Raw genomic sequence first — 71,655 nt, 5'->3', positions numbered from 1 at the left:
CTGCTTGTAGTTTTCTTTTACAATGTTTCTCTGTGATGGGTATTCCATATTCTATAAAAACTGATAATGGGCCAGCCTATGTTAGCAAAACTTTTGAATTTTTTTGTAAGGAATGGCAGATAAGACATCTCAGAGGAATTCCTTACAATTGTAGGGGACAGGCCATTGTAGAAAGGACTCACAGAACCTTAAAAACTCAATTGCAAAAAAATAGAAAAAGAGGTTTACCACCAACGGATTTGCTGTCTTTGACTCTTATCACACTAAATTACTTTAACTTACCCCAAGGGGAAAGCTACACTGCAGCGGAAAGACATTTTAAAGAAGATATTCAGAGACAAGAAACAACCCATAAACCTATTTGGATCAAGGAGGATGAAAAATGGATAGCTGGCTATCTTCTCCTAAGAGGAAGGGGTTATGCCTATGTTTCTATAAATGATGACCCTCCCAAAAAATTTTGGGTTCCATTACGTCTTGTTAGAAATCGGGCTAGCACAAATGATCAGGTTCAGACTACAAACTCCCCTTCAGAGAAAAAACAGAATACTTCAGACACTAACAGCAGTAATATTACTAAGGTCTCTGGGGCAGGGAACGATTTAGCTGTCACACACCATACAATGAGTGAGACTGATGGTAGTGATAAACCCTTACACTCCGAGATGCAAAAGGAAAGACAGGAACCTGTCTTAACTGGGCTCCAAAATATAGGAAACTCTTGCTACATGAACTCAATATTGCAATGCTTGTATAGATATTTCAGACTATTAACTCAGTATTTTTATAAAGTCATTATAAAAAGGATATTAACAAGAAATATACTCCGATGGGGCCATGAAGGTAAATTAGCCGAAGAATTTGGTCGGCTCATCAAAACCATGGGAAAATGATTTCATAGATATATTAACACCTGAAAGCTTCAAAGTAACAAACTTGGGTTTTACTTAATGACATGATTTGCTGGACTACAATCAGCAGGGATCCTCACAGAACTATCTGATGGTCCTATAGAGGGATTACATCAGGACTTGCTTACTGTAAATCTAATGACAGACAAAACTACACATCTATGGAAATGAAAATTATGAACACTTTAGTCCAGAACACCAAAGGCTCATAAATCTATTATTTATGATCTCTTTCAAGGACAATTCAAATCTATACATCCAGGTCTCACTTTGCCACCAAAAGTCCTGAGGTTTATGAGACATTTGTTCATTTTCTTATGCTGTTACATCTACAGATAAATGTACATTACAGGAATGCCTCTCTGAATTTTTTAAAGAAGAAGAATTAAGAAATGACAACAAAGTTCTGTGCAACAGGCTCAAAAATAGAAGGGATTTTTCAAAGAAAACGTACTTATGGAAACTGCCACCAGTACTTATAATACACTTGAAACGTTTTGCTTTTGATGGCAAACAAAATAATAAAAATTGCATACTTATGTAGATTTTCCTTTAGAAGACCTCAATTTAGAGGAATTCACTACAGAGAATAAAAGAAAGATTAAGAAATACAACTTATCATCGTGTCAAACCATTATGGTAAAGTTCACTATGGACACTGTACTTCATACTGTAAAATTGCTGCAAAACAACACTGGATCAATTTTGATGACAAGAAGATCAAAAAAAGTCCCTAATACATTGGTGAAATCCACAGCAGCATACATCCTGTTTTATACTTCTTAGGAGATCTACAATGAACACCAGATAATCATTTTACTTCCTTATCAGTTGCTATTAATGCTCTAGGATTCTTTCCACAGGCATGATCAATGAATATAGATTGAAAATCATGAATCCCCAATGTGTTTCCTTGTAGGATGGATTTATGTCTTAATTTCATTATTGCTCTAGGTCTCAGTTAATCATGAAATTTTACAAATTAATTTAGTCAAGGTTCACCTGAAAGAGAAATTTCTCATCATATTAATGTTGTTTTTCTTTCTAGGTATACTCATTTAACGACTTTCACTCTTTTTATTTTAACATCATTGCTTTATTTCCCTCAATTTAGGTTTTAAGACGCTTACATAATGATAATTTTAGGTGGACTTTCTTCACAGTGCTTCTTGCCTATGATTGATTATCATAAAGTTACTGTTATACAATAACTTTGTATATATACTGATATACACGTATAGTAGAGTTGTCCATGTTTGTATTATGCATGAAATTCTCTTTCAGATCTGCTAGGCAAAACCATAAAAAAAAAAAATTTTTTTTTTGTGAATTTGAAATGATTTATCTAAACAATTGCCGGCTATTACATTTTAAGGAGCTTTTAATTGATTCAGCTGAATTCTCTTTTGCTCTATTTTGGATCCTTTCCAACAAATATTTTTTAGTATAGTGAGTGTTATGGCCATATTTTTTTGTGAAGTCTGTGTATGTATGTCTTGTTTAGTGTCTGTCTGTTCTGCATATTTTGTATATAGTTTCCTTTTTCCTAACTTTATCTTCCCCAAATTAGTCTTCCTTATCCTTCCTTCTCTCTTCCTAGTCCTTAACATTTTAATTTTCAGGATTTCACATGTGCAACCCATCTCCTTCACCCACAACTACAAGCTTCCTGATCTCGGCGGGAAGAAGAAATCCATGACTGTTGGAGTTTTACACCATATATGCTGCAAACTTGTTGGAAATGAAGCCACCTGGGATTTGTGTCACAATGTAACACCAGAGAAAAAGATCCATGGACAAGACCCACAGTCTCTGGATCCCAGTTAAACTGTGCTATCTGAATTTCTGGTTTTCCATCCACATACAAAATGCTATTGTTGACCGTTTCTACAATGGCTACCCCAAGATTGCACCGATCCCAAAGGAAATACAGAAGCCCAACCAACTTATGATGTAATGATGTAACGCTTGGGGATGCCCCAACACATGGATGACTGTACTGGCCTTCCTTCTTCATTCAGCTTGATGTTATCTCCTGTACAAGGCTTCAACCGGCTTTTCCAGACCCATCAAGTGTCTTCTGCCGGTCTTTTTGGAGTTCCAGACCCCTCATATTTACAGATTGGTATTGAACTCTGTAGAAATTACATCTGTTGTTTTTCCTATAACTGTAATCCTTTGAAGTTATGTTTGGTACTACGCTTCTTTTGACTATCGTAATTAATGTTTTTCTATTTTAGTTTTTTAATATTAGGAATCGATGTTGTATTACATTAAGGTTTTGCTTTCTTGACTTTAGGTTTGTGAGTTATATATTATTGTCTATAATTTCCCAAATGATATTTTTGTCTGTTCTCAGGGTTTTTTGCGTGGGCGCATCATAGGCAAAATACTAGGTTTATAGAAGGTTCCATCCATTTTGGATGGGCCCTCAAGTTGTTTATTTACACAGGGAGGGTCTCTGCCTTAAACATTTTGTTTTGGTTTGTGACTTAAGCTCCCATCTATAAATAGTCGACATCAATTTCAGACATCTTATGGACTTCAGACCGGATTAAGAACTTGGACTAAGTTCAGATACCTATTGATCATCATTGCAGTGGCTCCCCACTGTGCAGAGGGTGTATGTGCCACTTCTTCCGAAATAAAGGCCTAGTTCAATGCCCTCAAAGATGGGCTTTCTGGTCTACCTGAACTTGAATGAAAATGGAGCTGGAGAGATAGCATGGAGGCGAGGCGTTGGCCTTTCATGCAGAAGGTCATTGGTTCAAATGCCGGTATCTGCCAGGAGCGATTTCTGAACGTGGAGTCAGGAGTAACTCCTGAGCACTGCCAGGTATGACCCAAAAACGACCACCACCACCACCTACAACAACAACAAATAAAGAAAAGGTGCTTCTTCTTGCCTGCTACACAACCTTTCTGGTGTCTCTTCGAAAGATCTATGTACGTCTTAGATTTATCTTCTCAGGAGCTTGTAGTTGATTCCTTGATACATGTTTCTGGTTTTAGACACCCTGTGCTTAGGTTAGAAGTTTTTCTTTACATTTTCCTGTGATGCGCTTATGCAAACAGCCGCTCTTTTATTATTGACTAATTTTTCTTTTAATAATTGTAGACAATATTGTTTGTTTACTAAAAACAAAAGGGGGAATTGTTGTGTATGTAAATATTTGGGGGATTACTATGTTGCTCACCCTAATCTGATTAGGTGATTGTGCCCTACCCTAGGGTGTGACCTGGCATTCTGCCCCCACCCTAGGGTAGGACCTGATTCTGCTTCCACCATTGGTTGGTATCTGATCCCACCATTGGGTGGGACCCGACTCTGGACTATAAGAGCAAGGGTCTGTGGAAGGCGAGAGGCTTTTTCTGGCTGGAACTGAATCGGAGTCTTTGGACTTCAGTTTTGTCCATCCGAATAAAGCAAATATTTCCACGAGCCTGATTGTCTGCGAGCTGTTTACCCGCCGTTTCACCTCAGAACCGTGGGCTAGACAGGGTGGCAGACACGTGCTCCGAGCTGGAAGAAAAGGGCCTCATTCTCCATCCCTCCATCAGTCAACCTCTTCAGGGGCTGTCCTGCTACACTGCCCAACTTCTCATTTATATGCATGGGACAAATGAGTATTTTGAAGTCACAGAAGAGCTTGCTGCACTGCAAAGTACCATAGGTACAACCACAGGAGTGGATATATTTGAAAAGGTTTGCCAAACTGTGAATGGTTTGGAGCTGGACTGGGTTAAACTAGTCAGTGTAACAACTGATGGTGCTCCTAGCATGGTGGGGTCTAAGAGAGGAGTAATTTCTCACATTACACAAGAGATGGACAAACATAACCATCCTCATCCAATTGCCATACACTGCCTCATCCACCAACAAGCGCTGTGTTGTAAATCACTGAAGTGGGGCTCTGTTATGAAAATTGTGGTATCTTGTGTTAATTACATTAGAACTCATGCACTAAACCACAGACAATTTCAGGAATTTCTATCTGAGGTAAATGTTGCCCATGAAGATGTTCTGTACCACACAGAAGTCCGTTGGCTGAGTAGAGGGAGAGTTTTGAAACGTTTCTATGACTTACTTCCCCAGATTACAGCTTTTCTACTTTCAAAAAACCAAGAAGTACCAGAGCTCAGTGATGCAGAATGGAAATGGCACTTTGCCTTTCTGACAGATATAACAGAGCTACTCAACAGTTTCAATCTGCAACTTCAAGGCAAGGGGAAGCTCATCTGTGATATGGCATCACATGTGAAAGCATTTGAAGTAAAATTAGGCCTTCTCATCAAACAAGTACAAGCGGAAAACTTCAGTCATCTCCCAACAACTCAAAACCTGTCAGCAGAAAAATCGTTGGTTGCATTCCCAAAGGAAACATGTCTGGCTTCACTAGAATTGTTGCAAAAGGAGTTTCAATTTAGATTGAAAGAGCTTCATCTCCATGAACAAGACATACAGCTTTTTTGTAACCCATTTCTGTTGAGATTGAAAATGTCCTTACAATTTACCAAATGGAACTGGCTGAACTGCAGAATTGTGACTCTCTGAAAGACGCATATAAGTCAAGTAACCTTTTGAATTTCTATGCATCTCTCCCCTCTGAGACATATCCAAATATCAGGTACTATGCACTCAAAATGGTAACCATCTTTGGTAGCACTTATGCCTGTGAACAGACTTTTTCAAGAATGAAACATCTGAAATCTCCAACCAGATCAAGATTAACTGATGCCCACTTGCATCACTTGTTATGGCTGGCAGTGACAAATATGGAACCAGACATTGACCATCTCATTAGCCAAAAGCAGGCCCACAGTTCCCATTGAAATACTGGTGCATGATCTGTTTATTTATAAATGGTTTTCATTTTATTTATATAAGATATGTGCAGTGTGAGTAGGAATTAGTAGCTCATATAGTCTGGACCTCCAGCTCTCTAAGGGACCATAATCCGGCCCCCATTTTAAAAAGTTTGAAGACCCCTGGTCTGGACAATTGGTTTTAGGTAATGGGATAAAATGGGAAGCCCACAAACTTTTCACATCTGGACAATTTGGTGATGGGTTAAATGTCCACAGACTATTCACGTTTGGACAATTTGGTGGTGGTATAAAAATTAAAAAAAAAGGGGGGGGGATAACAGTGAAGCCCAACTAAAAAATTTGATTTAGAACCACCTGCATCTAACTTTGATCTAAGTCATTTTCTTGCTGATTTAAAGGTGCTTTATAGTTTTCCAAACTTAATGTTTCCAATTGCATAATGTTTTACGGTGTATTTTGATGTAGTAGCCTGTTTTCAAAATGTATGTTCAGGGGTCTCAAACTCAATTTAACTGTGGGCCGCAGGAGGCAAAGTCGGGGTGATCCTTGAGTGCAAAGTCAATAGTAAGCCTTGAACATTGGGAGGTGTGACCCAAACAACTAAAACAAAACAAAACAAAAAAAGATTCCTCTAAGGGAGGGCCACAAAATGCTGTATGGAGGGCCGCAAACGGCCCCGTGGGTTTGAGACTCCTGGAAATGCTCTTGTACTTGTGTTTAGGGAAAGGTTAAATAGGAACACAAAAGTTCCAGGAAAAAATGCTTGTTAAATAGCTTTAAGAAGAATAGGAACAAGGAAGTTCCAGGATAGTGCTTTTTAAATAGCATTAAGAAAATGTTAAGTTACAGGTGTATTTTGCAGAAAAGTTATGTTTATGGAAAAGGTTGATCTGTTAATTTACCCTTTAAACTTTGTTGCTATGGGAATATTACCCACCTTTGGCTATAGGAAGCCAGGAAAACAAAAGATAACCTCGACTCTTTTGCTTTATTTGTTTTAAGAAAAGGGCAGAATGTTAGCCCATCTCCATTCTTCCTGTAACCTTACCTGCTAAGAAGACCTGCCCATTTCTGGGAGGGGTCTTTGGTGGGTAACAAAAGGTTTGGCCTCAGGGGCATAAGAGATTAGATTTGGAGGATGAATTGAGAGAGAAGCAGGAGGAGGAGAGATGGCTGAGAGACTAGGTACAATGCAGGGCTGAATAGGGATCCAGCGTAAAAGGTTATGTTAGACCACACACATGTTAACCAGGGCCCTGAATAAAGCTGATATCTCCTGAAGCCTGCCTGTGAGTTTTCTCCCCACTGCTATCCTGAACCTGTAGACTCCACAGCTGAAGGGGGTTGGAGACATGTGGCCCGGGCTGGAGGAGAAAGACCTCTCACTTTCCATCTCTCCATCCATCTCCATCCAGCCCCATCCAAAGGGCTTTTATTCAACACTAACCTACGAATTAAAGGTGAGAGACACAAACCTCATAGGTTTTTAACAACAACAACAACAACAACAGCAACAACAAAATTTGTATATAAAGGATAAAATTTCACGACACTGCAAGTAGATTTAACTGGAAAATGAAGAAACCAACATGGATTCAAAAAAAGAAAAGAAACAGTGAATGAGGATTTTTAAAATATATAATCCTCAACAACATACTTGGAGAAGTCAAATCCAAGCTAATTTCCTGGCAAAACAAAATGACTGAAAATGACCCAGAAAAATTGCAGTAGATCAGTTAGCACAGACAGATGGCCAGATCATTAGTTGTATCGTGAGAAACAGAGTTAGGATCAGATGCTTTTATAACTAAGTTGTAGCCAACCATTAAAAAATAGATGTTGCTTTTACTAATTCAGGACATATTAAAAGAAAAATGATCCAACTATGTTTTCAGAGTCAGCATGACTTTCACATAAAAATTGAACAATAATAAAGGAAAAGCCAGGACCAAATTCACTTCTAGGTAATGACACAAGAGTTCATAGAGTATAAACAATCGTATCTTAGGATATATGTAAAGAATAAGCAGTTATTTCTACATTATAGTTATTTGTAGTTTGTAATTTGTAATTATCAAGATAATTTAGTATAAAAGATTGAAGGTACAAATTCACATAATTAAATCTATGCTAAAACAATTATTAAATAAATTTAGCAGTTATTCCTACTTAAAAACAACAGTTTATGCAAACCAATAATTAAGGTTAGCCTAAGAGGTAACCACTTATTTAATAGTTCAAAGCATTCTCAATTTAAAAAAAATCAAGTATAAGGTAGAGAGATTGAAGAGAGTATGTAAGGCTCATATGAGGAGTGATTTCTAAGCACAAAGCCATAAATAAGCCCTGTGCATCACTGGATACGGCTCAAAACAAAACAAAATATATTTATATATATTTTAAGTGGTTTCATTTTATTTCCTCTCTAAAAAACTTCCTTTTGTCTTACATTAGTATTACCCCAGCAGAAGTCCAGCACCAGCCATAAAAGGGATCTACCCCTTTAAGAAAGACCTTAATTATTATTGGCTGGCTAGGGATATAAAAGTCCTCCCCCTCCAGTAAGACTAGGGCTGGAGAGTCAGTGTGTGGCAGTTTGAAGAGGCTGTTGGAGCAGCAATTCGATCGAACTATTTCTACTCCTGGCTATGTCTTTTCTCCCTGATTTCGACAGACTGTATCATTTTGGATTATTTTTCCTTTACTTTATATACCTGTTCCTTTTACCTGGCCCTCAATCTGACCTTAGCCTGGTCCCAAACCCAGCTCTCTCTCCCTCTTTCTCTCTTTCCTGGCCTGGGGGTTTGTCATAGGCTCCTGGGCTTACAATATTTTGTCAGAGTATTGCAAAGTATGCAAGATTCCCCCCACCTCCCCAATCCCCACCAACCTGGCAGACCCTGGCAGCTTGGCTCATCTCTGGCAGCTTGGCTCTCTGGTACTTCCTTTTCTTCTAACCTTTAGAAGTACCCTGTGATCTAAATCCAGCATTGGCATTCCAGTGACTTACTATAATTATGACCTGTCACTTATTGCAAATCTGATGGAGGTAAAGCCTGTTTTTGGTGTCTAGACCGTACCCTGCAGTGCTCAGGGGCTTACTCCTGATTCTGTGCTCAGGAATCCTTCCTAGAAAGGCCAGGGATCAAGCCTGGGTCAATCACATGCAGGGCAGGAGTTTTACCTGCTGTACCATCTCTCGTGGGTCCCACTTTGTAACTTACTGTCACTATGTAAGTGTATTCTCATTTATTACATACAGATGTTGTATAATACATGCTTTGTAGCACCACTAGAAACTTCGAACTGAGAAAAGTATTTCCCAAATTTTGGGGCCTGGAACAGTGCAACAGTTAAGCAAGTATCCAACCTGGATTCAATTCCTGACACCCCACAATGCCCCCACTTCAGGTCTGGAGGCTCCTGAGCACTGCTTGGTGGCCCAACACAACCTTAGCTCCATAGGCTCTGGGCAACGATGCATCGAAGATTGAACCAAATTGTTTGGTAGGGCCCCACAGCCTCCTTGAATAGCACTTGGGCCTCAGCCTACCCCAGAACCAAGGTTTCTCCCTACATTATTTCCCTTATTTTTAACCTTCTACATATCCATTTCGCATCAAGCAAGCAGTTATGGTGGAAATGCACACATCTGAGTTTATTTGTCTTTATAATCTCATTTTATGTAGTTGTGATCATATTTCACAATATAGATGTCAGCATTCAGTCATTCATTTCCCCAACTTAGGATAGTTTTACTGTTTTCAGAGTTTTATGGTGGTGGAGTATCTCCCTACATGACACTTTTCCCTCCTTAAAACAAATATTTCTCTAGGCCAGATTCCAGGCCTAGATCTACAGGGTCATTTTATATCTTTGCTTCCCTGTCTCTGGGCTGTGCCACTCACTACTTGCCATTCTCTGAGACCCAGTGTATGTAGCTGACTGTTGCTTCTTCTTCCTAAGCCACCTTCTCTGTCTCTCCTCTTAAACCTGAACCCCAACTGATGCAGGTGTGCTTTAGCACATCAGAAACTCATGGTTTTGCCTTGGACCTTCTGAATGAATACATGAAAATACAAGTTTGGGGCAGGAGAGATAGCATAGAGGTAAAGTGTTTGCCTTTCATGCAGTAGGTCATCGGTTCAAATCCCAGCGTCCCATATGGTCCCCCGTGCCTGCCAGGAGCAATTTCTGAGCATGGAGCCAGGAATAACCCCTGAGCACTGCTGGGTGTGACCCAAAAACCACACACAGAAAGAAAGAAAGAAAGAAAGAAAGAAAGAAAGAAAGAAAGAAAGAAAGAAAGAAAGAAAGAAAGAAAGAAAGAAAGAAAGAAAGAAAGAAAGAAAGAAAGAAAGAAGAAAGAAGAAAGAAGAAGAAAGAAGAAAGAAAGAAAGAAAGAAAGAAAGAAAGAAAGAAAGAAAGAAAGAAAGAGAAAGAGAGAGAAAGAAAGAGAGAGAGAGAGAAAGAAAGAAAGAAAGAAAGAAAGAAGAAAGAAGAAAGAAAAAGAAAGAAAGGAGGGAGGGAGGAAGGGAGGAATGGAGGAAGGGAGGAAGGAAGAAAGAAAGAGAGAGAAAGAAAGAAAGAAAAAGAAAGAAAGAAAGAAAGAAAGAGAGAGAGAGAGAAAAAGAAAAAAGAAAGAAAAAAGAAAGAAAGAAAGAGAGAAAGGAAGAAAGAGAGAAAGAAAGAAGAAAGAGAGAAAGAAAGAAAGAAAGAAAGAAAGAAAGAAAGAAAGGAAAGAAAGGGAGAAAGAAAGAAGAAAGAAAAAGAGAAAGAAAGAGAGAAAGAAAGAAGAAAGAAAGAGAAAGAAAGAAAGAAAGAAAGAAAGAAAGAAAGAAAGAAAGAAGAAAGAAGGAAGGAAAGAAAAAGAAAATTCAAATACAAGTTTGGTGTTTTTTTATCAGTTTATATGTGTGTGTTTATATACATATATACTTGAATTGGAAAGCTGCTTTTTTTGTTTAACTTGTTATAACACTGTAATTTATCAAGTTGTTCATAATAGTTGTTTAAGACACTAAATGTTCCAATATCAATCCTACCAGTGTCCTCGATCTCCCACCTGCCACCCTAGCCTGCCTCCATGCAGGTGCAAACAAATTGACTTCCTATTGTTTGTTATAACGCAATGGCAAATGAAATGATCAAAACTTATGGGTCCAATAGAAGGGAATATTCTCTCTCTTCCTGGTGTTACTAAAGTCAGTGTCTGAGGAGTCACCAGGCTGTGGTTGGTGCGAGTTGAGCTTCTGTGTTACTGGTTTAGGCTGCCAGAACTTGAAAGATTCCTAGGAAACTTTCCCATTTTGATTTTAACAATGAACATATATAGAATTTGGAAGAAATTTTAAAGAGAAGGAAGGATGAGAAGTAGATTTATCCAGTGCAGAATAAGCTAGTTTACCCAATATGTCTTCAGAGAGGACAATACTTTGATGTATTACCTAATATCAGTCATGGATAGGAAAAGATCAGATTTACACATCGTATCCCTAAGTGGGCGATTGGGCCCTATACGGGGTGTTAAAGTGATCCAGAGGGGCAGTAGTAACTTTGGGTGCATGGGAAGGAATAATGTTTCTTTTCATTCAGTTAAAGAATGTAGATTTCCAGAGGTGGGGGCTACAGAATAATTTCTTTTTCATAAAAAGGTAGAACAATTATGTTGGGGACCTCTGGCATTGAATATCTTTCCTGACTGGGACTTGGCGAAACCTACTCAGAGCCCACCCAGAGATGCTGGTCATGAGTGAACTGGAACCCAATTCTTGGCTCTGACTAGTTATGGAAAACAGGGCAGAGACTTCACTTCTCAAAGCCTTAGTTGCCTCTTTCCTACTCTGGGAACAACACAGTCATATCGCATCGTTGAGTAAGATGACTTGGTCTGCCATTGCTGAGTTATTGAGCAGGACAGTCACATGCAAGCTCCAGCTTCTTGCTCAGGTGGTGTCTCTTTTTTCTTTCTTTTCTTTTCTTTTCTTTTTCATTTCATTTCTTTTCTTTTCTCTTTTCTTCTTTTCTTTTTGTTTTATGGGTGGTACCCTGTGGCACTCAGGGGTTACTCCTGGCTCTGCACTCAGAAATTCTCCTGGCAGGCACAGGGGACCATATGAGATGCCGGAATTCGAACCACCGTCCATCCTGGATTGGCTACTTGCAAGGCAAACGCCCTACTGCTGTGCTATCTCTTGGCCTCGTGGTTTCTTTTTCTGCAAGCGTCCCCCAGTTTCTGTGTTACATGCCCAGCTGAAAAACTATTCAACACAGGAAACAGGTTCATGTAGTTTTATTAAAAAAAAAAAAAAGCTTATTGAAGGGCTGGAGAGACAGAACAGGGATTAGGGCACATGCCTTGCATGAAGCCACTCAGGTTCAATCCCTGACTCTGGTCTTCTGAGCACCACTATGAGTGATCCCTGAGCACAGAGCCAAAAGTAAGCCATGAGCACTGCTAGGTGTGGTGCCAGAACCAACAATAGCAGCAATAAAAGCACAGGTCATTTTGTGTTTTTTTGAACCAAAAGAAGAATAATGTAGTGAAAAGTTTTAAAGGTTTAAGAAGTGGGTGAGGAGGAGAAAAAACAAAACAAAAACAACTGGAGCAAAAGGAATGATTCTCGATTATTCTCACTGCTGGTCCTTTGCTCATTCATTTATCTGTTTCCTTTAATTTATATGTTTCATTTCCATTTATCTGTTTCCAGTCACATTAATGATTTGCTGTTACCCTTGCCTTGGACCTTACCCAAGGCTCTCGAGAGACTGAGGGCTACTGGGGCTGTTGACCAAGATGATCTTGACAAAACTACCCAGTTTGGGGGTTTGGAGGGAGAAAAACCTGTGATTTCAAGATTAGGAAAGTCAGGTTCGGAGGCAGCTGCAAAGAAATTTGGATTGGCAACAGCTGCAGTGTCACTTAAATAAGGGACACTTTCACCCTATTAGGGAAGCTGTGTCCTCCTAGGCTATGTTCTCAGTCCTGTCAAGGTTTGTTAGGTTATACCATATTTTACACAAAACAAAGATTATCCCTGACTTCTTTGTATCTGTTTGTTTACAATATTGTTTTACCTTAAACAGAGATTGTCTTACATGTAAACCTGAGCGGGACTGGCTCAGAATAGTCTGAGTGACCTGTCTTTATTCTGTCCTTACTCCCCCATCCAGGGGTGGTTTCTGTACTCAATACAAATGACTGTTCTGGCGGGCAACTCACTCTCCATAGGATGTAGAAGATTGCCAGACTATGTGTGTTTTATCGTTAGCCTGGTTTGTATTATTTCATTTGTGACCCTGACTCAAACTCCTTCACCTGGGGTTAAAAATAGGGTGTTTTTACAAAGATTAGCTGGCACCCACTCTCACAGTCCCCTACACCTTAGAGAGGGCCCATTTCCCAGCAAACTCTCTGGTTGGACCCCTCTCTGCTGGGGTGCAGCTCTGCACTCCACCCTGCTGATTTCTTCTCAGGCTTTGTGAGAGGGAAGGGAGCTTCCAACATTTTCAAGGCTCAACTAGACTTGTTCCCAACACGTTCCTTCTGTTAGATGCCAAAGCGAGGCCAAGATCCAAGCCCAGGGTAGTTTTTCATGGTCTGAGATATTCTCCCCAAGGTCAAGTCCCTGAGTTCCTAATACTTCTCATCTCTCCGACAGCTGGCAAGGCCCAGCTTTCTCATGTCCTGAGGCATCTGGCAGCCCAGAAAACCTGACAGCCCCTGAATCCAAACTGTAAGTCACTTCTTCCTGTGCCATAGAAATGGTACTGTGCTTTACATAGATGTAGCCAATTCATGAAATTCCCAGCCACCTCCTGTCATTTTCAAAAGCTGAAGAAGTATGTTCCTGAGGTTCCTCTTTAGGGCTATATTCTTTTCGGAGACACCTTGGGCTAACAAGGGTGATTATACCTTGTTTTCATCTAGCAAGCTATTTAGTTCTGTGACATTTTTTGATTTATATTAGTTTTATTTTGTGTATTTTTGTTATGGTTTTTTATTCTGGGCCACACCTGGTGGTGCTCAGAAATTACTTTATATGAGGTATAGGAGTACAAAGAAGGTGATTCTTAAAAGCAATGCCTTTGTCCATGCAAACAAACTTTATGCTACTCAATAAATCTCCTGTTTTGCAAATGGCAGGCTTGGGCAACCTTACGGGATACCGGGGATTAAATCTGGGTTGTCTTCTTGTAAGGCAAATGCTGCCCTATCCAATGTGCTATTGCTCTGACCCCTTATTTTATTTTATTTTATTTTATTTTATTTTATTTTATTTCTTTGGTTTTTAGATCACACCCAGCAGTGCTCAGGGGTTACTCTTGGTTCTGTGCTCAGAAATCTCTCCTGGCAGGCTCGGGGGACCATATGGGATGCCGGGATTCGAACCAATGACCTGCATGAAAGGCAAATGCCTTACTTCCATGCTATCTCTCTGGGCCCCATTTGTTTTATTTTTAAATTGGGGTGGAGTGTGGTTTGTTGGGCCATACCTGGTGATGCTCAGGGGTTACATCTGGCTCTGTGCTCAGAGATCACTCCTGCTAGTGCTCAGGAAATCATTATGCAGTGCCTGGGTTTGAACCTGGGTCAGTCACATGCAAAGGGCCTCACCACTGTTCTAGCTTGTTGTGTATGTAAACATTTTATGAGATTATTATGTTACTGACCCTACCCTGATCGGTGATTGTGCCCTAGCTTAGGGTGTGACCTGGCATTCTGCCCCCACCCTAGGGTGGTACCTGATTCTGCTTCCACCATTGGGTGGTATCTGATCCCACCATTGTGTGGTACCTGATTCTGGGGGATAAAAACAAGGGTCTGTGGAAGGCGAGGGACTTTTGGCTGGAACTGATTCTGAGGCTTTGGACTTCAGTCTTGTCCACTGAATAAAGCTAATATTTCCACAAGCCTGACTCTCTGCGAGCTGTTTACCCATCGCTTCACCTCAGAACTGCCGGCTGAACAAGGTGGCAGACACGTGCTCCGAGCTGGAGGGGAAAGACCTCATCCTCCATCCCTCCATCAGTCAACCTCTTCAGGGGCTGACTTGCAACACTAGCTCTCCAGTTCCCATGGTCTTATTTTAGGGAGAGTAAAGAATTAAATGTCAGAGGGTTTTTATTTTACCCCTCCTTGCTTATGTTTCTCCTAAAGAGCGAGTTGATTTCCTTCTGGCCCCTTGTAGGTTGTCCAAATTCTTGTGAGTTCCCTTCCCTCAGCCAACCAGTTCCCTGGGAGTCAAGAAAGCTCTGTTGAAATCCTTTCTCCCTTTGCTTATTTGTCTTTTGCAGGCCTGAGGTTGGGCTATCGGTGGGGCTTTCCACCGGCCAGGCAGGAGTTTGGATAAACCACTGGTTTAAGAAGGTTGTATAACTAGCCAGTGTAATAAAATGCATTCAGGGGTCATCCAAGAAAATGTAATCAGCACTAGGAGTTACTGGATAGCACTTCCACAGGGGAAGAACAGAAATGAGGAACAGAGATTCAAAACCAAGGAAGAAGTACTGGAGCAGGGGGTGGAAGGTGGGGGCTCGGGGAGCTTCTCAAGTTCAGAAATAACATTGCCACCACCCCCAAAACCAAAAAAAAAAAAAAAAAAGCCAATGTGTTTTGCAATCAGAAACGGTCAAAAGAGCTCTAATTGCCCAGCGGAAACCCAAGATCTGCTGCAAATTTAGATGAGAATTTTACCCGAAGACTTAATTTTTTTCCCTTTGTGCAGTTTTGCTTGAAAGTTTGGCCTTATGATTGGTTTCGGGATGGGTATCGAATATCGCAGCCTGAAGGGGAGAAGCATTCCCACCAAGTCCTCCTCCCTCACAAAACACCCTGAGAAAGGGAAAAAAAAAATTTGCATTCAATAATCAGAGGCTGGGCAGACAAATTGGCACCATTTTTTCCCCCCCTTTCCAGCCTCCCTTTTATTTTTGACTAGAAATAGGACTGCAGGCGTGAGTCACAATTCACAAATATTTGTAGTATTATGTTGCATGGACTTGGGGGAGAAAAAAATTACCAGAGGAAGGTAATTCTTAAAAGCAATGTCTTTGTTCATGCAAACAAACTTTATGCTTCTCAATAAATCTTCTGTTTTGCAAATGGCCATTAAAATAACAGCTCATTTGATTAAAATTCTGTTTTCTTTTCACAACGGTCATTTGGCATTTTAGGAACCCTCCAAAAGCAGTCTTAGCCATGATGTCATCAGCATTATATTAATGCATTAGAAAGGTTAAAAGCTCTTACTTTTTATAGGGCTTTTAAAAGCCAACATTTGATTGTCTATTGCATAAACTGGCTCTGAACCCATTAAAACGTGACAACAACTTCAGAGCTGACCCTGTTTAAGGGTAAAAAATTGATCAAGGATCTGCCACATTTTTTAATTGCTTGGAATGAAATGGAAACTGAGCCTGGGCCAGTATTTGGGAATGGAAATAATTAAATCCACTCCAACACCTTTCCATATAATAATGCTATTTTTTAAATTACAGGTTTTTTTTCTTCTTTTAGAGCTGAATGATTTTTTATGGCACAAAAATAGTTTATAGCTTGAAAGGTTTCTTTTCTGCCACAGCCCATCATGATGCTGTCAGCCTGTCATTAAAAATAAGATGAATTATTCCCTTGCGTGTTTCAAATGCTAAATCTTAAAAACAAACAAACAAAAATGCTGCAAATTTATCTATGTTGTCTTTTGGGGGGGAGGGTTAGAAAGTTGTGTGGGCAAGTAGTGATTTGGGATAATGTCAAATGTTTAAGCCTTTTTTAAATCTATTTGTTTATATAAATTAGGCACCTTTAAAAATGACATTCAAAAAATCTACAGTAAAATCTGGACTCCTTGGGTTCATTGTGCCTTGAACCTCTTTATTGTTATTTTCTGGTTTTTTCCTCATTCTCTTCACATAAGTAATATTCTGGCCCAGATACATCTCAGTGGAGAGACCCTTTGCAGGGAAGTCTCATTGCTGGGGAAATCCTTCTAACAAGAACCTTCTGATATGAATATACCTAGATGACAGTCAGGAAAAGTACAAGCTGCTCAATCATCTCTTAAAGCCTCAGCGTTTGCCTGTAATTAACATGATAATAAGATTAAGGCGACATTTGACTTTTGATAAACCCCAGGCCCCCTCCATACCATCTCCAGCAGTTCTAAGCTACTTTCATTAGAATCGATGTTTATCTAATTTGTAAACAATCAGTTGGAAATAAAACTTTCCCAGGGTCTGCTGAGAAGGCAGCTAGCAAGTCTAGGCTTCCCCAAGCCCTGCTTCCAACATTTGCCCTTGCGTGCCAAGGGATCTACTGCTGGGGGTGACAGGACTTAGAAGGGAGAATTTGTGGGCCCTTGAGAGCTCAGTCCAGCCCAGCTCATCTTTACCTGATGCTCTAAGGCACCCACTGAAACTGTTATAACTAATTTTCTGGGAAAAGAATCTCTGGTATGGCAGTGGCCCGGGCCTGCAGAAAGAGTTTGTTCAGGGCAGTTGGCAATAGCTTCTGCAGCACTGTTTTGAAGCATAGGTCAATTCTTTTTACAGGCCTTTTCCATCCCGATTTTAGCTTTTTCCGCTGCCCTCTGCTTGATGTTATTGCTCTTTCTGCTTCTATAAGATCCTTACAGTCCTTCCTTCTTTCCTTTCTTTAAAAAATGGTTCAGTTTTTTGGTTGGCAATTGCTTTAATTATTCTTGTGCAAGATAGCAAGGTTTTCAATGTTGTAGTTGGACGCATATGCCACATAGTGTGTGTGTGTGTGTGTGTTTGTGGTGCCAGGGATCAAGTACTAGGCCTCACACATTCAAGACAAGTGCTCGAGTGCTGCAGTAGATCTCCTGCTCAAAAAATAACAACTTTAAAAGTGTTGCTGGCCCAGGAAATAAGCTGAGAAGGTTTGAAAAATATTTTCAAGCAATAGACAAGCAAGTTTAGAGCATGTCTCTTTTATCCCACTAATTTCAGAGTAGTTCCTACCTTAGCATAAAACTATTAATTTCTGTCCTCCATACAAAGAACAAAGAGAGGGCATCCACCTTCAAAATCTGCATTTATTGAAAGCACTTCCACCCCCCTAGCTACCCATACATTTTTAGAGGTGAAAAAGAGAAAGGAAAATATTTTCTATTTGGAGATCTGCGTTGACACACAAATGTTTATGGATTTCCCGCACAGTTAATTTCTCAGTATCTTTAAATCTATAATAAACATATGCATCTGCCATGCTTTTTAAGAGTTAGGCTTTCAAGCACCTCAATGTATTTTATTACTATTCACATGTAAACATGAAATCTCTGGGTCCCAGGTCCTGCTGTCCACTCAGCTCGGGAAGTGATCCAAGGCTCCTGATTTTTAATTATCTGATCCCCACCCCCACCCGCAAACCTGCTTCAGGCTTTTTTTTTTTTTTTTTTTTTTTTTGGTTTTTGGGCCACACCCGGTAACACTCAGGGGTTACTCCTGGCTATGTGCTCAGAAGTTGCTCCTGGCTTGGGGGACCATATGGGACGCCGGGGGATCAAACCGAGGTCCGTCCAAGGCTAGCGCAGGCAAGGCAGGCACCTTACCTTTATCGCCACCGCCCGGCCCCTTCAGGCTTTTTTTTTTTTTCTTCAAATTTCCTTTCTGTCATTGATAATCCGAGACCATTTGCGCCTTTCTTTAAAGTTCACAGAAAATTCTAGTTCTGACTCTTCAAAAATCCCGATGGTCTCTCATGAGCAAATGACTGCAGTGATAGCATACCCTATCTTGGAAGCCAATATCATTTCTTGTATGTGTAACTTAAAGGCATTTGCACTTAAAAAAAGGGAGAGGAAAGGGGCAGGAGTTATTGGTGGGGAATGAATGGCAGAGATGGATGCTGGCACCACCGACCTGGTTGTCAGGGAAGGGAGTTCAGGTGCCTTCCAGACAGGAGTATTCTGGAGAACACTCTGGGCTTGGAAAAAGCCCTAGTTCACTCTGTGACTCAGGAAAGCTGCTTTTTATCAATTAGCTCAAACATATTTTTTCCCCACTTAGGTCAGAAAATATTTCCTAGATCATCAAAATTTCACTGTAAATGGCAGCTGCTCCCCTATTCAATGCATTTCCTTCTCTCTCCTTTCTCTCTTTCTTCCCATCTCCTGCTCCTAATTAATAAACATTAAGGGAAAGTGTGTTGGCAAAGAAATAGGTGAACCCCATCTTTTCAATATAGTTTTTCATCATTGCAGTGTGGACTCCGTTGGGATTTGGAGATCATGTGTTGTTAGGGCAGAAATGTCATTTCTGTTGTGAATGCCATACATATTTCACAAGCTGCAGTGGAGCGTTTTTTTTATTTGACACTTTGGGGAGCTGGCATTTCTGCCTCCATGGGGCTCTATAGATACACAGAGAAGTTCAGATCACCGGGGCTTGGAGCAGAGCTCTGAAAAAAGATTTGACGCACATAATAGAAACCACAGTGACAATATTTCAAGTAATAGAGGGAAAATGATTTGCAGGTTCTTAAAGGGAAATCATGTACTCATGCAAAGCTCAATTCTCCCAGGAGTTGTCTGGCTCACGGACCAAGAAGATAGAGATATTTTCTCATCAAACAGAGGTAGAGGGGGAGTTGAGCTTAGCGGGAGTTTTATTTTAAGTTGGGGTGGGCAAGTGTGTTTGTATGCCTGTGTTTATGCTTCTTTAACTATGTATGTCTTGTAAGGATCCCTCAGTGATTGAGGCATAACCCTTTAGCTGTTTATTTTGCAGCTTCTCTATAATTTATTTCTCTTTCTCTCTCTCTCTTTTTATATATTCATTCACATAACTCTCCCCCCCCCCTTTTGGTGGTGAAAACAGACACTTGGGAGTCAGTGATTAAGACAGAATGACAAATAATGAGAATGAGAATGGAAAAGGCAACTGGTTTCCACTGGGGATGCCACCACACCAGGTAGCTGAACATTGCTGTAGCTGGGCTGATGTTGGTTTCTACCTGTGGGTCTGGCTTTGTGGGAATCCAGCCAGATCACCCCCAGCTCACATCCCCTTCCTTCTGCTCTGACATGGGCTCCCCACATTGCTCTTGGAGATTTGTCTGTCTGCACTCATCTCTTTTTATTGTCAGTTCCCAGGACCAAGGTGGCTCTGAATAAACATCCTACACTCCACAGCAATGTGATTTCTGCTCATGCATTCCTTTTGCACAGCTTGTGCAAAAGGGCTGTGTCTGTTTAAAACCCAGAGAAACTGATGGGGATCTATCTCCTGAAGGTTTCATTGGGTACCCAGAGATGCAATGGGTTTAGGCTTCACCAGTTAAGTCTTTCAAAGAAGCAGAAAGTGTGGGAATGTAGGCTTTTCTACTTTGGTTTAATTTCTACTGGGAGACAGCTGGCAATTTCTGCAACAAGCCCAGAGATTTGCCGCCTTTAGGCAAATCTGGATCTACTTGAGGGGCTGACTTGGCCTTTTGGTTTTCTGATATTCCCAATCAGCATTGCTGAGAGTGCTCCGATGCTGACAGCCTATCTGAAGCTGCTCACATATTGATGGAAACCATAGCATCCCCTAAATCCACACTGACCCCTCCCCCACAGAGAAGGAATGAGATCAGAGGTGCACTCGGCCTGTTTCACCTATGTCTGTGGACTCAAGGAACTAGATGCCAGATTCAGACAAAACTCATGTTTGCCGATTAGGTGTGGAAATAAATCACCATCTTCCTAAGTAAACTTGGCCAAATGGAGGGCGGGAAAAGTGACTTAAAATATAAGGTGACAAAAAAAAAAAAAAAAAAGGTGGGGCTAGAGTGCTGGTGCAAGAGGTAAGGTGTCTCTGCCTTGCCTGCGCTAGTCTAAGATGGACCGCGGTTCCATCACCTGGTGTCCCATATGGTTCCCCAAGCCCGGAGCGATTTCTGAGCACATAACCAGGAGTAACCCCTGGGCATCACTTGGTGTGGCCCAAAAACAAAAACAAAAAATAAAATGAAAGAATATATGGTGACAAAGATGGTTCAAAAATCTAGAGTTAGTTAGTTAGAGGCCAGAGAGAGAATAGAGGGAGTAGGTGCTTACCTTGCACATGGCCAACCCTGGGTCCAACCTCAGTACTGCATAGAGTTATTGGAGTACCTTCAGGAGTGATCCCAGAGTGCAGAGCCAGGAGGAAACTCTAAACATTACTGCATGTGGACCCAAAAATCATAAAACAAGAGATAGAGGGTCAACCATGTCCCCCCACATGGTAACAGTTCTGGAAATGAACGAAGAGGGTTACCCTTTGTGCCTGGGGCACAGGAGGCTGGTTCTTAGAGTGATTCTTCTAAGGAGGCTAGTTCTTCTCCAAGGAAAAGTACTTGGAACAAAACAGAGAACTTAGGAGCTGCTGCTCCAGGAGAAAGACTCTCACTGGGAAGCATGTCAGGCAGCCAGAGGTTCTGCCTCAATGGACTGGCCTTGGCCCCCAGGTCCTGTCCTGCCCCCCTACTGAGCCTGCTCTGTCCAAGTCCCAAGAAGGTCCGACAGGGCAAATGCAATGGGTCCCAGAGATGAATTTTCCATTTGCTCTGTCTAGGCCATTTTTGAATTCACTTCAGAGCACAGGGAAAAAAAGAAAAAGAAAAAAAGAGAAAAAAAAGAACCAGGGCTTGGAGTGGAGGGGGAATAAAATTTGCAAAGAAAAGACCCGAAAGGGAAGGGGGTGGGAGCTGACTAGAAAGAACAGGCCCTCTTGGCTCCAACGGAAGCTCTGCCAAGATGCAACTAACTCAAACCAGACTGAACAGAGACGGAAAATGAGGAAAGAATAAAATGGTTTGGAGTTGGGCTGACAAATACACAAGAGAAAAATTCACATGGTTTCAGAGTGGGGCTTGGCAGCTGCCTCAGAAGAGAGAGAGAGAGAGAGAGAGAGAGAGAGAGAGAGAGAGAGAGAGAGAGAGAGAGAGAGAGAGAGAGAGAGAGAGAGATATTTTCATTTTTATGTCCTCTGTGTGTGTGTAGTTTTCCATTTACCATTTTTTTTATGTCCTGGATGAGTGTCTTGCAATTTCTTTTTTTACAAAGTATTTTCCCTCCTTCAGAGCAGTTGAGGGCCCACCACACCCCAAGAGCCGTCCCTCTAAGTTAATGGAGGTTTTCGAATGTTTCCTCATGCTGCTTCCTAGGGCCTTGAACTAAATCCACAACCAACCCTGAGTACCCAGCCTGTTGCTTCCCACCATGAGCTTCAACGAATGAAGACCATAGCTACTTTCAAAGGCAGCTGGGAGTGTGTGCCAGATTCATAGCTGAAGCATCTCAATTCCCAGGCTGCAGGTGACAGAGATCTGGGTTAGTCCATGGGGCCCATGATGGGGCATGGGCAATGGATGTCCAATCCTCCCCCTTCTCCTCACTTCTTCCCTCACTTCCTTCCCTTCCTCCCTTCCTTCCACCCTCCCTCCCTCCCTCCCTCCCTTCCTTCCTTCCTCCATCCCTTGCTTCCTTCCTTCCTTCCTCCTTTCTTCCTTCCTCCCTCCCTCCCTTCTTTCCTCCCTCCTTCCCTCCCTCCCTCCCTTCCTCACCCTCCACCATCCCTGCACACCAGACTTCCTTCTGTTCCCAGCCTCCTTTTTTGCTGTGCTTCCCTTTCCACAGGGAGCAGTGCCTGAGCCCTGCATCCTATGAAGAAAGCCAAGGATTGGGGGGAAGGATGAGGAGAAAAGACCTCTTACCTCAGCTCTGGCCTTCCTCCAGTTTCTGGCAATACTAGTCGAGGTCATTGGGTGCTGTACTCCCTTTGTGGAAACATTTTCACAGCCAACATTTTTTTGATTGGGCAAGTGGCCCTTAGGGGGTCCCCTGGTGATAGGCTGGGGGTGCAGAATCTGCCCTGAATTCCCAAGGATCCCTGTTATTGAGACCCAGAGTGAGTCTCAAGTGCCTCTTCTATGGAGTACACATAGGTGGAATTCTATTTTGGATGGGAATGAAATAAATACCTGCCTCAAATTACTTTTACCTGCTTTTTTTACTTTTTAAAAACAAGAGTGCTAGGAAACAAAAAACATCAATTACATATGTGACTCTTGTTTGCAGCCTGTATGGGATGCCTGCTGGGTGGAATTCTTCCCTTCTGTGTTTGCGACCTGTGCCAGATGTTGGGAATGTATTGGCCCTGCACCTTCTCATCCTGACTCAGAGAACAATCAAAGTAGAGGCCACTCTGTCCATGGTTGGGGCATGAAAAGCTGCGTCTACAGAGATTTCTGACCTCTTGGTGCAGGGTCTGGGGCTATAGTGTACACACACCCCTTATTCCTCCTTTTACACAGGGTGGGGCAGTTTGTCCCTGTTTTACAGCAGACATTGCCCTTGATGTTGAAGGGGGGCGGACAAGGCCAGGTCTCCATAAGACCAGGTCTTGTTCATTGGGAACACGCTGGAGTTTTGCCCTGTGAGGGAGAGTCACTCTATGGACCCCAGGATAAGCTTTGTCCCTAGTGGACTGGGAGGACCCTAAACCCAACTTTTTCATGTGGATGTGCCAGAAGAGTATCCAGAGTTCTCAACTGTGGTGTCAGAGGCCTAAGTCAACTTTTACCACTGTTCCCAAGGTGTGGAGTGAACTTCCCAACTGCCCTACCTAGGAATGGGGTGTGAGGGAAGGGCTGAGGTCCTTGGAATGAGCTGCTCCAGCCATTTTCCCACTAGCCCAGCTGCTGTATTACAGAGGCCCTTTGCCTCTTGGCCTGCATGGTTTAATGCCTGACTCTTTTTAACTGGCATATGTTAAGAGCTTTGAATTAGCAGGTGCATAAAAACTGTCAAAAAACACTTAAATCTCAAGACAGACTGTCAGTCGTGTTAAAAAAAATATGGTGTTACATAACCTTATACTCTCAACACATCTAGCGAGAAACAGCTTGGAAAGTCCTTACTCCAGCAACCAGGCAATGCTCAGTTAGCCCATGAAACAAAGGGCTATAGTCATTTAACCTCTGAGGAAGAGACAGAGACACAGAGACAGAGAGATAGAGACAAAGATAGAATCAGAGATGGATGGAGACATAGACAAAAACAAATTCAGAGAGAGATAGACAAAAAGAAACAAAGAGACACAGAGAGATACTCCTTCTGAATCCCATTCTCAGCTTTCAAGATTCTCCTTTATAAACTTAGTTACTTGAAGGAAAAACAAAGCAAAACAAACTCGAAAAAAATTCCCATGCCTGGAAGGCAGACTCCTCCTTGGGGAAAATAAACCACGTCTCGTGAAATATGCTGAAATTTATACTGAACTTTGTGAGGACGACAGAGAGACCAAGTGTGTTGCTGAAAACTGGGTGAATTACAACCAATTCAGTTAAGAATGGACAAGAATATGGTGGGACCCAGTTAATGGGTGCCCCTGTGATTTCCAGCAGAGAGAGACACTTTATTGTATCAGTTTTCTCTAGGTAACTCTCAAAATGAGTGCAGGGTACCAAACTTCTCAAACTTTGGCATGATTTGAGCTTGGAGCTTTGTCAAAGCATCCCTGAAAACCTAATGCACCCTGGGTTATGTGTGGCCGGGCCATGCCTGTTTCTCCACCAGGTTCAACTTCCCAAAGTGCTGCATGACTTTCTCAAAGCCTCACTTTTTTTATTGTTGTTTTGGGGCCACACTTGTCAGTACTGAGTGCTTCCCCAGAGGACCCTCTGGGATGCTGAAGAGCAAACCCAGGTTGGCCATGTTCAAGGCAAGCAACCTCCCCACTGTCCTAATGCTCAGGCCCATCCCCAGTCTTTTCTAAAGAGTATGATGAGGGTGGATGGGCCTGGGCTAGGAAATTAGAGACTCCTTAACGTGCATTTTGGGGTACCCCACCCGGTTGGCAAAGACGCTTGTTTTAGAGAAGCTATTTTTTTGTGACACCAAAGAACCACTTTCAGAAAGTAAATTTTCTAGCAAGGAAGCTGGCCCCAGCCTCAACGAGCTCTTTCATAGCAAGATATTTTTATCTTGGAGTATGGAATGGGAAGATCATTTTTCCCAAACATTAGTGAGAAATCAAATTTTTACCAGCCTACTGGCAGCTCATAATAGAAGAGAATTACTGGGACCTCACTAGGGAGATCTTAGAACCATAACAATAAAACAAACTAAAAAAGATCCAAACAAACAGAAAACCACTTTTCATTCCACTGTGGGAGCCAAACAATGTCCTAGCAGGGGAGTGGGGAGTGGTTTTCATTTTATTTGTTTTATTTACAAGTGAGCTGTCCATTTTATCTCGCTTTTTGAGTAACGTGGGGAACCTTCGGGAAGGGACTTACTATTGCTAGGTGGTTTATATTAGCCTTTTGTCCATTATGCTCACTTGAAGCTACCACTTTTTTTCTATCCTCAGAAAATGCCTGTTCCTGAGCCCCATAAAATGCCATTTTGGTATCTCCGTTTGGTTAATTAGAGGTGATAGGTTTCAGGCATCCCTGATTTACACTTGACATTTGACAGACTTTAAGGGTCTGTACCATGAGACACCCCCTCACCCCCATCTCCCAAACAGGCTGAGTTTGTGCTGAATTTCAGGGCCAATGGGAGGGGAGTTGAATGATCACTGGTGGTGGTGGTGGTTTTCCTCCTTTTTTTTTTTTGGTCACACCCAGCGGTGCTCAGGGGTTACTCCTAGCTGTCTGCTCAGAAATAGCTCCTGGCAGGCATGGGGGACCATATGGGACACCGGGATTTGAACCAACCATCTTTGGTTCTGGATCGGCTGCTTGCAAGGCAAATGCAGCTGTGCTATCTCTCCGGGCCCAGTTTTCCTCCTCTTTATCATCATCTTCATTGTCCAATCATAGTCATGGCATTGGTGAGGAAGCAGGTGGGGGCACAGAATACAGGACACAGTGACGCTGATTCTCAGACATTCGGTTGAACTTAAGGATGTCCAGTCTCTTCCATCTGATGGAGTCTTGCCCGTGCTCACCCTCCCAGTCTCCTTACAAAGACCCTTATGCTTACCTGTGCCTTAGACCCTCCACTGTGCTCATTCTAGATGCTTCTTTTCTTTGGAGGGATTGAGAGCAGCAAGTCCTTAAAAATCCATATTACTCTGTGCTTCTCGGGTTGGTGGGAAGTAAAACAGAGGAAACAGAAGAGTAATGGGAAAGAGGAGGAGGTGGTGGAGGCATTTGATGTCTTGTCACTGTAGGTACCAAAAACATTTTTGCCCACAAAAATAATGATTCAGTTTTAATTCAGAGTTGTGTGAAGTCTTTCACCCCAATGGAAATAAAGCTAGGGACATGATTTAAGCTCTGCATTGTCTATATTGCCCAAGTGAGGATTTCAAGTGAGAGTCAAAGTTGGGGCCTTTGACAAAATCTTTGGAATAGCTCCATCATTTCTCTACTTAGAAAATCTTTTCCAACATGTCCAGACCTTCTAGGACTGGGGTGCAAGTCAGAAGAAATGTGGCTCAAAATGGTCTCCTGTTCTTCAGAATCACACCAACCCACCTCCCTGGAACATTCGGGGTTTGCAACGGCTCCTGTGGTTTCCATTATGCCAAGGAATGTCCTGTCTGGCTGCCCCTATCTGCGGCATCCCAGCCCTGCTCTGATGTGCAAAATGAGGGAGAAGGTCTTGGGTTGAATTCAAGAAGGGATTTTAGCTCAGAGCAATAGCAGAGTGAGGAGGGCATTGGCTTTGCAAGTAGCTGACCCTGGTTTGATCTCTGGCACCCCATAGGGTCTCCTGAGCACAACCAGGAGCGATCCCTGAATGTAGAACCAAAAGGAAGCCCCGAGCATTTCTGAGTGTGGCCCCCAAACAAACAAAACCAAAAATAAGATGAAAGCATCTTAAGTTGCCTGGGCTGAGTTTCTTATTCTGATAGACCCAAGAAAGGCCCATGCAGGGTGGTTTTGGCTGACAACTCTACAGGGAGTGCTGGGAGGTGATTTCTGGACTCTAAATGTCATGATCCTTCAGGGCTCTGAGAACTCAATTCAGACTATTCTCAGTTGAATCAGAAGGATCCCAGAGAGCCTGGGAACAAACACCTCTTCAAGCCTGAAGGCGAGAGAAACTTGCTCCTAGCTTTCTTTGCCTCCTTCATCTCTCCCTTCCTCTCCCCCTTCTTCCCTTCCCTTTCTTTTCCTTTCCCTCATTCCCTCAATTCCTTCATTTCCCCCTTCTCTTCCATTCCTTCTCTGCCCTTCTCCATTCCTCCCCTCCTCCTCCCTCCTCCCTCTTCCTCCTCCTCTTCCTTCCTTCCATCCATCCTTATTTCCTTCCTCCTTCCTCTCCCTTTCTTTGGGAAATATTGAACCATTGACTGTCTTTCTGTGCTAAGCCTTCACGGCTAAAAGATTTCCCATTTTTCTGAGATTGTAGTTCCTGATCAGTGACATAGAAGATCCGCATAGATCTGTGTCTGTGGCAGCCATTGGCAAAAGCCAGACTGTAGGGCAAGTGTGCCCTGGAAATAGATTTTTACAAACGGGTCAGATTCTTTTTTGGATGGGTTCAGATGATGGGATACATGAGTGTTTTGCCAATAAAATTGGTTCAGGAATGTGAGAAATTTATCTACTACATAAAGTCATTGTTTCAGATTTGTCTGAAGCTCCCAGTGGAGTTAGAAGACCAGATTTTTCACTCCCCCTCTGCTTTCCACATTGCTCTTTCCCATGAGGAGAGCCTTTTGATATCAGCATGAGGTCTATGGAATTCTTGCAGGGTGAGAGGTGTTCTTTCTATGATGGCAACTTCATTTTAACCAGTTCCTTTCCACGCAGAAAGCAGCCCTTGGTGCAACAAGGGGGAACCGGGCAGCTCTAGATTTATTTTTGAATTTTCCTGACAGGGCAAAGTTACTGAAGCCAATCTGTCAGGCAGATAAAACTGTTAAGGTCACACAAACACTGGGGGTGGGGGGGGGGGTGGTGTTGTCATGACATCAACATACTCAAAGATCTAATTCTGAGCTGCCTCCAGTTCTGAACCCATTTCTTCAAGTGGGTCATTTCTTTTTTTCTTCCTTATCACCCCCCAACCCTCACTTTCTGGCCTTTCCACTTTTTCTTTTTTTTCTTTTTTTTTTTTTTTTTTTTTTTGGTTTTTGGTTTTTGGGCCACACCCGGCGGTACTCAGGGATTACTCCTGGCTGTCTGCTCAGAAATAGCTCCTGGCAGGCACGGAGGACCATATGGGACACCGGGATTCGAACCAATCACCTTTGGTCCTGGATCGACTGCTTGCAAGGCAAACGCCGCTGTGCTATCTCTCCGGGCCCTCTACTCACTATTAATATCTTGAACACCTCTACAGGAGAGAAGGCACCTAAGTGCCTTCTGCCAACACTGGTGGCAAGAAACAGACAAACCCCAAATTTAGGTATAGTGGAAAGACCCTGAGTCTGGCATCTGGAAAGGACCTAACCCCTTACTATCTATGAGAAGGGGCTTTGGCTGTGTCTTCCCGCAAGACAAACCCAGGCCTATTTGGGTCCCTGCAAGATTTTTCAAACATGCTAACCCTACCCAGGACAAGCCCTCTTGAGGGGTGGTTTTGTGTTTTTTTTGTTTTGTTTTGTTTTATCTTTTAGGAAAAATGAACATTCCTGTGCTACTCCTTTCCCCTTTTTCTAAGGAACTTGAACCTATGTGAATTTTGACATTTGGATCAGATAGTAGGGAAACAGTTCCAAGGCAGAGTGTTTAAGTCATGTCCATCAGTAGGATTTGTTTGATCTAATGAGGAAGGAGGGAGGAGGGGAATAACCTTTTTTCTTACATAAGTACCCAAATTTACAATTTCCTCAGCTCTGTCAATCTTAGCAGGAGACAATGATGGCTGTAATTCCTAACGTTGACCCTCCGCATGACCCTGTGTGTGAGAACAGGGAGGCGACCTTGATCCTTCCGTCTGAAGCTGCTTGCTGGCTGGATGGTCCCAGGACACGCTGGGGTGGGACTGGGATGGGGAGCAGTGGGGGTTGGGGGGCTCTTGGATTTTCACACCTTGAAGCTGGTAACAGTTTTGACTTCAATGCCTTGCAAAGTAGGTGATTTCAATGGCCCTGTTTCCTTCCAAGGGAAAAGGCTTTCTTCACACCTCACCAATCTTCGGGTGCTCTTGACGGACAAGCACATTTTTGGGCTCCTGATGGGACTTGTGGGCTTCTGCAGGGGTCACATTTGCAACTGCAGAAACAGACACAAATCAAAACATTCATCAAGCTTAAACTGTGTCAGCAAAAATGGAAAAAAAAAAAAAAAAGCCCAAATTGTCGTGTTTTGGATCATGTCAGAAGTCCATGAACACAGCATAAAACTGTTTAACTCTTTCCTTGCCTCAAGAAAGCTTCAGCACAGGGGTTGGAGCAATAGCACAGCGGTAGGGTGTTTGCATGCGGCTGCAGGATAGATGGACCTTGGTTTGATCCCCAGCGGCCCATATGGCCCCCACCCTCTAAGCCAGGAGCAATTTCTGAGAGCATAGCCAGGAATAACCCCTGGGGGGTGGGAGAAGAAAACTATAGCACAGATGGATTTCTTTTTTTCCCTTTTCCTCACTTAGAATGATACTTACCTAGCAAAAAAAATCTTGTATTTCTTTTCGTATAGAATCCACAAAGTGGTTGGGCTAAATAATTCAGTGAATGCTTTCCTTCCTTCCCTCATATTCATGGATTCATTGGTCAAGTCCAAGGATGCTGTTGGATGCTTATGGCATCCACGGCTTTCTGCTGGCCTTTGGGAAATAGCTAGATTCCCACCACAACCTGCTGGTGGCCCATGAGGAGAGAGCTAGAAAATAAGGATGACTGATAAGGGACAGTGAAGGTGCCAAGATAGTCTCTGATAAAGATAAAATTGAAGCTTACTGCCAGACAGAACTGTCAATTCAAGAATTGGACACCAGCCTCTCAATTTTTCCAAGATTTTTTTCTCCTCCCCTGGATGATGGACCAGCTCTTTGGAATATTGTTGCCCTTCACTGCTAGTGCTCTCTCACCTGAATTCTCTTTCCTTTCTCGAGAACTCTGCTTTCAGAGTAAGCAAGAACAGAAGGAGCTGCAATTGCAGGCCTGGTGGGCAAAGAGGTTGGAGAGAGTTGGAGCATGGACAGAAGGGCAGAGGCCAGAGCAGAGGTTCTGGTGGAAATTGGGTCCTTTGTGCCTTCATTCAGCATCATTCCATTTCTGTCTGGGTTTTCTCACCCAACACCCAGACTCCATTTTCAGGGAGAGGCTAGGCTTGAGAGAATGAATGAACTGTTATTCATCACCACCACCACCACCACCACCACCACCACCACCACCACCACCACCACCACCACCATTATAGTAAATGCTCCCACTCCCTTACCCCCATCCCCCAGAGCATTCTGAGACATGAGGCAGGCTGTATAGGAGGGGAGAGATGAACAAGATGGAAGGAAACCAGAAAGCCCAACTTGGAAGACAGCAGGACACCAACTGGGATGTGTTAACCAGCATGTCTCCCTGGGCCATGACTTCCTGTTGGCCTTGACCCTCCCCAGCTGGGCAGCCAGACCATGAGTCAGACCCTAGCTCAGCAAAAGGTGGTCATGGCAGAGCCTGAGAACAAGAGAGACAAATTCTTGGCTTTGGACTTAAAACACACACACACACACACACACACACACCCTGTGCTTCAGGCTTCAAACAAAAAAGGCTTGGATTATTATTTGAGCCAATTTCTTTCCTACTAATGTAAAATAAAAATTATACTGGCTGAGGGACAAGAAACTATTCTAAGAAAAAAAAGCTAAAGGTTAGATGCTGGCAAGTCCCAGAATGGGGTCCTGCCCCCTTCCTAGACTGAGCTTAAGTAACATAAGGGGGTTGCTAAGCTTGTGTATGAGAGCTATACCTTTTCTCCAGGTTGGAATCCTCATGCTGGCAAACCCCAGAGATTCCATCCACCCAGCATGCTTGCACCCTGGTGCATCTAAAGCTAAAAGATCAGAGAAGCTTTCGTGGATCCCGAGTGAAATGGAGCGGTGTTTGCATCAGTGTGAAAAGATTCCCACAGCGAGAAGCGTTATCTGCACTGACCCAGATGGTGAGAAGATGGGGGCCACAGAAATGGAGCCACATTCTGAAAAAGTGGAACAGGCAGCGGGGAAAGAAAGTCACCAATTAAAAGCTGTCCCAGGGCCGGAGTGACAGCACAGTGGTGGGGCGTTTGCCTTGCACTCAGCTTATCCAGGACTAACCTGGTTCCATCCCTGTCATCCCACATGGTCCCCCTAGCCAGGAGCGATTTCTGAGCGCATAGCCAGGAGTAACCCTGAGCGTCACCGGGTGTGGCACCCCCAAAACAAACAAACAAAAAAAGCTGTCCCATGCCCATGATGCTTAAGAAATGTGGCCAAGGCAGGAACAGATTAACCCATAGGTATGAAGGCTCTGCCTCATTCAGTTTCAGCCATTCACTTTTCCAGGCCTTTCTCCTACTCCGCAACTTTCTGCTAGATTCTAATGTGGGAATGGGGGCCATACCCAACTCAGCATGGCTCCCATGGCCGCCATGGCCCTTATGTCTCCTTATGTCTGTCTGACCAGGAGGACAGGGCTCCTCCAGCACTTGGCCCAGCCGAGTGACCCCATTTTCTGTGCTGTTGGGAGCACTGCTTGCTATGAATTTATGCGTCAGATTGGATCCTCAAAATGCCTTCTGGATCCCACACCTGTGGACAACCAAGGGCATACCTGCCTCATGCCCCTGATGATCAGACCACCTTGGGGTATCTGATTCCATGTGTTGTGGGTTTGCAAATGTCAGTTTATGACACTTGCTTTCAGCTCCAAAGAACAGATTTTGAGAGTGGGAACTCAGGTCCCCTGAAAAAGGGTTGGGCGGGGGACGGGGCTCAAATATACCATTGCAGCCCAGAGATCTATGCAGTGGATCTTAAGGGCCACGAAACTAATCTTCTAAATTTGGTTTAGATTTTGTTTGGCGTTTTTTCTTTTTTTTTTTTTTTTTTTTTTTTTTTTGGTTTTTGGGTCACACCAGGCAGTGCTCAGGGGTTATTCCTGGCTCCAGGCTCAGAAATTGCTCCTGGCAGGCATGGGGGACCATATGGGACGCCGGGATTCGAACCGATGACCTCCTGCATGAAAGGCAAACGCTTTACCTCCATGCTATCTCTCCGGCCCCTGGCGTTTTTTCTTTTGATGGTTCCAGGGATCATTCCTGGCAATGCTTACGGGACAGTATGCAGCACCTAGGATTGTTGGTTGGCTGTGTATAAGGCTATGTATTCCCTGTGCTCTCTCCAGCCCCACATGATTTGAAACTGTTGTCAAGAGTGATAAACAATAGTCAGAGACATGAGAAGAGACTGTATGTTCCTGAGGACCTCCCAGGGAAACACTTCACATCACAGACTCATAGTCTCTCCTTCCACAGGAATCTATCTCCTCCTTTAATCAAGGCCTCTCCCAGCTCCATACCCAGTGTGGGCTTTCTAGGGTGCTAGTGCTTTTGCAGTCTGGAAGCCTGGAAATGGTGCTGGGCTGAAGTGACACCAGGGGCCATCCCCTTAGCATCCAAAGCATACGCACCAGGTTAGCGAGTGAATGTAAAAATCAAGTCAGTGTGGCTGCTTCTCCTGGCCTCATTCTTAACACATCTTTCCTCCACCTCCATGCCAAGAAGTGTTCACTGAGTGTCGAGATGGCCTATCTTTTGCTTAAAAAATTATGTCTAGGAATGATTCTTCTGGGTTTCCAGTGAAGATGCTGGTATAGACGCATGCAGGTTTTCAGGGTTCCAGAACAACTCAAGTGCCACGTGTGTGATCCACACACCCAACGTCTGAACTAACAGTGCAGGAGTCTAAATTCTCATTCTTCACTCTTTCCCTTCTCTCAGTGAGATTCTAAGCAGCATAGCTATTATTTCACTCCTCAGATGAGCCTTTGACCTAGTGACTGATCCCTAGAGACATGCTTTAATCGCTGAGAAATGTGCGCCCGTCATGCCTTATTGCTTAATTAGGGCTCTATTTTAGGCTCTGAGAGTCACTAGGCTGGAAAGAGCCCTTATTCAGGCTGGTACCGTAGCCTTCACACCCGTCAATCCCAGATTTGGCATGTCCTGGTGTGGGCAGAAATCCGTGTTCTTTGGGCTTAGTGATATCTTCAATTACTAGAATGACTTCCTGAGTTTATGTTCTTTTCCTGAGGAGAAAACACTAGCAACCATTTGTCAGAAAAGTCTGTACTTACGTTCATCTGTACAAAGCTTGAGGTTTCCAAAAATTTTTTTTGGTCTCTGGGAAATCTTAGTAGACTTAAGAAAAATGCAAAACAAAACAAAACAAATCTACTTTCTAATTCATTCTTGATCCATTGATGATAATTATTATTGAACTACTATGAGATAGTTGTCAAAGGGTGAGTTTCAGTCATACAATGTTCTAAGAATCATACTCTCTTATGTCTATCCATGTCAAAGCACATAACTTAGTTTTGGACTGCCCTTGAGGTATGTGATCTCAAGCGATGCAGAGGATAAAGCAGGAGGGAGCCACTTCTAGTGATACTTGGAAGTTCAGTTGAACCTGAGGATGTGAGGCCAGCAGTGCTTGGAGGTCTGGGGCCACATCTGGTGATGCCATGTGGTGCCCTAATCCTGACTGGTCTCCACTGATTGCAGATTCTGATTCCAAATCTGGATGTGTTGAGGGCTGTGGAACTAGCTCAAAGGAGGGAGTCACATGGCCCCCTCTCTCCTAGCACCAACACTGTTGGTCTAATACCTCGAGGTCAGACATTACCAGCAGCCACCCCCAAACAGTGCTGGGAGCTCACCCTCATATGGAAACATTTAGTTTTGTATCTTGAAATTTTCTCCCCAGTGCTTAACACCAACTGATACGACAGGTTCAAATTCAATCAAGGGTTGCTAAGCAACAGATAAAGCAGGTAGAATCTGGAATGTTCTAGAACAGCCTGGCATTCTGAAGGCTATATCCATACTCTACATCCCGCCTACTCCTTTTGCTTCTCTTGGACCTGTTAAGTGGTGGTGGTGGGTGGGTGGGGGCATGGACCATTAGGGTCAGAGTTGTAGGAGTTGTATATGACTTGTAGCTTTAAAGCTGCAACTTTACCCAACTTTACCCAAGTGCAAGTTTTGAGTGAGCTGGCCTTTGGAGGACTCTGGCTTGGCATAAAACCTGATCACATCAGAGCACAGTTGAGGCTCCGCCCAGCCACTTCATTCCATTCCTCATTTCTCCATCTGCCTCAATGTAAAGAACCACAATGTCAGCACATCAGATTTGTTTATTCTTTAAAATAAAAGTGTATCAAACAATGACGCTTTAACATTTTAGTTCTGTCCATAAATCAAAACAGAACACTGGCAATTCTGCTCAGAAAAGTCAGCAATGAAAAGCTATCATATCCTTGCAACGTACATAATATAAAATACAAACTTGCCCATGTGACTAGGAGATAATACAAACCTCCCTAAAAATAGGTTATCTTAAACTTTACTATTAGGTATATAGTCTTACATTATTCTTTCAAGTTGTCTTAGACTATTTCTACTTTTTCTTTTTATTTGGTTTTTAGGTCACACCTGGCGGTGCTGAGGGGTTACTCCTGGCTGTGCTCAAGAAATCGCTCCTGGCAGGCATGGGAAACCATATGGGATGCCGGGATTCGAACCACTGTCCGTCCTGGATCGCCTGCCTGCAAGGCAAACACACTACCACTGTGCTATCTTTCCAGCCCCCAATTTGTACATGTTTAAGACTTAATTAATACTTTTGTTTGTTTGTTTGTTTTGGCCACACCCATTTGATGCTCAGGGGTTACTCCTGGCTAAGCACTCAGAAATTGCCCCTGGCTTGGGGGGACCATATGGGACGCCCGGGGATTGAACCGCGGTCCTTCCTTGGCTAGCGCTTGCAAGGCAGACACCTTACCTCTAGTGCCACCTCGCCAGCCCCAATACTTTTGCTTTTTGGTTCCTGATAGGACATAATTTAGTGTAGTATTAGCAGGTTCTGTGACCAAGTATAATCATTTACACATTCCCATATAGCATAATGTAGTGTCAAGTACTAGCAATACTAAATGAGGATTAACAACTATTAAAATTTCAAGAAAGCCATCATTTTAACAAATTAAATGCTATAAGAGGCCACTCTCTCTCCAATAAATAAATACATTATTTACAGACTTTAGAGGAAAATGTGACAAATCTTTAATAAAAAGTGGCAAGAACACTTGCAACATCACTTAGAGCCTTATCATGGAAATGTTTTTTATTGTGCAATCAATGCTCCAAAGGCATCAATGGGAAATCCTATATATAGGGTGTGTCAAGTACACAAACACTTAGAGAGAATGAGAGAGAAAGAGAGACAAAGAACAAGAACCAAAACTGGGGCAGTAAACCAAAGTCAAAGACAGATAAAAAGAAAAAGTGATGTTACAGGGCCCGAGAAATGGCACAAAAGACTGGAACACACTGTGCCATAGGATTCCTGGGTTCAACCCTTGGCATATCCCCTGAGCACTGCCAAAGTGCCCTGACACCAGAGCTTCAAGTACTGCTGCTGTGGTCAGTAAGAAAGATGTAATACTGAATCACAATGTCGTATTCCTAATAAAACTCTAATTTCCAGTTCTGTCATGCAGCTCAAGAAAAATCCAAACAGGCCATGCATTCAGCTCACTGTCTTGCTTCGTTCTAGTTCTCTTTATCACCTTCATTTTTGCCTTTTGTACCTGCTACATAAAATAACACACTTGTTCTCAAGGCTTGTCCTAGAGAGAGTAAATGAGTTTTATCTGGAGAGGGTAAATGAGATTATGAAGAGGATTTACCGGACTCAGATGCTCTACCCAATCCTCTTCTCAATCATCCCTCTATGTAGCTGATTTTCACCCAGCAGCAGGAAGACAATGGAGGGATGGTTCAGTCCCAGGGAGCCATGACTCTCTAGGTCAAATGATCACAACACGTGGCTTTGGGATGATCAAACTAGAGCTAGTCATAGACACAGGCAGGTTCGGTTTGGAAGAGGCCTTGAGCAAAGGACACAGCATGATGCCCGGTGGGCACAACATGTGAACAGAGCAGCTTAGAGGGCTCCTGCCGCTGTCTGTGGGTGCTCGCAGTGGGCCAGGGAAACGCTATGGGGGCCCTTGCCCTGTTCGTCTCCCTGGGCCTGCAGTTCCCTGGTCTCAACCAAAGCCTCACTCCCCATGGAGGATGGTGCAGGCCTATTGGGGCACAATTGTGCCCCCACTTCCCCATCCATGGTCTGCAGTGGGTCGTCCAGTGTCTCATCGGCTTGCACCTCTAGTTGCAGCATCAGCTCCTCCAGCTTCTTGGCTTTGCGGAGCTCGTTCTGCTGAATGATGGTGCACAAATGCTCTGTCAGCTGCTCCTTGGTCTCTGTCTTGCGCTGTAGGTCAAGCTTTGCAGCCACATATTCTGCTTCTGCCCGGTCAAAGCGCTTCCTGTAGGGATATGGGCAAGTGGTGGTCCCATTCTTTCCACTGAAAGAAGATCTAGAACAGTCAATTCATCTGGGAACTGGAAATAGCACAACTTTGCCTTGAGGTCACCAATATATAAATTAAAAAACATTAAAAATTCCAATAGTGGGCCAGAAAGATAGCATGGAGTTAAGGCGTTTGCCTTTCATGCAGAAGGTCATTGGTTCGAATCCGGCATCCCATATGGTCCCCCGAGCCTGCCAGAAATGATTTCTGAGTGTGGAGCCAGGAGTAACCCCTGAGCGCTGCTGGGTGTGACCCAAAAACAAAAACAAACAAAAATTCCCTATAGTGCCTCACTAACCATGGATCGAAAATAAAGATCATGCAGAATGGAAGGACTGACCTAGTTAATGCTGGAAAACTTAAAAAAAATGTTTGCATCTCAAATTTTGTCTTTTTGCTGTGGCCCAGTACATTTGAGGTGGCAAAAAGCTGTTTTCTAGACTGGTCTATGGCAAAGGGGCTCTAAAGCACCCCTTAGGATGCCTGTCTCCTACTTCCAGACTTCATTTCACGTCCTGTTTAGGAACATCCCTGTATCCAGGTTAAGAAGGCTGACAACATCGTCTCTAGATATGTGTGTGTGCCCCCACCCCAACTTTGACCAGCCTTCTCAGCAAGTCTTTGGTCTTGCTTCAGCATAGTAACACAAGGAAGAATTTCCTTGCTGGGCTCAAGAATGATGAACCAAGGTGAATGGCTTTTCCCTGTGTTTCCACTGATCTTTTTTTTACGATGGATAAATCACGGACAGGTCTGAATTTTGCTTATTTATTTAAGTTATTCTGGCTAGAAATACACACATATACTTTGGCACCACATGATTTATAGTATTGATTAGTTTTACAATCTTTCAGGTGGATAGTACCGAAAAGACTCTGATGAGGTACTCAGGAGAGGGATACTAAGAGCATTCTGCATACCAGACAGGCTGACCTGGAAATGCAATCACAGCAGCCTGCGGTTCTTTTATAGGTACAGTGAATGGCCTGAAAAATGTTATTTCAAGGATTCAAGAAACTGGCTTTTGGTTTTGGCATCCTAAATTCTTTTTAAAAATCCAAACATTAACCCTAGAGATGCCATTTGACTCTAGTGATGCACTGTGAAGTTTGAGGTCCTTTTCTGAGAAATTCAAATTATTTGGAAGGAATTACAGTAAATCATATTTAATCTTTCTTAGATGTCTTCTGTGCTCTTTATATTTAAAAGCAAAATAAAATCCTATTTGGTAACTGCTCTTGTCATAGAGCAAATCGACTTTTTTGTTGTTTTTTTGTTTGTTTTTTGTTTTTTGGTCAATGGAAGCAAACATTGATCATCCTTGCAAGAAGAATAGAAAAGGAGAGATGCACTTTTTCATTTTGTTTTTTGGGGAAGGGTTGTGGTTAAGGCCATACTCAAGTGGTACTCAGAGGCTACTCCCTTGCTCTGTGATCAGGGATCACTCCTCACAGAACTCAGGGGTCCATTCCTGGTGCCAGGGATTAAGCCAGTATCAGCTACATGCCAGACAAGCCTCTTTTTTTTTTTTTTTTTTTTTTGGTTTTTGGGCCACACCCGTTTGCGCTCAGAAATCGCCCCTGGCTTGAGGGGACCATATGGGACACCGGGGGATCGAACTGGGTCCGTCCGCTTGCAAGGCAGACACATTACCTCTAGCGCCACCTTCCTGGCCCCCAGACAAGCCTCTTAATCTCTGTATTATATTCTGGCCCAGAATATATACTATTTGTGATCTGTTCTCTGCTTTCATGGAACACAACTCAGTGTTTTCCATTTATTCACATAATGGCAAAGCAGAGAAAACTGGCCTATAAAGGCATTTTTTGCAGCAATCAGAAAAAAAAAGGACAAATACTGAAGAAGTGGGCCAAAAACAGCATCCCACGCCCCAAGACGTCACAGAACCTCCTAGAACCTGTAACTGATGCAGAGGATGTGGTAAAGTTAGAATTTAGAGAGGAATTTCTTCCGGATTATACATTTGGACCTGAAATAAAATCTGCTTAGAAGAAAGAGGCTGAAGGTATTTTGAAAGAGAAGGGAAACAAGCAAAGCAAGAGGCGGGATGCCAGTTTGTCTCCATTTGTAACTGCTGGGTCCTTGACCCCAGAGCTTAGGTTTTAAAAATCACCTCAAATATCAAGGTGGGTAGCCAGCAGCGATGTGTCATATTAGTAACACAAGACAAGACACTATCAGCTTTAGATTTTTACGTAAAATTTAATGTAAAATACTTTTTTTTTTAAATTTTGGGCCACACCCAGTGATGCTCAGAGTTACTCCTGGCTATGTGCTCAGAAATCACTCCTGACTTGGGGGACCATATGGGACGTTGGGGGGGGGGGGGTCAAACTACGAACTGTCGAACAATGTGAAATATTCTTTTTTTTTTCTTTTGGTTTTTGGGCCATACCCGTTTGACGCTCAGGGGTTACTCCTGGCTATGAGCTCAGAAATCGCTCCTGGCTTGGGGGGACCATATGGGATGCCGGGGGATCAAACCACGGTCCATCCTACGCTAGCGCTTGCAAGGCAGACACCTTACCTCTAGCGTCACCTTCCCGGCCCCATGAAATATTCTTAATTAACACAGACTCAAATTTCCTTACCAGTACTAACCGAGTATGGAAAATTTTTTTAATTTTGGGCCACATCTATTGACACTCAGGGGTTACTAATAACTAATAGCTATGCACTCAGAAATTGCCCCTGGCTTGGGGGACCATGTAGGATGCTGGGGGATCAAACCGTGGTCTGTCCTGGGTCAGCCATGTGCAAGGCAAATACCCTACCGCTGCACCATTGCTCCGGCCCTGGAATTTTTTTTTTTAATTCTCTTTAACAGCAACCTCAACCTGTTTGATTCTCCCCTCAAATTTGTAACTCTATGGAATTCCTCAGTCAGTGATCAAGTTACAAAGGCATCTTTGTCCATCTTCCTCAGAGGCAGAATTTAAACAATCAGATAATTATTTTCCTAATGAAAAAGTCATAATGATCAGAGTTACTCATACACTGGACTTCAGAGGCAAAATCTTGTTCCTCCCGCAAACAAGTTACAGAGGAGAAAATGGGTGACACTTTGAGGCTTAGTGAGACCTTAATAAAAATCTTGGTTGCCTCCCTAATGGCTTTTTACTAATGGAAACTTAGGACTTCAAGTTATCAGCTACTGCTGACATTCATTTGGATGGTTAATTAATAAATGCAACCGATCTGTCTTTGAGCATATGGTCAAGCAACAATTAGGAGGCTCATAAGGACAACCACAAACCTCTTGCTTAAACAATCAACAGTGAATTAAAAACCACAAGCAAGCATTTCCGTTTTATTAAATTGTTATATAAACATTCTCGAGCTGTGGTTCAGCCTGAACTAATGAGGCTTCTGTCTGGTCTTGAAAGTTCCCGACAGCCACTCGACCGAGTCACTGACAGAGCCGCCGTCTCCGGGGAAAAAGGACAAACCAGGATGATTAAAGCGACACGGAAAAAAGGAAAACCCTGAAATTGGACTTATTTTTTTGCCCTTTTATCTGTTTGCAAAGTTCAAGTAATTCTTTACATGTGTTACTTCATTTTAAAAATACTTCATGATGATTTTTTCTCCTTAAATAAACAAAAAAATATGCCAGTGATTGAAACTAAGAAAAACCACGACAGCAAACCATTTTCTACTAAGTATAATTGAAAAGAACAAATAGGAGAACCCGGGTAGCATTTTCTTTAAAATACACACTTAAAAAAATATAATAAATCAATTTGCTCTTTCTAAGAAGAGCTGAAACAGAAAGTAGACTTCAGCTGCATAAAGACCATCAATGGCATCTGGGAGTTCAGTCATTCAAAGAATCCCCAGCAACAACAACAACAAAATGCTAAGGTTGGAGTAGGGAAATAGCAATGTAAAGAACTAACACAAGCAAATGCCTCTACAAACCCATAAGGAAAATACTATAGGGCAGAGTTTAGGTGGATTTCTAGAACAGACACATGACCACCACACACAGGCATAAACCCAGCTCTGAGAGGGATCGTTTGGTCATGAGTAAAGCTACAGCAGAGCTCCAGGCCAGCCAGCAAGCAGCTCAAGTGAAATCACAGCTCCATGGGCCCACTCACCGAGCATGCGAGTAGTCGAGGCTGGCCTGATCGATACGGTTCCTGAGGATCCCAATGTCAGCCGACACCATATCATCCAAGGCTTGCAGCTCCTTCTGGATCCGCTTCAGCTTCAAGGTCTCTGCCTGAGTTCTCTCAGACCTAGAGAGTTTGGGCCATGAAGAGTAAAGAACATTCCAGACCCTCTGCCCATGTTCTCTCAGACCTATAGTCAGGGCCATTGAGGAAAGAACATTCCAGACACTCTCTCTGTCTGAGTTCTTTCAAACTGGAGTCAGGGTCATGAGGACTAAAGAACATTCTAGACCTTCTGAGTAGAATCCATGAGGAGTAAACATTTCAAATCTTGTATGTAATGTACTAAATGGGAGTGTTGATTGATGGAGGCACAGAATTCTTGCCCTAGAACATTTCATTTGTCTGACAATTTGTGGACACCAAAAGGCACCTGCATTTACCTGATTTCTCTCTCTTTATATGAAAAAAATCCATTTGCTTCAACTCTTAGGAGTCATTCCTCCAACTTTCATTGCTTTGATTTGGGCAGTTGTTTGTTTTAGCAAAATTGAGGTTCTTAGAATTATTCTGAGACTCAAATGCAATTATTCTCCCGAATGGGATTTATACAACATTCCTCACATGGCTGAGGCTCAGGGTTTTATCCTCGAACCCCCAAACAAAACCACTCTTTTCTGTCCTCAGTTAAAAGCACATCCAATTTCATAGGCACTGGATTTAGCATAAGTAGGAAACACACTATTGTAACAGAATAAACAAACACAAAAGCAAGCCTTTAATCAGTTTTCATACACATTCTCCTGGGGAGAAGAATCAGTTGCTGCTCCCAGGCACTCTCCTAATGCCTGTGCTCTCACATATTTACCCTCTTAGTTCCAGGAATCTTTTTTTTTTTTTTTTTTGGTTTTTGGGCCACACCTGGCGGTGCTCAGGGGTTACTCCTGGCTGTCTGCTCAGAAATAGCTCATGGCAGGCACAGGGGACCATATGGGATACCGGGATTCGAACCAACCACCTTTGGTCCTGGATTGGCTGCTTGCAAGGCAAACACCAGTTCCAGGAATCTTAAACTTTAACATTCTCATCATCCTCTATGAGCAGCCTCATATGACTATATCTCCTTATCTTCTTTTTTTTCTAGCTTTTGGTGGTGGTTATGGAAATGGTGGTGGTGGTGGTGGGGTCTAGCTTCTTATCTTAAGTTTTAAATCATATCAGTTTTGGATCTGAATGGAAAACAGAGACTGTTTCTTGACAATCAGTTGTGCTAAATATTCCTGGTGTTTCATAAATATCCAAGGTCTGGAAAACACAGCCTCTACTGTCAAATCAATATATCTTCTGGGGCAGATAACATTCTCGCTCTGGTTTCGGTTCATCCCCAGCAATGCTCAGGGCCTTGCTCCTGGCAGAGCTGGTGGGCGCCTATGTGAGGTCAGGAATAGGCCTGCAGAAACCAGACCTCCCCTTGTTATCCATGGCTCAAACTGCCTGCCTCCCGCTCTAGCTCTCTGAGGGCCACTCCAGTTACTCTAAACTCTGCATCCCTAAAAGCCTCCCAAAAGCTGCCCCTGCAACCCGATTGGATAGCCAGTCAGTGGCTCAGGGATTCCTCTCCAAAGCTCCCCCTCAGCCAATCCAAACCTACGTTTGTTGCTGACCTTCTAATTCAAGCTTAAGATCCTTGTCTTTATGTTCCTATCACCCCAGGGTTCCCAGATGTACCCGTTTCTAACAGTCAAATCTTTCCTCAGTCCACACTGGACTTTCTTTAGACATTTCCAAAGTCCAGGGGGCTCCAGAGTTCGGCGACAAAGGCTGTAGAGGAAACGGTTGTTTAGGACCCAGGAACTGTGTGGAGACTACCTCCAGCTCAGGCGCCTCACCTTTCTGCAATAGCTTTAGCCAAAAGAGCTTTCTTACGTTTATTTTTCTCTTCCATCAGCCGCTGTTCTTGGTGGAGGACTTCCCATCGAGATTTTTCTTGTCTGGGGTACAAAAAAAAAAAAAAAAGTATAAAAAAGAGCTTATGAAATCCCATTCCACACCTTAGATGGCACATTCTCCTAAGGACCACATTCAGTCGAGCAGATTATGGACTTTTCTCTTACTCAAGCCCTAAGCAGCAGCCATCTGCAGCTCATTATTTTGTTCAAATAGGAACAAAGTCAATGGGACTCATGAATTGGCCCTTTGAAATTCATTATATGTATATAGGCACCCACACATTGGAAGCCGAGATCTGTGGCAATTTTTTAAGAGTACAAAGCAAACTTGTCAGTTGGTTACGTATTATATGCAAAAGTGTGCAGCACAAAGCAGTCTGTAGCAAAGGTCACATTCAAATGCTTAAACTTTTCTATAATTTAAATCATGACCGCAGAACTACCTCAGAACATGAACCACTATTTATTTCATTCCTTTTCTTACAACGTGCTTTCTTCCTTCCAGCCCTTCAATGTTTTTAAACAATGAAACGCTATGAACTTAAAGACTTGAATGACGGGTTAAAAATACCTCAAAGGGGGCTGGAGCGGTAGGGCATTTATCTTGCACGCAGCTGACCCAGGACGGACCTTGGTTGGATCCCCTGCATCCTATATGGTCCCCCAACCCAGGAGTGATTTCTGAGCACAAAGCCAGGAGTAATCCCTGAGGGTCACTGGGTACGTCCCTCCCTCCCCAAGCCTCAAAGAGTCTCTTCCTAACTTGTCCAATTCTGAAAGCAGAGTACTGGCATTTCTTGGAAATGTGCAAACCTGCCTTTATCTCCAGCAAGGCCTGGACAACACCATATCTTTCCCTTTATGGCTTTTACTGCCGTATGCTGGATGGCAAACACAGGGCCATCAGACTCAGATGGTGCAGGAATCAAATCCAACAACCTTTTGCTTGCTAAGCAGGTGCTCTCCACTGAGCAATCCCTTGTTCTTTCTCAGTTATGACCTCACGCCTTCTATTCTGGCCTAGTAACCAGTTCCAAAATAATCTTTCTTGCCATGCCCACAATTTTACCTTCCTACTGGCCCAGATGCTTCCTGATTTTTATTGCCCAAGACCCTGGCTCCAGCTCTCCCTGTGCCATCCCAAAGGCTGCTACTTCAATCCTCAGTCCAAGTCTGACATTTATCCCCCAGAGGCCAGGGGTGACACTGTGCTTTAGGAACCACTCAGAGATCATGTGGTACTTAGGATGCTCAGTCCCAAGGTCTCACATATGGCTCTGTAGTCTGGGGTTAGGGACATGTCTTGTATGAGGCAGACCTTGGCTTCAGCCCCAGCTCGGCACAATCCCCCAAACATTGCATGTATAGTTCTGGAGGCACCTTAATAGTCCTTGGTTGGGGTGACCCTGCACAGATATCTCACAGCACCACATCATTAGGCCCTCACATTAAACTTGGAGCCCTTCCCCTCAAGAACCCCCCCAATTACCTCAATAAAGACTAATTTCCCCAACAACATTCCAGCTACGATGTCTGGTTCATTAATACCCATCCTATCTGCTTTGGGCATTGGAGAGTGAACTGTACTTAAAAGGCATTGAAATGTATGTTGCTGGTTTGGTGATTCATAATTCATGTGGCTTTCTATCTCTTGTTGGAATGATCCCTTGAGTTGTAAATCCCTGGCCAATAGAAAATGGCATCAAATCTGAATGAGCAGAGACTGGGAAAGTATCTGAGATGGAAAGAAATGGAAAATATTTTAGAAGTCAGGCCCCAAAAAATGGGAAACAGAGAAGAATGCCATTCCCCACCCCCACTGGTGATAACTCAGGATGGGAAGTAAGGATTGACGTGGTAACATAAGGTACAGATAAAAGATTCCTGGTGGGAGGAATTCCTAAGTCAGAAAATGGCAGTTCCCACTGGGAACCAAGTCCTGGAGGTGGTTTCTAACATTCTTTAGGCAACAGAGCTCTTAAGTCCCACTACACACACTTGGCTCCTTACAAAGGCCCTTGTTGGGGAGCAGAGATGCAGACTGAAAATGAAAGTAGTGCTCCATTTGAGGAAGACTAACAATAGGTATCTAATATTCAGGGTGTGGCCAGGAGCCCTGAAAGTGGCCTGTGAGACCCAAATAAAAACATATCAACTATGGATTGTTATTAGGCACATGGTCTTCTCTCTGATTCCAAGGTGCAGCCTGTGTGAGATGGAAATAAGTAGTTGGTATAAGCCAGTGACACAAAACAAAGCAGATATGGAAACTCAGACTTCTTCAAATACCCATGGCTGGAAACATGATAGAATGAGAAAGGCCTCATGGATATACAGACTTACTAACAATTCCACTTTCTTTGTCTCCGATTTGCAGTCTGGCTGTGGTGGGCAAACCTCATCATTTGTGGGACCTTCACAGGAATTCTGAGGGCCTGGATCCCGGAGTTGATGCTGCCTGGGTTTCTCATCCCCAGTACCAGAGGGGAGCATGGCGGTGTCTGGAAGAGCTGAGGGGGAAGGCCAGGAGTGCTGGTAGCTGAGTCTCGGCAGGACTGTAGAGTCTCCATGGCAGAGGCCAAGCCCCTGGCTCTGTTCTCTAAGGGCCCTTTCTCGCTGAAGCTGTTGCCGGCTCTTCTTTGTGGGGAAGCGCCGCGGAGGTCCAGAGGAATCTGGATTGAGAGAATGGGGGAAGTTCTATTCAATGACCAGTGCAGAAGGATAAAATTCTAGCAGGGTCTGTGGGGGCTCACTCCTGCTTAGTGCTGAACCAGGCCTCATCTTCCTGCCCAGCTTCTCAGAACTATCCAGAGCAACCAACTCCCCTGGCTTTCAACTCATCTCTCCAATAGCCTGTGTATGAGAAAGCCTTGGGATACAAAGCAAGTTTCCGCTTCCAGCCTAATTTGTAAGTTATTAAAGAATCAAATGCCAATTCTTTACTAAGAATACCAACTGAGTAGGCACCTAACTGAATTCTCTGGTAGTTGTCCTAGAGTCTAGGCAAAATGCTTTCCTAAAATTGCGCGCATGTTTTCAAATAGGTGTGGCTTTTCTTACACCTTAACAGGTGTAATTTGGCATTTAGGTGGAACCTAACTGTGCAAAACAAATCACTCTGTCTTCTAGGCATCTTAGTAAACCCTAGATTGTCTTCTTACATCTTCCGGGGCAGTCCAAGACTGTGATTTCCAAGGCCTTGTCAACTTTTCACCAACATTATGCACCTGAGTTTAAAAACAATGTGAACAAAGCAAGAGGAAGCTAAAACTGCGGGAATATGATTATGAATAAAAACACATATGCTCTACATTTAGAATGGTCCATACTGATATGGAGAGAGATAAAGAGTTGAACCAAAATTTTTATATTTGATAACATCTATACGCATGTATCAGAGGGAAGGCTATTCATAGCTACGTGCTCAGGGTTCACCTCTGAGGGTGTTTGGGGGAACCAGATGGAGTAACGGGATAAAACCGGGGTTGGATACATGCAAGGCATGTGCCTTAATGCTTGTACTATCTCTGCAGTCCTATACATGCTATTCAGTTACAAACCACCTAGGGCATGAGATGAAGATGAGAAGTGAAGTTAGGGAGACTCAAGGGTTGGAAAGAATCAGAACAAAAACTTCTTCCGACCAAGAACACGTAAGTCTCGGTGATGCTCTAATGCACCCCACTTTTTTTTTTTTTTTTTTTTTGGCAGAAATACCCCCCAAGGGTGCGGATCCTTCCTCTTCCAGACCCTTCTGCAATCCTCCTCGGAGGTAGGCCTGAAGGCTCACCTCGCATCTGCCTCTCTCCCAACTCCAAAAAACTCCCCGAAAAGGAATTCTCACTCCTTTTCTTCAGGAAGCCCGCCCAGCCCCTGGCTCAGCCCTCCCGAGCCTCCTCCCCCTCTAAGCAATCCCACTGGGGTTGCCCAGTCCATCTGCGGGGGGGTCTCCCATCTTTCCCGCCCCTTACCTTTGCTCTGCCTAAGCCGCCTCAGCTCCTCCTCCGAGAAGCCGGCCCAATCCTGCGCCATTCGCCCCGGCAGCCAGCGGCCCCAGACGCCCCCAGTTTCTCTCTCTCTACCCGCCGCAACCGAGGCCAACGCGACGACCCGGGCACATCCGGGTTCTTGGCCGGCTGGCGCCAATCAGCCAATCCGCGCGTGCCGCTCCGGACGCGAGGCCCCCGCTCCGGTTTCCGGCCGCCGGCCCTGCCCCTCCATGAGGCTTCCCACATCAGTGCCTGAAAACTCCGCCCGAAATTTTGACCGCGTCGAGGGATTTTCCTACGTTCTCGGTCTACTTTCAATCTTCTCATCTTTGCTGAGCATCAGGGGACAAGTTCCACGGCATAAGGCGGAGCTAACGTCGGAAACCAAGACTGAATACAACAGGCAATTAGGAAGTGACTCCGAACGGGGGAAGGCGGAAGTAGACGCCTCTCGGGGTCCTTACTTCTGCGTGGCGGCACTGGTAGCTCCGTGGCAGGTGGCGCAGGGCTGCGATTCCCGAAGTTTGGGGGTTTCTTGTCCAAACTGCGCGGACGTCATCCTGCAGCTTGACTCGGGGGGACGGGTTAGGCTTTTCCATGGTACAGACACGTAGATTCTGGTTTTCCTGAACTTCCGTGAAAGGTTCTCTCCAGTCCTGCCTTTGCTCCTGCGGGGTGTCGGACACCACCTCTCTTTAACACAAAACCAAACAAACAAAACCCCCCCAAAACATTTTCCGTCCTGAAAAGTACAAACTTCGACTTCTGCCTGAATCCCCCTGTCCTTGCTCTGACTCATACTTGGACTCTGACCCTCTCTCCGGGCACCTCGGGTCTCCCTTCGCAAGACTGAGATGGTTAAATACAGGCCAGAGTTAGCAAAGTACTATCTAGCAGGAGATGACTAAAGAAACCACCTATATGTAGTTTTTTTTTTTTTTTTAAGAAATTATATTTAACATATTGCATTAAAATGTAGTTTGGGCTTACATTTAAAAATCCATGTTACAGAGCGAATACAGCAATAGAGTAAGGGTTAAGGTATTTGACTGCATCTGAGAATCCCGACTTAGATCCCCAGCATCCCATGGTCTCCTCAGGCAGAGCCAGTGTGTCCTCCAAATGAAAATTTAAGACACAAATCTACTCCTTTTGCAACTCAATCATTTTTTAATACATTGAAATAAAAAGTCTCTGGCCAAGAAGTTGGTATAGTTCACATTGAGATTAGAAGGACCAGAGGCAATAGATGTTTGTAAATTTCCCCTGGCTCTTGTGTTTGGGCATTTGGAACCCAGTTCTGTAACTTGGGGGTAACCTAGTTCTGTAACTAGCAGATGTGAAAAAATACCTCCCTCTTACAATAAGGACTTGCTCTCACTGACATTTTACTCACTTTTTCAAAATTGCTGTGCGACCTGTCCAAAAGAGTAGGAGGAGATAAATCTAGCTAGTTACTGACCATAGATTAATAAGTAAATCCAAGATGTCGATCAGGACCCATGTTGAATTTGATACTGATACTTGCCCCAGCTCACTCTGGGTGCATTGCAAAAAATTACCAATAGTCTTGATAGAAATAGAAATTGGGGAGTTGTAAGAGGTTTTCCAGAGAGTCTTGAATGAGAATCCAAGCATGTGACATTGAATTGTAAGATAACATGTGGTAAAGAGAAAACATTTCCAGTGAATTTCAAACCTGAGAATCTCTTTTAGTTGATTCTGCTTCAGGGTGTATGGTTTATTCAAAGGATGCATTTGTCCTATGGACAACTCAGCTGCCAGACCCTTTCTTCAGGAGAGTCCTCTGGACCTTAGCGTCACATGCTGTCTCTGCGGCTTAGTTTTGCTAGAAATGTCAGTGGTCTTCAGATTTAAAATCACTATATTAGCAGTAATAAAAATGAATTTGGAGCCTATCCCCATTATCAGGTGCACTCCACAATTAACAGGTGTTTGTAAGTGCCATAAAAATTAAGATAGATTGCTCAAAGGGCTGAGCTCATAATTTGTGAGTTGGCAGCATTTTCAATCCTGTACTACATGGTCTTGAGCACCCAATGAGCTAAGAGTGATCAACATTAGGAGCCCAAGTGCCAGGCATGACCTCAGAAAACCAAAAAGTTATCTGCAGATTTCATAAATACCATAACTATGACAAGTAAAAATTATCTATAGATTTTGTAAATACTGTAACTATTACAAGCAAAAGTTATCTACACATTCTCTAAATACTATAACTGTTACAAGTAGCATCTTTCCTTGCCACTTTTCCAGACTAGTTATTTGGGCTTTTGCCCTAATACTTGGGTAATCGATGAACCATCCTCTCTAGGTTATGAACAGTTTTTTGGCCATACTTGTGATCCTCAGAGGTTATACCTGGCTCCATGCTCAGTAATTACTGATGGGGGAATCAGCGGACCATCTGGGATGCCAAGGGTTAAATTCAGGTTGGCCACATGCAAAATAAATGCCTACTTGTTGTGTTGTTCTGACCCTGGTTCTGAAATTTTATTTCAGGGATCTTTGTCAAATGTCTATAGCAACCTCCCCAACTTCCAATGCTCAAATGGCAGAATCCCCCCACCCCTCTGAAATTTGCTTTCTATACCTTTCTTGCTTTCTTAGGGTTTCTGTCATGTATCTTTCTCCTTTAAATAGAAACATGGTTTGTATTATTCAGCATTTTTATGTATTTATGGCAAAAGGGACATCTGTGACAAGTTAGACCTCTGCCTCCAGTTGATTTTCCACCACAGCAGTTAATCTTTTAAGGAATAAAAATCATGTCTGTAGCCTGGTTAAAACTGTGAAGTAGCATCTGTTGTGCTTGAAATAAATAAAATATTTCCTGGTTCCAACATGAGCCTGCTGTGTTCCATCCCTGCAAGCCTCTTCTTCTTGTTTTAGTCCCTTAATATACTGACTCAAGCTGACTTGAGTTTTGTTGGCAGTTTTTGGACCTCTAGTGTCTCCCTCCCTTCCCCATCTTCTCCTGCCTTACCCAGGGCCTTCCTGAAAGTTTGCTTGAAATAATCTTTGCCTCATTTTGGCCTTTGTGTTAACCTTAGAGAGACACTTTGCAACCACAATACCCAAGCCCCCCTCAGATCATGCTGTGTGCTATTACCTACATTGGGATTAGGTCGTTTTTGGCTATTTATTGTTCTGACTTTGCGATGTTTCACCTGTTAATGTTTGAAAGCAGCCATACTTGGCTTATACAATTTACCTTCCATTAAATAGAAATTTTACTAGCTCTAAGAAGATAGTGGATAATAGATATTCTTATTCCTTTTCCATATATTTCCTTCACTAGAACATTTAAAAGTGTTCCTCAACAGCGAAGCAATTTCTTTAAATTTGCCTTGTATTTCAAGCACTTCAAAGAAATGAAATCCATTGAAAGTACTAACTACTGGTAAAAATAGCTCTTCTGTTTAAAACTTTCATTAGCCCTCAGTTGAATCACCATGTTAGCCTGCCAACTTTCCCAGAAGTGATTAGCTAACCAAAATTATTTAATTATTAACAAATATGTTGCTTGTAAAGGGAGACTGTCATTTTTTTTCAACTTGAAAAGAATCCGAATTCACCTGGCAGTACCCGCTGCTGTTTTAGACTCAGAATATTTTCCTTGTCACCAATTTAGGAAGATGGTAGGAAAGAAGGAGGAAGATTAAGTGCTTGACTTTTATACTCAGATCTAGTTTTGTCATTTTTGGCTGTAAATTTACATAAAGAGTGTAAAACTTTGGTTTAACTGTAACACACAAAGTGATTGCACTGTGCAATCTGTGTGTGGCAATGACATCATTAAATTATGAATGATGGGGAAGAAATTTGCAAATATTTGACTATCAGGAGTCAGGACTTACACATTAGCCTATAAACCATGACAAAAATAAAAGTTAACCCAAACCAATGTATTTACATTACTTATTTAATAGTCTATAATAAATTATTTTTGGATTAAATAATAAGATATTAATTTGGAGGCCTAGTGTCAAATTAGAGAGTAGTTAAGGTGAATATTAGACTGAAAAGTCTTTTCTATAAGGTAGCTTCCAGGAAATTGTTAAAGACAGATCAGTATATATGAAGAAAGAATACAAGTGGAATGTGGAGTTAAACTATTGCAGTTTTGAGTTTAAAAATATCAGCTCTTATGGAAAACATTGCTGTATAACTTGATTTTTCTGAAGAAATGCCAGTGGTGGTCATGTGCCTATATAGATGGTGCTATTATTTCTGAGAGGCTCTTTATAGTCTTAAAATATTGACAAGTGGGGAGAGTTGGAAGTTAGGCTATTGAGTAAGGTGCTTATTCAAAAAAGAATAGCAAAGGAGCCAAAGGATGTTTGCCTTGGAAGAGGGCATTTGCCTTATATGTGCCAACCCGAGTTTGGTCCTCAGCACTCCAAATGATCCCCCAAGCTTGTCAGAAATGATCCCTCAGTACAGAGCCAGGAATTAGCCTGGAGTACCACTGGGTATGGCCCTCAAACAAAGAAACAAAATCATGGAGGTAATATGTGGAAAATGGAAGTCTAGACCTGAGATGGCTGAGTTTAACACAGTTATAAAGAGTATAGACCAAATAAATGTAGGTTTTAGTTCTTGTTTGAATATGCATTTAGTTGCACAGGAGTTGCACGCAGGTACCTGTTCCTCAAGGGAGACCCCAGAATAGTTTACAATAAATTTTTAGTGCACCTCCTTAGGTATTTAAGTTTCGTTAACTCAAGTTGCTGCTCATGTTTGGTGAATGCTCTTTGAGTCATGTTCATCTTCTATAATATTAGGTTTTGTGAAAGGCTGTGTACATAGTTTTGTGGGGCTGCCATAAGAGGAACAAATTCCACACTACGAAGAGCAGTGTTTAGAAGTCATGAGCAAGTGGGAGACCCTCACAGTTGAGCTTTCTTGGCTTCAGGCCAATCTGCTGCTGTTTTATCAATATTCAGTTCATCTGTAGAGGATGAAAATTTCCTTAAAGGGTTAATTAGTTACTTGAGTATCCATTAGAACTTGGAACACACACCTCCCCTTCTTGTCAGTGAGAAGCAACAATGCCTCTGAGAAATGCAGCTGTTCTCTCTTGCTCTTTCCCTCCCTCCCTCTCTCCCTCCCTCCCTCCCCCCCTCTCTCTCTTTCTCTCTCTCTCTCTCTCACACACACACACTTAATAACCCCTTCATTGATTCCCACCTTATCTCTAATGTGTGTAGCATATAGCAGCTTCACTGGGAAGATTTTTTTCTGGAAATGCTACTCTGTGCAGCTCTCTCTCTCTCTTCCTCTCTCTCTCTCTCCTCTCTCTCTCTCTCTCTCTCTCTCTCTCTCTCATGCGTCTTCACTCTTCCAGGAGTTCTCAGGTTTTCCTCATAGCTCAGGCAGGAACTGTAAATTGCTATAGGGATACTACACACTCCCCACAAGACACTGAAGAACACTTACACTGGGGCGCTCCATTGGCAGCTTAGGAATATGGGGTGTGGTTCAGCACTTACAGGGTTGACCCTTCCACCACCAAGCTCTTAACCATTCCTGAGCATACCTCCTTATGAGTTCCGCTACGGTCACCACCTGCCTCAGCCAGCTGCGCTGGGTTCAAAGGGTCCAGTGAGAGAGTTTCTGAACACAGTTTCTGGAAAAAGGCCTCTGCCCAGGGTGGCTTGGAATGCAAACATAATGCCAGGCCTCCACACCTTTTCGAGGGCAATTACCACTTAGCCACACATTTCAGAGTTCTAATAAACTGGTCCCCTTTGTCACATAACCATTTTAGTGGCTCTTCTCTGAGCTGAGTCCAAGTTCTTCAGATTCTGCTAACAAGGTTCTCTGTGAACAAGGCAGTGGCCAGGTGCAGCTGTGTGTGTGTGTGTGTGTGTGTGTGTGTGTGTGTGTGTGTGTGTGTGTGTGTGTGTGTGTTGAGGGGTGTCATTTGCCCTGTTGGGAAGAAGCAAGAGAAAGATGAGCACCACCTAAGAGCCTTTCATACTCCTAATCACCTGAGACTTGGTGGATTCCCAGCCTCTGGCATTAAGCTCACAGTTTGTGTGTAGGGATGGACTGGATTCAGTTGGCAGAGTTGCAGTAAGCCTTCAGGGCACTGGGGGAGTTGGGCAGCTCCACCTTCTACGGAGATGCCATTCTAGGAACCTGAGCCTATATATAGTAGGGAGGGTGTTTGCCTTGCAGGTGGCCCACCCAGGTTCAACCTCCAGCACCATCTATGGTCCCACGAGCCCCACCAGGAATGATGCTTGAGTTCAGAGATCCAGTAATAAGCCCAGAGCACTGCCCAGAGTCCAGCACTCCCCAAACAAAAGATGTAAAGCAGAGAGTCAGCAATGAGATGTTAAGGAAGGTAGTGACGCTGGCCTGAAATAACCACTGTTCTGTCTTCTAATACATTTGTACAAGTAAGGATATTGAGATATTGACTTGTATTCACTTTCTGGTGAACCTGAATGGAAATATAGGGAAATCAAGAAGTACCTTGGTGTGGAACTATTTCCTCGAAACCAGGCAAATGAGTTTATGCAAGTGTCACATTTATATCCCAAGTATACCTGCTCTCAAACCCCATCCCTTCCACCTAACTTAAAGCAAACAAGCCAACCAGTTCCTCCATACCTTATTTCAAAAGTGGGTTCAGAAACAAGATGTTAATTGTTGGCAAGTCTTTTGGCATTTTAATTATTTATGGTATCATTTGCATCTGTTAAAATTTAATCAGTAGTCACTTTTTTCCCCCTCAGTAGTTCACTTTTTAAATTTCTAATTTTTTTTTTGGCCACACCTGGTAACGCTCAGGGGTTACTCCTGGCTATGCACTCAGAAGTTGCTCCTGGCTTGGGGGACCATATGGGACGCCGGGGGATCAAACTGCGGTCTGTCCTAGGCTAGTGCTGGCAAGGCAGACACCTTACCTCTAGCGCCACCACACCAACCCCTAAATTTCTGACTTTTATACCCCAAAATGAAAACTCAAAGACAGTGACACCTGGTATATAAAAAACTGGGGTTCTGGGCAACCCTACCAAGGATAATGAAGAAAGATTATTCAGCACAAAAGTCAATAATAGGGATCGGGAAGGTGGCGCTAGAGGTAAGGTGTCTGCCTTGCAAGCGCTAGCGTAGGATGGACAGCGGTTCGATCCCCCGGCATCCCATATGGTCCCCCCAAGCCAGGGGTGATTTCTGAGTGCATAGCCAGGAGTAACCGCTGAGTGTCAAATGGGTGTGGCCCAAAAACCAAACAAACAAACAAACAAACAAAAGTCAATAATATATTCCTAGCAAATAGAGGAGTATGCTCAGTTTTTGATAGTTGGGACATTTAAAGTAATATTTAAATATCTGATTCTTAGGCTAATTAAACATGTAATATAGACCACCCTCTGAAGTATTTAATAAGTCACTCATGCATGAAACCATAGCTCTGTGGCAGTGAATTTTTGAACCATATTTAAAATGCATAAATATTGCTATAAAATGAAACCAGATAAGGTGAACCTTACCAGCAGTATAATATTTAATGATAAATATGCACTTATTACACATATTAAAGGTACTTTTATAATCACAAGCGCTTAAGATTTCAACTATAACATTATTATCATTATTCCTCATTACAGCATTGTTCCATGACTGACAGGAAGTTAAATGCTTTCAATAGTAAGAACTGGGGTTTTGATTCCAAGCATCGTTATCTCCCATAGATGTCTCCCTGTCCATTGTGGGGTGATTGTTTCATTCATCTAGATTGAAGTGAGGATTGGGGGGCCTGAATACTGCTATAGAACCTGGACTTAATCTTCACTGGTCCCCCCAGTCCTTTGTCTAAGGACCCCTGGGGACTCCATATTGGTGATCTTTGAACACAGCTGGCTCTCAGGTACTTGAATCTTTGGGGACTGATATTCCCAAAATAACTTTGAATAGTTAAATCTGACCATGTGTGAAATGGCAGTTGCCTTTTAATTTTAATGGAATATTTTAGAGCATTTTTTTATGGAAACACTCTTAAAGTCCTGTGTTTCTTTCACTGCCTTAATGAAAAGGGAAAAATGTGTTTCTGTTGCTGTTATTTTTATAATAAATTTAAAGCAATTCCCACAAATCTTAACAAGTAAAATCAAATATTTAATGCTTTTGGCAAAATGCCTTGATAAAATTTCCAGGACAAAATAAAATATTCTGTATTTAAACATTTTCGTATAGAACAGACTAAATTTCTAAGAGTCCTTACATCAGTATCTCTATTTCCAAGTTAATTTAGAATGTAGAATCGGCAAACCACATCATTATCATAAGAGTCCCTCCTGCATCTGAAAAGATTTATGCTCAGATTTCAAAACCAGAAGAGAAAGCTAGCTTCATGAATATGAACATTACCAAGAGAAATACACTTTTTTGTTGTTGCCTTTTTAGATGGGGGGTACCATATCTCTTCAAATATACAAATCTGGTTTTTTTTTGGATATTTACCCAAGAAGTAAGCAGATAATGTAGGTATACTTTTGCTGCAATTTCACAAAGACTGACTCTTTTTAACTACAGGCAGGGAGTGCATGAATTGCTAGTAATATTTAGCAAACGGCCCTCCCAGCAAAGAAGGAGAAAGACTGCCTACTGCCTGATTTACTGGTTCCCTTAGTGCGAATATGAAGTCTGGCATTTTAAAAGAACTTATCCAGTCACTTCCCATTGGTGGAAGCCAGCCCACACTGGTTAGATATTCTTTCCTGTTTGTTAGGTAGGCATGCAGTGTATGTGCACACCATTACATCACCTCAAGATCTTGTCACTTTATGTATGCATTATTTAAAATTAAAAAATATTTTGATAGTTTCATGCCACTTTAATTTAGAATATTATATTTATATAATATATTTAAAATATTTGTTCATAATTTAAATGTAAATATTCATTTAAATATTTGAATTTAATTTATATACACTTTAATTTAAAATATTATATTATATATTTAAATATTATAAAATATTTCTTAAACTTTATTTATTGATTAATTGATTGATTGGTTTCTGGGCCACACTCGGTGGCACTCAGGGGTTACTCCTGGCTCTGCACTCAGAAATCCTCCTGACAGGCTGAGGAACCATATGGGATACAGGGAATCAAACTAGGTCCCTCCTGGATTGGCCACATGCAAGGCAAATGCTTTACCGCTGTGCTATCTCTCCGGCCCCTATTATAAAAATGTTTGGATAGTTTCATGCCACTTTAATTTATTCTAATTTTGTTTTAATTTAGTAAGCTTCAGTTAGCCCAAGAGGCCCTTTTATGTCCCAGAGAAGTTAGGCACTCTCAATTGGATGGGTCTGTATTGCTTGTTGAAGACTCTTTTATCCATCTGGCTAGTTCCAGGTGATGGTGAGGAACCCTGTGGCTGTTGGTTGTGCAAAGCAGGAGATACTCAGGTGTGTGTGTGTGTGTGTGTGTGTGTGTGTGTGTGTGTGTGTGTGTGTGTAGTTTTTATGCTGAATCATCAACCCTACGGGCTCCAGGTTCTCTCCCATTCCTGACATCCCCTCAGAATTAAAGCAATTATCTTTCATGCTTTCTGCTTTGGAGCAATGCCCGAGCCATTCTAACTGGGAGGTTGGCACCTGTGGGGGTACCCAAATTTTCTGCCTGCTCTGGGTTCCTTCAAGTCCCTGAGTTTTGTATTTCAATTATATGAAATTAAGGAGGTGTGTGTGTGTGTGTGTGTATGCATGCTCTCATGCATGTATATATGAATGTATGTCTGAGCACTTGCATGCGAGCATGCATTTCTAATTTGCAACTAATCTCAACTATAGTTATTTCTGTCCATGGACACTGATGCTATCATCTTGTTTCAGGCATGCCCTGGATGTATTTTTACTTGTCTGCTTTTTACTGATGTGGTGGCAATAGAACAGAAAAAGAATCATATTGCGTTTGCTTTTTTGGGCCAGAGCCTCATCTTCTCTATGTTGGTTTAAGGATTTGGAGTATATAACCGTGTGATCCTCAAACTTTCAGTCTGTTTAAAATATATATATATATATATATATATATATATATATATATATATATATATATATATATTTTGCAACTCATAGAGTCCTCTGAGAAAAACTGTTGATCTAAAATTTTCACTGAGTTCGTACTTTCCTGCGTTGGTTTATTTTATTATTTGCAGGGAGGTGTTGGGAAGCATATCTGGTGATGCTCAGGGTGTATTCCAGACCTTTTGTTCAGGGATCTCTCATGGTGGTGTTTGTTTAATTTATATTTTAAAAACTTGGTGTTCCATTATTGTTTCTCATGATTTGACAAATCTCTATTTCAAATATTTTTATAATGCATTTGATCTTCATCATTTTGAGTTAGATTTTGTTCTTCCATAGAGTTGGCTGCCTGTGTTCTGACTGGGAAGAATTTGTACCATGGAGGAAAGCCCTATAGCTCTGTATGGTTGAGATATTTCACCTGACACCCAAAATGGCCCCAAGGAGGTATCTCCTCCCTGGGGACCTGGAGTGAGCCACTCCTCTGCTTGCCAATGATATAATTCCGTACACTCAGATTTCCCACACTGGAGAAGTAGGAATACTTCAGCATGGCCATAAGCCTTTAACAGTATTTGCACCAAATGCATTGATTCATTGCACTATTGACATTCGGAGCTTTTATGACATGGTTCTGTTTATTCTTTAGCCATTAAAGTTAGGAATTTTGCCTCTCCATTTTATTTGAATATCATTTTAGAATTAGCTACTAATGGAAATGCTTATCAACTTCCCTTATTTTTTAATCACCTAATAACATTTTTTGTTTTCTGTTGTTGTTTTGTTTTGGCGCCACACCCGGTGATGCTCAGGGGTTAATCCTGGCTCTGTGCTCAGAAATTGCTTCTGGCTTGGGGGTTCATATGAGATGCCGGGGGATCGAACTGTGGTTCATCCTACGTCAGCTGCGTGCAAGGCAAATGTCCTACTGCTGTGCCACTGCTCGGACATCCAAATAACATTTTTTCAATAATAAAGAAGAATAATTTTGAAAGAAAGTAAGTGGTGGATCAGGTGGGGGAAAAGCTCTTTCTATTTCCTCCAGTTGTATGCATGTTATTCAAAATCTAAGAATTTTTGTTGTATCACAGGTTGTCTTCTATCAAGGGTCTTCAAGACAGACTTGCTCCCAGGAAAAGGGTCCAGCAGAGCTGAATAGGGAGATTAGCATAGGTATTGGGTACTACCTCACAAAGCTTTGTCAGTGTCTTAGAATAGAGCAGAGGGAAAGGTCTGCTCAGGCCCCAGTAAGGATGGGAAGTTTGATTCTGGTCGTGCTCTTTCAGTTTGAAAGGAAGCTCAGGCTGCTAGGAAAGACATGTGTCCAGGTTATTGAGAATAATGAATTTGGGGGAGGGTGGTATACCCTATTGTGCTCACGAATGACTAGAACTGGCTCCTAGCTCTGTACTCAGGAATCACTTCTGTCTTAGTGCTTAGGGATCACTCTTAGCTGGCTTGGGGGATCCTATGGAGTAACAGGGATGGAACCCATGCAAGGCAAGCACCTTTCCCAACCCCATATTGAAAATAAGGTTGTATAAATGTGGGGGAGAATGTATCCCCTTGAATTTGTGCTATGTTTCATTTTTTGCAAAGACTAAGAAATGAGATAACTGGAGCATATTGAATTTCTCTTTTGAATATTTCTGAAGCATAGTCAGGCTTTTTAGGGGCTTCCGACTGGGCCCTCCCAGACCTATTACCATGCAACTAAGGTGACAGGATTCTCCTGTGAAAGATGAGACTCAGCTTTCTCTTGGACTAAAGTCTGCCCTGTGACAGGGTACTTCAGAGAGGAAGGGACCCACAGAGCACCAAGGTGGAAATCCGAGGTCTGTGTCAGGAAACAGCATATTTGTTGTTGTTTTCATAGGAAAAATTAAAAAGTGATGGGGAGGTTGTGGTGAGAAGAGGTAGGGCTTGGGGAAGAAGGGAGAAAATCAACATTTCACTGGGGGTGATGGAGAAAGCCTCCCCTCAGTAATGTAGGAGCCAGCTAGGCCCCTTTGTGATGGCAGCTTGGAGCAGATCTGCTGTCACCCATGCTAGAAGGCTCTGTGATGGCAGGCTGGCTCCCAGTTCAAGGCTGCCGAGGTCCAGCCAAGGCCCAAGGCCCAGACAGAACCCAGGCGCCAAGCAGTATCCCCGGGCTGCTAATTTGCCGGACACACAGGGCCCTGTTCTGTGTGCCTCCCCAGGTTGGGGGTGAGTGGAATCCATTAACATTTGAAAATATTTGCAGAGATCGGAGGGGGGAGGAGGTATTTCTGGAGGCCCATACTCGGCGCACTTTGATGCGTGCCAGAGCTCGCTGGCATGGCTCAGGCCCTGATCGAGAACATCTGGGCGCCTGCTGCTGCCGCCTGGAGATGGGGCGGAGAGCAGGGAACAAAGGGGGCTTGTGAGAGCGGGGTGGCCCCGTGCTCCATCGGGGGAGGGGAGCCAGGCAGGACCGGGCCCAGCACTTGGCCTTGACAAGGGTGTTGCCCGGCTTGGGATGTGCAGTGAGGGCATGGAGGGTGCAGCAGGCAACACAAGGCTGGCCTTTCTAGCAGTTGCTTGGTTGGGGGCTTCTCCCTTCTTGGAGCCTGAGACCGGTGGGAGAGGAGGGAGGTACATCCTCCTTGCAGCCTAGGACCATGTGGACCTTGTTTCCCTCCCCAGGGCCAACCCCACCTCCAGACTGAGATGAGATCAAATGAGCTGCGGATCCTGACAGGTAGATCCCAAACTCAGAAGCACTTTCACTGCCTGGTTGTGAGAGGCTGCCTGTCGACAGCCTGTCGTTTCTCAGTAGAGTTTTGCCAAGGGAGCTGATTGATGCCTGCCACCCCTTACCCAGTGTGCAGATCTATGTCAAAAGAAAGTCAACATGTAGGCATTCATGAACTTGCAGAAGGCCTGATGTACTGCTAAGTGATGGAATCTGCCATCATTTGGAAAGTTCCCTTGCCTATGCCCAGACTAGGTGTGGATAAAAGCGGTCAAGGTGCACCGTCAAAGTGCCGCCAGACTTCAGCCACAGATTCCTCCCTTCCCACTTCCCATTGGTCTCCAGGTCCTTGGCATCTCTCACTCAGCCACAGAAAAATGAGTTCCATATTTTTAATATTGTTCAGCACCCCATTTCCTGTGGATTCATCTCAACCCAGACAGCAGCTCTTGACATGGATATATTGGGGTGAGGGCTGTGGAGGGGAGTGGTAAGGCATGTTGGGCCAAAATTACCAAGTTTGGAAATCTCTTACCTTTGTTCATTCCGCATGTATCTGCCAAGGTCCTTCTGTAATGGTCTTCAGTCAGGCAGGTTCCTTTCAGATTCCTGCATCCCTGAAGGTTGAGCTTCTCAGTTCAGATTGTGTATTCAGACTTGCTTGAGCAGGCAACGGTAGGGCCAGAGGTTCAGCCTTAGACCTGTGGGGCATGTTGCATCCCAGGTACCACATACCACTATCCTTTGTGGCCCTCAACACTGCAGGGAAGAAACACCATATCCTTATACCAAGCTTATACTTCCTGACCAGTTGGTTGACTCTCTCTAGGAGTGGCTCCTGAATCCTCTGAGCAATGCCTGATAGTGTCCCTCACACCCTCCAAAACAAACAAAAAAGACAATAGGCAACTCTGACTTCATTCACATTCCTGTTGATCATTCAAAGTATCTTTTCTATTGGTTCCTACAACACTTGCCAGCAGTGTTTTATTTTGTTTTGTTTTGCTCCCTCACCCCACCCCACCTTCTCAGTTTGTTTTGTTTTTTGATTTTTATTGTGGCCAAAGTGAATTAAAAATATTTCAAAACAAAAAACAAAAAAAATAATAAAAACTTTCACAGTAATATTTAAGGTACATTGACAATGAATCAGGGGCATTCCCACCACCACCAGTGATGTCCTCCCTCCATCCCTGTTTCCAGCATGCATCCCATATCTCTCTCCTTTACCCCCAGAATACTAGTGAAATTGGCCCCCACTTGTACAGCTTGCTGTGGATTAGGTATAAATTCTGTTGTCGTTGACTTTGGGCTTGATGTTCAGGTCTGATCATTTTTTTATTTCCACTAAATGTTCATGCGAGTGTCTTGACCTGGTACCATACATTTTCCCCTTTCAATTTATGACACTGAACAAGATGATTCAAGCAATGTGGTTCTGTTGGAGATATAGGAAAAGAAGAAAAAATAACTAGGAGGAGTCCTTCTAGGTGTTATAAATACCAATTTAGAAGAGGGAAGGGAAAAAAGAAAAAAGTAACAACAACAACAAAAAGACAATAACAAACAGAAAAAAAAGACAATAACAAGAAAACAAAAAAGCAAAACAAAAAAATCAAACAAAAAAACAAAACCAGAAACTATGAAAAAGACAACAAAACAAAACAAAACCAACAATGACAAAAGTCAAACAAAACCCAACCAGCAACTACATAAAAAGGTTTCTTCAACAGGGCGGAGTCAGGCCTTGGCAAGATGGCGCAGTCCTCCTTGCTGCGCCCCATGTCCAGGCTGCTGGTCCCCTGCCGGCTCCGGAGCGCCTTGTCAGCGCGGTCAAAGTTCTACGTGCGGGAGCCATTACACGACAAACCCGACTGGCTCAAAGTGGGGCTGACCTTGGGTACCTCCGTGGTCCTGTGGGGCATGCTCATCAAACAACATAATGAAGATGTTTCAGAGTATAAGAGAAGAAATGGATTGGAATACATTTTTGGAATACCAAGATAGTGTACTCAGCAATTCCTCTGGATCCACACATTTGGTTGGTTGTAAATATGAAAGCAAAGGTTACATGTGACTATGTTAAGTCAGCATTTGTGAGCATCATCAAATAAAATAATAAAAATTATATCTGTGGTGAAAAAAAAAGGTTTCTTCTTCTTTCTTCTTCTTTCTTCTTCTTTTCTTTATCTTCTTTTCTTCTCTTTTCTTTTTCTTCTTTTCTTTTTCTTCTTCTTTTTCTTCTTTTCTTCTTCTTCTTCTTCTTCTTCTTCTTCTTCTTCTTCTTCTTCTTCTTCTTCTTCTTCTCCTCCTTCACCTTCTCCTCCTCCTCGTTCTCCTTCTCCTTCTCCTTTCTCCTCCTTTCTCTCTCTGTCTCTCTCTCTCTCTCTCTCTCTCTCTCTCTCTCTCTCTCCTCTTCCTCCTCCTCCTTCTTTTGCAAAGGCATAGTAAGTAAGTATTAGGGAAGTTAGAAAGGGAATTCCCTTGGCCTAAGAGATTTTGAGTTTCTCCGCCCTTGAAGCATTCTGTCATGAGAACCACTACAGGCTCTGTACACACTCTTTTTCACTCCCCCAGGTCTTTTTTATGGTGCCAGGCATCTTTCCACTCAGTTATGGATGATATAATCAGGCCTTTCTAACTCAATATCTTGGTATTTACACAGGTCATAGGACAAAGCCTAGGAATAGTCTTCTTTATAGTTCTAGAAGTTCTGTTCCATCACTGTTGTTGTAATCAGTCTTTTATAATTGGTGGTCTCAGTTTTTGCACAGATCCTAGAACAAAGCCTGGAATAGAGCTTTTAAATTGTGATTCCAGAAGTTCTATTCTGTCACAGTTGTTACAATCAGAAGCCTGGGATTGGAGATCTTGGTTTTTGTACAGATCCTAGGCTGATGCCTAGGCTAGGGTCTTTTTTATTGGTCCCAGGGTAAGTACTGTCCAGTCTTGGCTGTCAATGTCAGTCTTCAGTAGTTGGTAATCTTGGTCTTTGCATAGGCCAAAGAGCGATGTGTCTTCTGATTTCATCTTACTGTTAGGACATTCACCAGCAGTGTTTTTAACCTTATGTTACTGAGATTGCCTGTTCTGCTTTTTATTCATAAACTGCCAGTAGAATAAGGCTCATTTGTGCCTTTTAATAAGGATGTTCTGGAGATTCATCTCACTTTTTTTGCCCCTCCCCTCATCTCACTTTTAATTTGGATGAATCTGTGTGTCCATCTTTGTCTCTGTCTCGCTCATCTATCTTTAGCCTAAAATTAACCATCTAGTGTCTTAAGAAGTTTACATTTGCCAAAAATGTAACAAAAAAAGACAAAATCTGCATTAGTCCAAAATCTGCATCAAATTTGAGTCTTCTTCAATGCTCTTTGTAAATAATCTGTTCATGTCTCATTTTTTTCACATTTATAATTTCTTTTTACAATTTTATGACTTTCCTTTATCATTTGAAGACTTTCCCCTTCTCCTCCCTTTCCCATGCAATAAATTCTGATCCATCTAAGTGAGCAGCCCTAGAAAAATTGCTTTCCTTCTAAAACCTCCAGAGATGATCTCAGACCCCACCAGATATCCACTCTCTAAATTTATAGTGTGGTTATACTACTAGCTTTCTTTTTTTTAGAAATAGCTACAGACATACTCTAAAGCATGACCTAATTTTAGCTTAATAAAAGCCACTGTGCTTTTTTTCAGGAAATAAAAGATTATTTATACAAAATTTGCCCCTGTACTTGTATAGCAGATGTATCTGTGGCTAAGAAACTGTATCCTAGGTGACTTGTTTAACTTCCTTTTGAAGATATTAAAGTTTTATGTGATTATTGCCTCTTGGACAAAGGGCGTTCTTTATTTATCTGAGTATTGATATTTTTGGTCTAGTTGATATTCAGTTGTTCAGTACAATCTTGAAAGTAAAGAAGCATGATTAAGTATTGAGAAAATTGATCATTAGTCATATATATGTGTGTCATATGTGTGATATAAAAGTTATATCAAAGTCCTGAAAATATTCTTCAATTTATTCAGCTCATGTTGGTGCAGAAAAACCAGAAGAATATTTGTTCCTTCATTCCCAAATTGTTGGGTCCCTTTAATGTTATCTGAGTATTCAATGCCAGAAGCGAGATATTAGGTTTCAGAGAAAACCTAGAAATAGCCATATGCTTAAGAGTGATTTTTCTGAATTCACTATCCTGAAGCAAATACCCTAGTGTGGACTGAAGCCTTAGAACATTATAAGAACATTATTAAAACATTTCTTCACCAAAATTTCTGGGGTGAGAGAGTTGAAATCAATCTTCTCTGCTTAAATGTAGTGCTAGTAGTTTAGGTCCATGCTATACTTCTTTTTAAATATATATTGAATTCACTGTTTAAATGTGTATTTCTTTCTCCATCATTGGAATCAATATTTCATGTGAACTTCTGGATTGTAAGACAATGAAAGGACAAGTTATTTAGGTGTCAATCTTGCAAATTGCAATGGGGACTTCACCTTGCCCATTTGAGCATTTGCTTTTTAGAGAGATCTTGTGAATTTGATATCAGGAACCCTCTACCAATTAACTATCTCAGGAGATTACCTAGTCACCTAGGCCCAACCTAGACAGGTTGGGTGACAGCAAACATCTGCGCCCAGCCACAGCATTTTTTTAAAAATAAATCTCTTGTTGCAAGTCAGCCCTTGATGGGGTTGACTGATGGAGGATGGAGGATGAGGTCTTTCCCCTCCAGCTCGGAGCATGTTGTCTGCCACCCTGCTCAGCCAGCGGTTCTGAAGCGAAGCGGCCAAGTAAAAGGCTAGCAGACAGTCAAGCTGAGAAAATATCGCTTTATCCGGTGGACAAGACTGAAGTCCAAAGCCTCAGCATCATTTCCAGCCAAAAAGCCCCCTTGCCTTCTACAGACCCTTGCTTTTATTCCCCAGAATCAGGTACCACCCCAATGGTGGGATCAGGTACCACCCAATGGTGGGAGGCAGGAATCAGGTACCCACCCTAGGGTGGGAGCAGAATGCCAGGTCACACCCTAGGTAGGGCACAATCACTGATCAGGGTAGGGTCAGTAAACATTAATAATCCATTGAAATGTTTACATACACAACAATCTTTATTTAAGCACAATGATTACAAGCATATTGTAGTTGGGTTTCAGTTATAAACAGAACACCCCCCCATCACCAGTGCAACATTCCCAAATCAATACCCTGCCTCCCCCACCCCACTCCTGCCTGTATTCTCGACAGCCAGCCACAGTATTTGATGTTGCCCCTTTGAACATGATGGGAAGGTTGTTCCCCTTTCGGCTGGTGGTCTACAGCCTCCCATCCTCCACCAATGATGTGAAAGTGGTTTTTGGTTTGTTTTGGGGCCACAGTCATCAATGCTCGGATTATTCCTGGCTCTGCCCTCTGAGGAAACACTCCCTGGCAGTCGCTCAGGGGACTTTATGGTATGCTGGGGATGGAACCAGGCTCAGCCACATGCAAGGTGAGTACCTCCACTGTTCCTATCTCCTCAATCCTTATGTGAGAGTGGTTTCCAATTCAAATCTTTTGTACAGAACTTTCTATGTATAGTCTTTTATTCTTTGAAGTTTCTGCCACTTCCACAATGGCACTGAGACTTGATTGACTAATGAGTAAACCTACCCTTGAGATACTCTTCATGCCGGAAGATCGTCAAGTATTCTGGGGCTACATAAGCATTTTTCTCTTTCACTGTTGTTTAAGACATGATTTATTGCTGTTCACACAATTCGGAACTCTTTATCTGGCCTTAAGCTGAACCTTATTCTAACTACATTGTCACCAAGCTCTGAGTAAGACCCCCAAAAATACTCTGTCATAACCAACTCTGGACTTGTCCACACTAGCCAACTAGGGGGGCTCAGTCCCCAACATAGGCATATGGCTCCTCAAACCTCACCAGGAGTGATTTCCAGTGACAGAGCAGGAAGTCAGCTTTGAGCCAGGGAATGATCCTACACCAAAATATGTAAATAAAATGGAAAGACTGTTCTGCAGCCTAGCTTGTGTCTCTAGATGCTTCTTTCTTTGATCATGTGAACATCCCTCTGATTCTGTCTTTGTAGTTCAACTCTCTGTTGGAACTTTGGCAATATGCATTCATACATCTTCATTGCCATTAATAACATAAAGATTCCTAAGTCATTCTGAAACTTACAGTGGAGAAAATATCTGGACCTTGCCCTATCTGCGGCACAGATTTCTACAGCTGTGCAAATCATCTTGACTGGTCATTATTATTCAAGGATAAGTAATATTAGGTCTAAAAGAATACTCCTAATTTGATTAGGAGATACACTTAAGACATGGAGATGAAAACCATACTGTTATAAGATCTCCCCAGTAATGTAAAGAAGCAGAACTCTAATGAGAGGTCTAAAAGTCATTTCTGCATAGCAGAGAACATTGAAACTCTTAGAGAAAAATGGCGTTTAGCAGTGCTGAGTCTCTTGAGTCTCGTGAGACCATTTAAAAAACCATTAAATTCACAGAAAAGAAAACAATCGACTCAGAGTGAAGTATCAAATAAGTACACTCCCCACTTCCCTTTTCAAATAGGATTCACAGTTGTCTTTTTTATAATTCTTTTCTTTCTTTCTTTCTTTCTTTCTTTCTTTCTTTCTTTCTTTCTTTCTTTCTTTCTTTCTTTCTTTCTTTCTTTCTTTCTTTCTTTCTTTCGTTCTTTCTTTCTTTCTTTCTTTCTTTCTTTCTTTCGTTCTTTCTTTCTTGCTTTCTTTCTTTTTTTATTTAAACTTTATTACATACATGTTTGTTTGTGTTTCAGCCATGTAAAGAACACCACCCATCACCAGTGCAACATTCCCATCACCAATGTCCCAAATCTCACTCCTCCCCATCCAACCCCCGCCTGTACTCTAGACAGACTTTCTATTTCCCTTGTACATTCTCTTTATTAGGATAGTTCAAAACGTAGTTATTTCTCTAACTAAACTCATCCCTGTTTGTGGTGAGCTTCATGAGGTGAGCTTTTAACTTCCAGCTCTTTTCTCTTTTGTGTCTGAAAGTTATTATTGCAAGATTGTCCTTTCATTTTTCTTAAAACCCATAAATGAGTGAGACCATTCTGCATCTTTCTCTCTCTCTCTCTGAGTTATTTCACTCAGCATAATAGATTCCATGTACATCCATGCATAGGAAAATTTTATGACTTCACCTCTCCTGATGGCTGCATAATATTCTATTGCTGTATATGTACCACAGTCTTCTTTAGCCATTCATCTGTTGAAGGGTAGGTATCTTGGATGTTTCCCACGAGTCTTGCTATGGTAAATAGTGCTGCAATGAATATAGGTGTAAGGAAGGGACTTTTTGTATTGTATTTTTGTGTTCCTAGGGTTATATCCTAGAAGTGGTATAGCTGGGTAGTAGGGAGCTCGATTTTCCAGTTTTTGGAGGAATCCCCATATTGCTTTCCATAAAGGTTGACTAGACGGCATCTCCCACCAGTAGTGGATAAGAGTTCCTTTCTCTCCACATCCCCGCCAACACCTGTTTATTCTCATTCTTTGTGATGTGTTGCCATTCTCTGTGGTGTTGAGGTGGTACCTCATTGTTGTTTTGATTTGGAACTCCCTGATGCACTAGTGATGTGAAGCATTTTTTCACGTGGTCTTTTGGCGATTTGTATTTCTTCTTTGTCAAGGTCGTCTGTTCATTTCTTCTCACCAGTTTTTGATGGGATTAGATGTTTTTTTCTTGTAAAGTTCTGTCAGTGCCTTGTATATTTTGGAGATTAGCCCCTTGTCTGATGAGTATTGGGTGAAGAGTTTTTCCCACTCAGTGGGGGGGCTCTTGTATCCTGGGCGCTATTTCTTTTGAGGTGCAGAAGCTTCTCAGTTTAATATATTCCCATCTGTTAATCTCCGCTTTCACTTGCTTGGAGAGTACAGTTTCCTCTTTGAAGATGCCTTTAGTCTCAATGTCCTGGAGTGTTTTACCTACGTGTTGTTCTATATATCTTATGGTTTCGGATCTGATATAGAGGTCATTCATCCATTTGGATTTAACCTTCATACATGATGTTAGCTGGGGGTCTAAGTTTTAATTTTTTGCAAGTGGATAGCCGTTGTGCCAACACCACTTTGTTGAAGAGGCTTTCTTTGCTCCATTTAGGATTTCTTGCTCCTTTATCAAAAATTAGGTGTTCTCGTATGTCTGCAGAACATTCTCTGAGTATTCAAGACCTATTCCACTGATCTGAGGGCCTGTCTTTATTCCAATACCATGCTGTTTTTGATAAACTATTGCTTTGCTAATTACAGATTTAAAGTTGAGGAAAGTAACTCTTCCTCCCCATATTCTTTTTCCCAATGATTGCTTTAGCTATCTAGGTGCTTTATTGTTCCATATGAATGTCAAAAGTGCCTAATCCACTTCTTTGAAGAACGTCATGGGTAATTTTAGAGGGATAACATTAAATCTGTAAAATGCCTTGGGGGAGTATTGCCATTTTGATTATGTTAATCCTGCCAATCCATGAGCAGGGTATGTGCTTCCATTTCCGCGTGTCCTCTCTTATTTCTTGGAGCAGTTTTATAGTTTTTTTTGTATAGGTCCTTCACATTTTTAATCAAGTTGATTACAAGATATTTGAGTTTGTGTGACACTATTGTGAAAGGGGTTGTTTTCTTTTTTTTTTTTTTTTTTTGGTTTTTGGGCCACACCCAGCGATGCTCAGGGGTTACTCCTGGCTATCTGCTCAGAAATAGCTCCTGGCAGGCATGGGGGACCATATGGGACACCGGGATTCGAACCAACCACCTTTGGTCCTGGATCGGCTGCTTGCAAGGCAAACACCACTGCGCTATCTCTCTGGGCCCTGGGGTTATTTTCTTAATGTCCATTTCTTCCTTATTACTATTGGTGTATAGAAAAGGCATTGATTTTTGTGTGTTAATTTTGTAGCCTGCCACCTTGCCATATGAGTCTATTGTTTCTAGAAGCTTTTTCATAGAGACTTTAGGGTTTTCTAGGTAGAGTATCATGTCATCTGCAAACAGTGAGAGCTTGACTTCTTCCTTTTCTATCTGGATTCACTTGATATCTTTTTCTTGCCTAATCGCTATAGCAAGTACTTCCAGTGCTATGTTGAATAGAAGTGGTGAGAGAGGACAGCCTTTTCTTGTGCCAGAATTTAGAGGAAAGACTTTCAGTTTTTCTCCATTGAGGACAATATTTGCCTCTGGCTTGTGGTAGATGGCCTTAACTATATTGAGAAAGGTTCCTTCCATTCCCATCTTGCTGAGAGTTTTGATCAAGAATGGGTGTTGGACCTTATCAAATGCTTTCTCTGTGTTTATTGATATGATCATGTGATTTTTATTTTTCTTGTTGTTGATGTTATGTATTATGTTGATAGATTTACGGATGTTAAACCATCCTTGCATTCCTGGGATGAAACCTACTTGATCATAGTGGATAATCTTCTTAATGAGGCACTGAATCCTATTTGCCAGGATTTTGTTGAGGATCTTTGCATCTGCATTCATCAGTGATATTGATCTGTAATTTTCTTTTTTGGTAGCATCTCTGTCTGGTTTAGGTATCGAGGTGATGTTGGCTTCATAAAAGCTATTTGGAAGTGTTTCCGTCTTGCCAGGATTGGTAGTAGTTTCTCTTGGAAAGTTTGAAAGAATTCATTAGTGAATCCATCTGGGCCTGGGCTTTTGTTTTTGGGCATACATTTGATTACCGTTTTAATTTCATCAATAGTGATGGGGGTGTTTAGATATGCTACATCCTCTTCCTTCAACCATGGAAGATGATAAGAGTCCAAGAATTTATCCATTTCTTCCAGGTTCTCATTTTTAGTGGCGTAGAGTTACTCAAAGTAGTTTCTGATTACCCTTTGAATCTCTGCCATATCAGTACTGATCTCTCCTTTTTTATTCCTAGTACAAGTTATCAAGTTTCTCTCTCTCTTTCTTTGTTAGGTTTGCCAGTGGTCTATCAATCTTGTTTATTTTTTCAAAGAACCAACTTCTGCTTTCGTTGATCTTTCGGATTGTTTTTTGGGTTTCCACTTCATTGATTATTATGCTCTCAGCTTTGTTATTTCCTTCTGTCTTCTTATTTTTGGGTCCTTTTGTTGAGCACTTTCTAGTTCTATTAGCTGTGTCATTAAGCTACTCAGGTAAGCTCCTTCTTTCTTCCTGATGTGTGCTTGCAAAGCTATAAATTTTCCTCTCAGTACTGCTTTTGCTGTGTCCCATAAGTTCTGATAGTTTGTGTCTTTATTGTCATTTGTTTCCAGGAACCTTTTGATTTCCTCCTTGATTTCATCTCGGACCCACTGGTTATTGAGTATGAGGCTGTTTAACTTCCAGGTGTTAAGGTTTTTCTTCTGAGTCCCTTTGGAATTCACAAATAATTTCAGAGCCTTGTGGTAAGCGAAGGTAGTCTGCAAAATTTCTATCCTCTTGATATTATGGAGGTATGTTTTATGTGCCAGCATGTAGTCTATCCTGGAGAATGTCCCATGTACATTGGAGAAGAATGTGTATCCAGGTTTCTGGGGATGGATAGTCCTATATATATCCACTAGGCCTCTTTCTTCCATTTCTCTCCTCAGGTCTAGTATATTCTTGTTGGGTTTCAGTCTGGTTGACCTATCCAGTGTTGACAAAGCTGTGTTGAGGTCCCCCACAATTATTGTGTTGTTATTGATATTATTTTTTAGATTTGTCAACAATTGTATTAAATATTTTGCTGGACCCTCATTTGGTGCATATATGTTTAGGAGAGTGATTTCTTCCTGCTCTACATACCCCTTGATTAATATAAAATGTCCATCTTTTTCCCTTACAACCTTCTTGAGTATAAAGTTTGCATTATCTGATATTAGTATGGCCTCTTCAGCTTTTTTATGGGTGTTGTTTGCTTGGATAATTTTCCTCCAGCCTTTTATTTTGAGTGTATGTTTGTTCTGACTATTCAGGTGCATTTCTTGTAGGCAGCAGAAGGTTGGATTGAGTTTTTTGATCCATTTAGCCACTCTGTGTCTCTTAGCTGGTGCATTTAGTCCATTGACATTGAGAGAAAGAATTGTCCTGGGATTTAATGCCATCTTTATATCGAAATTTGGTGTGTCTTTTGGTTAGTCTTGTCTTAAATTAGGTCTTTCAGTTTTTCTCTTAAGACTGTTTTTGACTCTGTAAAGTTTCTGAGCTGTTTTTTGTCTGTGAAACCATGTATTCTTCCATCAAACTGGAAAGTGAGTTTTGCTGGGTACAGTAGTCTAGGTGAAGCATTCATTTCATTCAGTCTTGTCACAATATCCTACCACTGCTTTCTGGCCTTGCATGTTTCTGGTGACAGGTCTGCTGTAAATCTCAAGGATGCTCCCTTGAATGTAATTTCCCTTTTTGATTTTGCTGTTTTCAGAATTCTATCTCTATCTGTGGGATTCGTCATTGTGACTAGGATGTATCTTGGGGTATTTTTTCTGGGGTCTCTTTTGGTTGGTACTCTTCAAGCATGCAGGATTTGATTACATATATTCTTTAGCTCTGGAAGTTTCTCTTTAATAATATTCTTGACCATTGATTCTTCCTGGAAATTTTCTTCCTGGGTCTCTGGGACTCCAATGATTCTTAAGTTGTTTCTGTTGAGCTTATCATAGACTTCTATTTTTATCTGTTCCCATTCTTTGACTAATTTTTCCATTGTCTGTTCATTTGCTTTAAGTTTTTTTTTCCAATTTCTCCCGCTGTATGGAATTGTTATTTATCTCATCTTCCACAGCACCAATTCTATTCTCAGCTTCTGTTACCCAGTCCCAGAGCTTATCCATTTTGTCATTCACTTCGTTTACTGAGTTTTTCAGGCCTATTAGTTGACATATTATTTCAGTTTGGAGTTTTGTGATTTCTGTCTTCATATATTCTTGGTTCTTGTTTGTGTTCTGTTCAACTTGATCCATGGTGTCTTTGAGTTCTTTGAGCATATTCCATATTGCTTGTCTAAAGTCCTTATCTGAGAGGTTGATTAGTTGGTTGGTCATTATCTAGTCATCAGAATTGTCATCTTCATTCTCTATGTCTGATGCTGGCCCGTGTTGTTTCCCCATTGTCACACTTGTATTGTGGGTTTTTCTACGTGTTGTGGTGGTATTCCTTGGCTAAATGATGTATGCAGCTACACTCCTCTGGCTCCACCCTTTCTGGGTGGGTCAACTTGCCTCTAAGGGAGGGGAGTCCTTCGTAGATGAAGCCTCTCACAGGATCAAATCTTAGACCTGAATACGCAGTAGAGAAGACAGTCCGGAGAGAAATGCTGGGCTTCATTGATCCAGCACAGTTCTTAGTGTGATTTTTCCTTCTTGTTGCGATGGTGTTCTTTCCTTAGAAAGAGTGCACGGCCGTTCCACTTTGCTATGTGGCTGTGCTCTTCTGGAGCCTCTTTTTGGCCCACTCCCAAGAGTTTCACATGACATGACAAAAGACAGACACACACAGGCAGCACTCA

At 42.4% G+C, this 71,655-nt stretch overlaps 2 protein-coding genes across 4 annotated transcripts; one reads left to right on the top strand and one right to left on the bottom strand.

Annotated features, from left to right (window-relative positions):
- Positions 1-34,935: 34,935 nt before the first annotated feature.
- On the bottom strand, positions 34,936-46,440 carry GORAB (golgin, RAB6 interacting). 3 transcript variants are annotated; one of them, XM_049776543.1, is made up of 5 exons: positions 46,329-46,440; positions 44,705-45,029; positions 42,298-42,399; positions 40,394-40,534; positions 34,936-36,263 (listed from the first exon to the last, which is right to left on the bottom strand). In XM_049776543.1, the coding sequence occupies exons 1-5, from the start codon at positions 46,387-46,389 to the stop codon at positions 35,843-35,845; spliced, it is 1,050 nt and encodes a 349-aa protein (XP_049632500.1). In that variant the 5' UTR covers positions 46,390-46,440; the 3' UTR covers positions 34,936-35,842. The 3 variants fall into 3 exon arrangements, with proteins under 3 accessions (XP_049632500.1, XP_049632501.1, XP_049632502.1); XM_049776544.1 differs by having other exon boundaries at positions 34,936-36,224; XM_049776545.1 differs by lacking the exon at positions 34,936-36,263 and having other exon boundaries at positions 40,171-40,534.
- A 14,425-nt stretch (positions 46,441-60,865) lies between these two features.
- LOC126013519 (NADH dehydrogenase [ubiquinone] 1 subunit C1, mitochondrial-like) lies at positions 60,866-61,283 on the top strand. Its single transcript, XM_049776639.1, has one exon. It carries the CDS (start codon positions 60,891-60,893, stop codon positions 61,140-61,142), a length of 252 nt encoding a protein of 83 aa, XP_049632596.1. The 5' UTR covers positions 60,866-60,890; the 3' UTR covers positions 61,143-61,283.
- Positions 61,284-71,655: the final 10,372 nt, after the last annotated feature.

This window comes from Suncus etruscus, chromosome 7, assembly GCF_024139225.1.
Source record: "Suncus etruscus isolate mSunEtr1 chromosome 7, mSunEtr1.pri.cur, whole genome shotgun sequence".
Taxonomy (NCBI): domain Eukaryota; kingdom Metazoa; phylum Chordata; class Mammalia; order Eulipotyphla; family Soricidae; genus Suncus; species Suncus etruscus.
Note: the sequence above shows the minus strand (reverse complement) of the source record. Positions and strands in the feature narration are given on the sequence as shown.

Coding starts and splice junctions, on each gene's coding strand:
- GORAB (XM_049776543.1), bottom strand. CDS start 46,389: ATGGCGCAGGATTGGGCCGGCTTCTCGGAGGAGGAGCTGAGGCGGCTT. Junction 45,030..46,328: donor GCGGCTTAGGCAGAGCAAAG/GTAAGGGGCGGG, acceptor CTCTCAATCCAG/ATTCCTCTGGACCTCCGCGG. Junction 40,535..42,297: donor GCTAAAGCTATTGCAGAAAG/GTGAGGCGCCTG, acceptor CAAACTCTCTAG/GTCTGAGAGAACTCAGGCAG.
- LOC126013519 (XM_049776639.1), top strand. CDS start 60,891: ATGGCGCAGTCCTCCTTGCTGCGCCCCATGTCCAGGCTGCTGGTCCCC.